Source organism: Chrysemys picta, chromosome 16, assembly GCF_011386835.1.
Source record: "Chrysemys picta bellii isolate R12L10 chromosome 16, ASM1138683v2, whole genome shotgun sequence".
In the NCBI taxonomy this organism is placed as follows: domain Eukaryota; kingdom Metazoa; phylum Chordata; order Testudines; family Emydidae; genus Chrysemys; species Chrysemys picta.
In genome coordinates, this window is record NC_088806.1 from 19,405,006 (window position 1) to 19,477,094 (window position 72,089).

Sequence of the window (72,089 nt, forward strand, 5' to 3'; positions counted from 1 at the left end):
TTAGCCATTATAAAAGATCTATTAGCTTCTGAACATGTAATTACCTCCTATTTTTTCTCCCTTTACACGAACTGTCGGTAAAGAAATACTCATTTATGGGTTGGTGTGTGCACAAGTACATACCCACAAACGAGTGTTTCTTACAGACAGTTCGTGCAAAGGGAGGAAAATAGGTAATTAATTGTCCTGAAGCTAAGCAAGCTTCTCTCTGCAACACATTTCAGAGCGCTGGTGTATATTTGCTCTCTCTGTACAATTGTTCCAAAGTGCTTAATAACTTCCTGATGGGCCACATTGCTACTTGAATTTTCAAGCCTTAAACTAATTACAGGGGGTGGGGGGAGAGAGAGAGAAAAAGTCACCCTGGAAGCTTTCCAGCATTGGAAGGCAAAGCCGAATTAAAAACACACCCCGGTCGCTTAAAATAGAGCGCGCGCGCCCGTGCGCCCGGGATCCTCCCAGCCGCGAGCAGGGGGAAGCAGGGAGCGCAGGGGATGAGCACAAGAGAAGCCGGAGGCTGCCCTGATTGACAGCTGAAGTGTCCTAAAAAGGGCTCGGCGAGATGCTTATCGGGAGGTTTATATAGCAGCCGAGCGAGCGCACGCTGGAGAGCGCTCATTCACCCCGGCAAGCCGCAGAGACCACGCCTGGGGTGGGGGGCCACCCTTTGGCAGCCCCGCTCCGCTCCCTGGGACCCTCCCCACGCCCCTTAGAAAGAGAGAGTTCCTTTCTCCGGCGTCCCAAAGCCCGGGCCGCTCTTCGGGGAAGGGGGCTTCCACCATGCACTGCTATGGCGAGCTGAGGCTCGCCTCCCCCGGGCAGCTCAAGGCAGCCAGGAGGCGCTACAAGACTTTCATGATCGATGAGATCCTATCCAAGGAGACCTGCGATTACTTTGAGAAACTTTCCCTTTACTCTGTCTGCCCTTCTCTCATCGTCAGACCCAAACCTCTGCACTCCTGTACTGGTAAGAGCTTGAATTTTCTCATCTTCCCTCCCCACCCATTCCCCTTCTGCATCTACCTCCCAGGAAGGCTGGATCTGTGTGTGTGTGTGTGTGTGTGTGTGTGTGTCTGACCCTGGCACCAAGCTCCCTGAGATTTTGCAGTGCCCAGCCATCACAAGGGAAGGGATTTTTTTTGTCTCTGCAAGAACCCTGGGTGCTAGGGTTTCACCTGGGATTGGAACAAGCAAGTGTGTGGTGGGGACCTGAGAGTGCACAGAAAAGATTTGCAAGCAAAGCCCTTTTTAATGTGTGGTGGCTGTCAGAGGCAATAAAGTAGCTCGATTTCCCAGTGTGGACTCTGCAGGCGCGACGACATATTTGTAGCGGTGAACTAAGGAAAACCCTTTCCCCTAAACGCTCTCCTCTCTGGCCAAAACATTCACAAACTCCTCAGCCAGTCGATGCATCTTTCCTCTACGCTCTGCATTTTTCTGTGGTTTGCTAAATATCCAGTGACACCCTATTTACCTCCCTCTGCAACAGACCCATCTTCTGCTCTCTCTGGAACATCCACAAATAAATGGTTGGGGGGAAAATATCCAGAACATATATACCCCCTACTAGATGGATTAAAGCCTTGATCAAGACTCAGAGAAGTCACTTATAAAATTGTCAGTGACATCAGTGGGAACACAAATAAATAATAATAATAAAATAATAATAATAATAGCCCTAGTAATAATAGTTCCACTGTTGTTCAGTGGCCTGATCTTGCATTATTTGGATACCCAAATCTCCCATTAGCTTTGGAAGAAGTTAGGACATACCAAATGGGAAAACGGAAAACATTCTGTTCATGTTACAAACACAGGGCTAGATCCTACGTACAGATTTGCACCAGTAGACCCCCGCACAGCTGTGGAGCCCACTCACTTCAACTGACGGATGCCTTCAGTGGAAGTGATTTGCAGAATCAGAGCCATATGTGCTTTTGCAAACAAATTAGTCTGATGCAGTTTGTTAGGCGTGCACCCAAAATAAATGTCACTCTTCTGATACATTACAGGCAGAAAAGTTTTCTCCTCGCTAAGACACTATGAACTTTGCAAGACCGCTAAGCAGTTAGAGGGCTCTGCAGACTTTTATTCTCCCCAAAACTCTGTGTCCTCCCCACACACTTTTAGTAGAAACATTTATAACTTTGGAGAACCTAATGATAAAACTGATCATTAAAAAAAAATCCAAGTTATTTCAAAAAATGTTTCTAAAGGACCAATTCCTGGTAATGCTGATGCTAAAAATTCATGGAATGTTCTGAACCTGAAAATACAAGAAGTCTCTGCTGAAATCAGTGGGGAGTGCTGCCTACAGATTGATCCCCCACAGTTTGGCCCCCCGATTCCTCTGGGAGTAAATGAAGAGGAACCTCACTGATCTTAATGAAATTATACCGGTGTAAAACTTGATTTAAGTGATATCAGTCTGACCCATGGATTTTTAATTTTTTTTAAAAATAGGGACTTATTTAGTTCTTGCAAGATCTACAGCTCCCCCTGCCTCAATACCCCAATTTGAGAATATTACTAATTAAATAGCAAGATGCTGGAGGCCAATATGGTAGCAAACCTCAATTTTACCTGCTTTTGGAGAGAGGGTGGTTATAGTGCAGTTCTTATTCATAATAAATTTCCTCATATTGATTCCTGCTTGGTTTTTAACCAACCACTGACATACCTCTGGTGGAAGGGATAGTTATTAATCAAGATCCCACCGGCAAGGGATTTTTTGCAGCTAATCCTCTGCTACAGTTTAGCCAGTGAAACTCTGTCCATAGCGAAAGTGGAATGAAAGTCCCCAATGGCTCCAATGCAGAGCAGAGTGCAGGCTGCAAATCCTTACGGAGGGCCAGTCCTGCTCACGTTGGAGTCAATGGCAAAACACCCGTTAACTCCAGTCATGCAGGAATCGGACCAGACTAACCTTCCACTCCAGAGTAAAGATTTTTCTCTTTTCACTGTAGGACAATTCTATTTTACATAGAGGGGAAGTACCATAAAAGAAAACAGGCTACCAAAAATCCCCCAAGACTTTCAGAGGAGCAATAACCCAAACATCCAGTAATTTACAGGGCTGTAAAAATAGTTCAGCATTATAAAACAATTCTTAGCTGCTTATCTGGGGTAAGCGCTTCTGATTTAGTTTTGATGGGTGAATAAACTGTCATTAGCTGTTTCATTATCATCAAGCCTGTGGGAAGGTTGAGTATATTTTTATGGGTGATTCCATGCCAGCTATGGAAAACGCTGGTTTTGCAAGGCTGAGATAATAATTCATAGTCGAATGAACTGACACAGCAGTCGTGGATGATGCTATCATGACACATATGTTCTAATTATTTAAACCCTGTTACTTTCTGTGTTTAGTAGTTCATTGAATTTCCCCTAGGGATTCTGCTAATAGCCCTAAATCCATCTGACCTATGCCATGACTGGGTTGATTGAAGATTCTGGTTTCTACTGGAATATGCTTCATAAAGTGGCATTGGTTGAGAAGCACTGGGAGGGATTTGCTGGTGGGATTAAACCCATAAGAGAAGTGGCTACAATAGTCCACACTTTCAAACTGTAAGCCACCGGTGGATTTATAGCTACAGTTAAAAATTTAGGTCATGTGAATCCTTTTATTATACGAGAGGAAATTCTGTCATTGGCCAAGAAATGGAGTTAAACACATAAATATAAATAAAGATGAAAGATTAAAAAAAACACATAAAGCAAATCAAATAATCACCTACTGTCCAGATCAAACATTTCAAAAGAAAAGGTAGCACTGTGGCATTTACCCTACTGCTTGGCTGTCTTTTTACATTTTGATGCATTTACTTTCCAAGCTGGCTAAGGGAGATAGGCCTTTAACATTTGTTTGAGGGCCCCTCTTGGGTTGATGATAAAAAATGTCATGTCTAAAGCAGCGCAGGTTTCCAACATTGCCCCTTTCTGATCGGAAGAGAGATCTTAGAAGCACTGAAAACCAAAGGAAAAACATTTTTCTTTTGCCTACGGTCAAGAGTTAAATATTTAACATGTGCAGTGGAATCAGCACAGAATGAACTTACCCTGCAGAATGTGCCAGAGAAGCAGAATGAAAGTTCTGAATCGTTTCAACGTATCCGAAGTTCTGGTTGAGGGGGATGTTCACACCTCTGAACCTAAAAGCCCGTTGAAGTCAATGGAAAGACTCCTGTTGGGCTTGGATCACACCCAGAGTAAAATTGGGAGGGAGAGGGGGGAATAACTTCACTATAAAAGAGACCCATTATGGTATACTTACATTTACTGTAGAAGTGTAAACGCCTGACATTTGTTGACAAAAAGCAACAAGAAGGCCCTGCAAGTATATAACTTAGCATAAAATAGTTAGCCAGGTTCAACTATATGTGGTGGTTAAGATCCACCATAATCAAATGCCAAAAATTATAGATTCTTAATAAAGAGGAATATTTTTCAGATGGTTGTTAATAGCTCTCTGATGCTAGCTTCTTGGACTCTGATATCTTGGACAGTCAGAATATCTCTGTTCATTCAGTTAATGGCCTTCGCATGTTATGTAGCAACTAACTAACTAACCTGACTTATTAATTGTTGTAGTTCTATTATTTAAAATTTTCTATTTTGGGGGTTTTGTTATTGTATGATTTGAAGGTCAGAGAAGCCTTCAGATATTATTTCCAACTGAGTAGGAATCTATTATCAAAATGCCTAATATTTAAAAATGTAAGTAAACAAAAATATGCTTGAATGAGCCTGTATTAATTCTATCCTGTTTATTGGCTTTTTTTTTTTTAATCTTGACTTCAATCATTAAACCTGACACCCGGTTAGCTCTTGGGGTAATGTATACTGTAAGTGTTTGGAAATCAAAGATGTTTCAGTTTCTAGGGCCAAACTGTAACTGCATCGTCTTTTCCTGGAATTGGTCCCTTCAAAATAAGTTGGATCCTTTGAAAAATAAAAGCCAGGGCACTGGATACTTAAAAACAAAATGTTATCCCTGGAGTCCCTGATGTTAAATAGTAATAAAAACAAATAGTATTTGCTCTACGCAGCCTCTAAACTATTTATATTCACAGGGTTGTTGGATAGAAAAGAACCCAAGAGCTTTGGGTCGGGGCTCTGTTTCAGTTCATCAAAGCTGACATTCTTTGGGCATTCATTGTGTTTGCCTATTCTGCGTATTCCATCTCCCACAACATCTGTACTGTTGCTCATCAGAACTTGAGTAAAATGCCCCAGTGACTTAGAAGCTTGGTTTACACACAGTTTTTGTATCAGGATAACTATTTCAGTTAGGGGTATGCTTTTATTTTGTTTTTTTTAATTGAAGTAGTTACACTAATACCACCCCTAGCGTGGACGCAGTTATATTGATAACAAAGTGCCTTTCACTGGTATAGATTATTTGCCTTCCCGTATGGGAATGCTATACTAGTATAAGCACTTTTATAACCGCATCCATGGAAGTTGTACCATTTTAACTATATCAGAATAGCTAAAGTGCTACAACTTTTGTGTATAGACAAGGCCCTAAATCCACTTCGGCCCTTTTGAAAATGTTAATCCTCTTCTAGTTATCCTCCTTGATAGATACCAATGGGACAGCATGCCTCCAAAGGTGACTTTCCTAGCTTTATTCTGCTCCCACTGAAATGATACTTTCCATTGATTTCAGTAGAGACATGACTCAGTTCTATATATATATTTTTTTACCTGAGACTTGAGAAATATGATTCTCTAATGTAAAATCTATTGAAGACTGGAATAGTTGTTTGACATCTTTCCCCAAGGAAGAGAGGGAGAGGCCCAGGTTAAAGCTTTTTGGGCTACTGTTTTCTTTTCTCTCTTTTTTTGCTATGTGGATTAAACTACAGGGCATCTATAAATGTTGGATCCTATGGGAAGTTGTGGGCTTATGCAGCAAAGCGTGAACTTTGATATACCTGAACTTCTGTCAGGCTTGTCAACTTTTAGGAAAACACACGGAGAAAGTAGATTTCTTATGTCTTAAAGCAGCTCATCTTTAGACCAATGACTGCAGAGCAATATGAAATTCCATGTGGTCTGGGTTGAAAAAGCCTAGGAATGGACAAGCTAACTCCACTTTGAATTTGATCTGGGACACTATTTAAAATCCGGGTGGAAATCATTTGTGTTGGGCTAATGTTTAGCCAGACCTTTTCCTTTTAATTGAAGGGATACTGTTACGGAGTTCCTGGGGGAGAGCAGGGAACTGTGGGAAAGCAAAGGGGAATGGATACAGCATGTGTATCAAAGTGTGGAGAAAAATGAGATCCCCTTCCACCCAAAGCCTATTATCTGAAACATAACAGCTGTATTAATCCTGTTAAATAAAACAAATGTAAAGTTGTGGGTAATACCTTCTACCAGACTAATTTACACCTGAGTACACCAAAGCTCCTGTCAGTCATGCATCTTCAGCTGGGATTGAATTGCCATCACAGGAGTATAACACAACTCTATCTGTCCAGAACTAAAAACCAGAGAGAGAGGCCAAAATCATCATTTTTGTTAATACAGCCCCAAAGCAACAGCAGCGCAGACTTCATCAGATTCTATCAAGTTCAACATCTATAAAAGATTCTGCGAATAGAAACTGATATTGCAGTCACCTTCGCCTACATATTTGTACAGTGATACGAACAAGAAAACAAGTCTCTCTTTTTCAAAAACACGTCATCTGTCAGTTTCAGTTACAAAGACAAATAAAATCCTATTGATTGATGTCAAACAGTAAAGACAAAATGCAAAAGACATCAGTAACCCTGGAAAAAATATGCATAATTATTTCTCAAGTATAAATTTCCAGATCACTCTGGATCCTTTATTAAGGTGTTCCTAAATATTCCTAATAATAGTAAGGTACTTGAAGAAATACTTTACAATGTAGGGAGACTGTATGATACATGCATGTTAATATGCAGTGAAATACATGGGCATATCCAAACCTTATACTAGACTTTGCCATAAGATTCTCCTCCAAACCATCCATGCACACATTGTTTTGCCTTTCAGTCATGAAGTTTGAGCTTTGTCAGAATCTCAAAAGACAAACTTCTTCCTGTTTAGCATAAATCGAAGCTTGGCAGGAAAAATTATCGATGCAATTATTATGCCAAAGAAAAGTCAGATCCTGTAATGTAAATTGGCATAACTCTGTTGACTTCAGTGGAGTTGTGTCACTCTGTAATGACTGAGGATTAGTCCCTACCAATAATTTTAAAGAGCTTGGCGTGCTTCAGGATGCCTAGACTTTGTCCTGGATGTTCTGTATATCTGCAGCAGAAAAAATAATTTATAAAGTGGCAAATGCTAAAATATGACGCATGAAAGAAAATTATGAGTTGGCTAATGATAACAATAATTAAATATTTAGAGAAGGGCCTGAGCCAATGTCTTGGACCTGAATACACTCAGGCCTTTGACAGTATCTGAGATTCAAAGCTGGATTGGGGGTCCGAATATTACAAATGACCCTTCTCTTTCTACTGAAACCGAACAGAAAATCCCAGATCTGAAAAACTCCAGCATTACAAAGGAGCCCTGTACTACATCACTTTTGTGCCACTGTGTGAAAAATAAGCACAGATATAAGTAAGCCAAGATTTTCACTTGGACAACACCTTTGCTTAAAAACTTGACCGAGTACTGCCTGAGCTCACCCAAGGTTATTTTTAGTGCATTACCTAAGAGTCATATACGAGTAGGGTGACCAGATGTCCTGATATTAGGGGATTTGTCTTATATATGCAACTATACCTTCCCCTCCCCACCCCCCCAAAAGTGCCCCACATGTTTCACACTTGCTATCTGGTCACCCTGTGTACCAGAGATTTTTAAATAGAACATCCCACTGGAGTCAATGGAGCACTCTGTTTGAAAACTGATGTGGCACATAGTATTTTATTAATTATTATTGGTGGTGTTTTGTGGGCTTCTGTAAAATGCAGGCACCACAGAATGAACATTTCGAAAGTTTTGAGTTCAGGAAGGACACGGCCTTGGGCCATGGTGGGGGTTAATTTAGGGGGCTTGGCCGGTAGAGAAGGGTTCCGGACTCTGTGACGACTTTCAAATGCCTTTGTGTCTTTTGTCTTCATTGAAAAATGTAGAAGTGAGGTATGGTTTATGCTACTGCATGCAATATACAGTAAAAATCTGAGGTGTGGAATGGGCCCTTGACAGTTAGCAGCTAGACACTGCAGAGAGATTACTAGATGTATTCATTGTACATGTTTATTAACCAGTGCTGATGCGTGTCGAGAGCGGGGCCACACTCTGCTCATGGTTACTACTGTGCAGCCTCCTTGATTTCTATACATTTGGATACAAGCATTGGGTTCTACTCAGAGGGGCTGCATGGGTGTGATTGACAGCAGAATCTGTCCCACAAAGGGACTGGACCCTGATTTCCTTGCACATCCCCAATCATTCCCTGATTTCCATGAGAGTCTGGGGTGCACTCAGGGTCAGGCCATGGGTCTTCAGAATGTACAAAAAACAACCTTCCCATCAAAGTGAAAACATGAAGAGTCCCTCCAGCTGGGTTGTGTGGAGGCTGGTAGCATATACAAGTGTAGGGAGGTACTGGTTTCACTAAGGGCTGTCGATCCTTACCTGTTTTAACCTGAATTAGCTAGAAAACAGGTCGTAGGGCCTGATTCTCCTAACATGTACACCAGAGGAAAGCAGGTGTAAATTGATGGAATACACTACAATAAAGTGGTGTAAGGGAGAGCAGGATTAGGTCCCATGGAAATGACCTCAACCAATATCTGTTCAACATCGATACAGATGACTGTTCCTCGTTTGCTTTGCTTTTAGTTTCCAGGCCTGATAGGAATGTTTTCGTAGAACCACGTGCTTCATCGTTCACACATATTGTCTGAGTGTGAAGAATGTGTTTCAGAGCAGGCTTAAATATAGCACATTATCCCGAGGTCTTGTAAGTGTTTGCATCCAGGAAAACACCGGAGGTGGATTCCTGTTGTGTATTTCTCCCTCCGGACGGCTTTTATTCTGAGTATGGTTCAGTTCCTAGCAACCGAGCAGGGTCTAGCTGAGAAGCTTCTTGTGGGTCGATGTGAAATTGACTGAAAAGTTTCATTTTAGTGGAATCTTTGAAAAATTGGAGCATTATAATCTGGGCTCACACAGTAAATATTTAATATTTCTTCTTCCTTAATTTTACCGTCCATTTTTTTTTATTAACTGAATCCTTTCCACTATTCCTCATGCACAGAATGTAGCTCTAAGAAACACTGGGTAATCAATAACACCCTATGGTGGGGAGGGCCATTTAAGTACTTAGATAGATATTGAGTTTAATATGGTATAGACCAGGGGGCACACAAAGGGGTTGACTCTGCTCTCAGTTTCCCTTGTGTAAATCAGGAGCAACTCCAATGAAGTCGGTGAAGTTATACCAGTGTAAGTTGTAGCAGAAGGAGGGCCAAGCTGTTTATTTTGAAGAAATATAGTTGCTTCCTTGTGAAGATTCCCCTCTCCCTCCAACATGAGAGGACAATTCTGAATCTTGCTAAGTTATCTACCCCAAATGATTTTCTTTTAGACCATAACAACATTTATTCTATATGTATCTCCGCATAGCTGTATGGTGTATGTACATCTCTACCCCGATATAACGTGACACAATATAACACAAATTCGGATATAAAGCAGCGCTCCGGGTGAGGGGGGAGGGGGTGGGGCTGCGCACTCCGGCGGATCAAAGGAAGTTCGATATAACGCGGTTTCACCTATAACATGGTAAGATTTTTTGGCTCCCGAGGACAGCGTTATATCGAGGTAGAGGTGTATATATATTGCAATAAGGGAATTTTCTCTCAGTGAAGTCAATGGCAGTCAATGACACCAGGATCGTGTCCATTATTAGAGATGGCTGGGAATGATTTGTTTTTTCTCCTGTGGAAAAATATTGATTGAAAAAAATGTTTTTGTCAACTTTTCTTTGAAATGTTATGGGTCTAAAAACCGCAATCCGCAAACAAACAAAAAGGCTTATTTTTGGATTTCAAGGTTTTTTTTATGAAAGCCCATTTTGGGGGGACAAAAATGGACATTTTCTGCAAAACTTTTGTTTAGTTGAAAAAGAAACACTTTTTCACAAAAAAAGTTTTGATGGAAAAATTTCAAACGTTTTTATCTCTGAGGCTTGTAAAACACCCTAACAATAACTCTGTGTGTGTGTGTGTGTGTGTGTGTGTGTGTGTGTGTGTATTCTAGTTTGCAGACCCTTACCGCATTAGTATTCTTTACTCATGTAATTAGTTGACTGATTTTAATGGTACTGCTCACCCAAGTAAAAACTTGAACTATCAGCTCCTACACATTTGTGGGGTATTTCATGTAGTGTTGTTACACTATTTACTGATTTATTTCAAAATAAGAGATAGCTTTCAATATAAACCTAGTCCAAGTACAGTACTTCACTCCCACTGCCATTTTGGAGGAGAAGGCCTGCATTTTAGGGATCCATATATTAATAGAACATTTATATTCCAGATTACACATGGCAAAAACAATACGTTACTCAGGGCCATATCCTCAGATGATGCAAATCCCTTGATTTCAGTGGATTCATCCAAAAAATCCTGATCAGCTTTAATTCTCACTATTAAAGCAGATGAGGGAACAGGATTCTATTTCTTTAGGCATACAGGAGCCTATTCCCTATATATTACACATATATAATAAAACCTCTTGTAAGTAAACACACAAGGATGGGGTGGCTTAAGAGAGGTGTTCTGCAAAGCAAAGAAATGTACATATGTTTGTGGTTACTTAGGAGATCTTTTAAGACTAATAAGGTTGTTCCCTGGATAGGATTCACTGTACTAACGTACATATATGGAAGAGCTTAAAATGTAGCCACAAAGCTATATTGAAATATATTAGGAAGATTGTATGTTGGGGTTTGCCCTTATTCACAAGCAATAAAAGATGTGAAAAATCTCATCGAAACCTAGAATAATAATAATAATGAATAATCTAGGATATATTCTCCTGTTTTGTTGCCGAGCGTTTCCATGAATATTTTACAAACACACCTGCCTTTATCCTTCCATTTGTTTTTGTTCAAAACTCCCATTTGATCTCAACACTTGCAATATTTTTTATTTTCTGAGGACTGAAGGCTGGAATAGTTGATATTTGAAATATTCTATAAAGCAGGAGGGTGATAGAAGGGACTGTAGATCATTGCAGACTGATGTCCATTTTAGTTGCTTTTCACTAGCAGATTTGTTTTAGATCACTTGATAACAGTGAAGCTTGCAGTGTTGATGTAGCTGCCTTGGTCCCAGCATATTAGAGAGATAAGGTGGGTGAGGTAATAATATCTTTTATTGGACCAACTTCTGTTGGTGAGAGACACAAGTTTTGGAGTTTACACAGATCTGAAGAAGAGCTCTGTGCAAGCTCAACAGCTTGCCTGACGCACCAAAAAGAAGCTGGTCCAGTAAAAGATATTGTCTGGCCCACCTGCTCTCTCTAATAGCGAATCTGGCCGTTGACTAGTAGGGGACACTGTTAGTATTGGAATAGTTGTTTTTGCTTTGTGGGAATACATTATAGAACAATAATAAATGATGGAACAGGGTTTGGGGATGAGGGTGAAGCACAATTGATGGATTGTTTTATTTAGAATGACTTAGAGCTCAATTTCACTCCTACTGAAGTCAATTAAATAGGAGTTGGATCAGTGCCTCAATGAGTCAATTTGAATCATGCTTTTATTGTAAGCACTTAAGTCACATTATAAGGTAGTTTAGTACCTATATTTAAATCATGTTACAACAAAAGTTTTTATGAAGACTCAGACTGATAGATTTATTTTTTTAAATTTTCATGGACCCATTTTGTTGTTGTTTGGATTTAGACATCTCTTACAGTGCTTGAAACTCAAATGTTGCAGCATTTGGCTGTTGTTAAACAATGCTATAACAAGTAACATTATAACTATGTTTCTATCTATCGAAGCCTATATAGTTGAAAATCACATGAGAAGAAGCAAGTGAAATTGATTAGAGAGTAACTTAGAAAGGGCCCAACCCTGCACACCTACTCGCATGTGACTTTACTCATGTAAGGCCATTGAGTTAAAGGGACTACTCATGTGAGCAAAGATATGTTTAAGCATTTGCAGATCAGGTTCCAGCATGATAAGGATTATATTTTGTTTCCGCTGTCTGAGCTGAGTCAAGCACAAAGTACAAAAGGTACACAACATACATGATAAAAAATGAGGTAGGCTTGTAAATTCTTTCAGGTTTAATAATATAGGTTTAATTGGTTCTACCTTGGGATGGGAGAATAGACTAGATAACCTTTCAAGGTTCCTTCAAACCCTACATTTCTACGATTCTTGTAAGGAGTTATCAGCAACAAAGGTCAGGGCATTTGCTTTGTAAATTATGACTTTTAACCCTGACTTTGTCTCTATTTCATGTTATGTGCCTTTAAGTAGGAGAGAGAGTTCTTGATTTTTTTTTTAAATCCCAAATATTGATCCTTTTTATATTCATTTATATATATTTATACTGCCCAAAATTTCTCCTAATACAATTATTTTCTGCAGAATTCAAAGGTATGTTCCCAAATGTGTCTATTTATAGCATTTGAATGCTGACAAGTCTAGTGTCTCCATGCTTGTGTTTGTTCTGAGGGACAGGCTGTGCTCACGGGGTTGTGGTTCCTAGTGCTGTCTCCGTCGATCTGTCAAAAACTTTGGAAGTTGTGGATCGTGACTGTATAAGTGAGAACGAGTAGGGCTCATTCTTATCTATCTGAGTGGACTAGCATTGGCCTGCTAAACCCAGGGTTGTGAGTTCAATCCTTGAGGGGGCCACTTAGGGATCTGGGGCAAAAACAGTACATGGTCCTGCTAGTGAAGGCAGGGGGCTGGACTCGATGACCTTTCAAGGTCCCTTCCAGTTCTAGGAGATAGGATATCTCCATATATTTTATATTTGTCCCCATAGACAGGAGACCTTTTACTCTATGCCAAACATTGAAAGGAATTCTGCAGGGTTTGGTGTTGGGGCCTGTTTTATTGTCACGCTTTGTAAACAGCTGTGTCAAAATGAAAGATGAAGGGCCTGATTCCCATTCCCTCTAAGGTCGCTTTACATTGCTCCGGCTGTGTAAAAGGGTCTTAAAGTGGATGGAAATTCCAGACCAGTACAAAGGAGCCTTAGTATAAATTAGACTCTGGTCCAGAACGTTTCTAATGGCTGTGTTCACTGTCAGGGTCGGTTCCAGGGTTTTGGCCGCCCCAAGCAGCCAAACAAACAAAAAGCCGCGATCGCGATGGTGATCTGCGGCGGCAATTCGGCGGGAGGTCCTTCGCTCTGAGCAGGAGTGAGGGACCGTCCGCCGAATTGCTGCCGAACATCTGGACGTGCCGCCCCTCTCCGAAGTGGCCGCCCCAAGCACCTGCTTGGTAAGCTGGTGCCTGGAGCCAGCCCTGTTCACCGTGTACTATTGCCCCTTAGGAGCAGGTGCGAATGACAAGCAGCAACTAGATTTTGATAATATTTTGCAAACATTCCCGGATATTCCCCTTTCCTTTCATAAAAAGGAACAAACCCCAATGGCTAAAGGGATTAATTATGGCCTGATTTTCAGAAACACTGAGCCACCAACAACTCCTAGCACATCTAGCGGAAGCTCAGCATCTCTGAAGATCAGACCATCTAACTCTGTAGTCATTGTGGCCTTTCACTCATTTTAAAATACAACAAAGGATATGAGTGGAAAATGCTGACGAAGTGGATTGAGGTTCTTTTAGGACCATCTCAGGTCTTTTCTTTTCTTTTTAAATGAGACTTTCCACTGAAATAAATGGGAAGCTGCTTATAAATTGAGAGCCCAGGTAGCACAATAGCCTTTAAGTTCTGTAACATTGTTTAGCCAGGTAAATTGGCTGTATTATAGATTTGGCTATTTAGGAAACTGCTTCATATGTGCTATCACATATCTTCTTCTTTTGCACTAGCAAATTGTCAAGTTGTGATTTCATCTTTCCTTTTACACCTGCATTCTGTTTTCAGTGCAGTTCCATAAGGGACAAGCCCACTTAAGTGGTCTCAAGTGTTTTACAAAACACTCATTTCAATTTTATAAAAACATGCATAACAGTGCAAAAAAGACACACCCCTGTCTCCCTTTTTCAAGAAGAATGGGAATTCCACCACTTGGAGAGTTAATGCAGCGATAAGTGCTTTTCATGTTACACAGTCCAACTTAAAAAATATTTTGCATTTTAATTCTCTATACATACACTAAGTCACTACACCGGAAGCCGTCTATAGCATATGATAGCCATGTGGTAAAGCAACTATGGCTTTGTACCACATGTAAGCAGACCTGGGTTCTATTTCTGTAATAGATCTCTATGTGTTCTTTGGCTCAGTTTCCCCCTCTGTAATGTGGGCATGGTTATACTTATCCTGGGTTTGTAAAATGGTTTGAGATCTGCTGATTAAAAGTAATATATCAGGGGTTCTCAAACTGGGGGTAGGGGCCCCTCAGGGGGTTGCGAGGTTATTACATGGGGGGGGTTGTGAGCTGTCAGCCTCCATCGCGGACCACACTTTGCATCCAGCATTTATAATGGTGTTAAATATATTAAAAAGTGTTTTTAATTTATAAGGGGGGTTGCACTCAGAGGCTTGCTATGTGAAAGGGGTCACCAGTAAAAAAGTTTGAGAACCACTGTAATATATAAAACTGAATGTTATTATGTATTCAGACATACCGAACTTGTAGATATGACCGGTGTTAACTCACTGGTGATGTTAGCCTTGATGCCAGGTTAAAAAAATAGATAAATATAATGTTTTATCTGTTCACTCTCTCTCTCTTTCTCTCTCTCTCACTCACACACACACACAAGTAATGGAACCTTCTTATGGTGAATTCACATACAGAAAAAGTCCATTGACAGTGGTGAACCATGAAAGCCCCAGAATGTTTCCATGCATTGCAATGTACCAGTTGTAATTTGAATTACACAAAACCCCTGCTTAGAGGGAAGTTGTTCTATGAAAAAACTGACATTGCTGTAAGAGGCTAACTTGTGTCGTTTTTATAGATGAAAAACCTGCGGCTGAATAGCTTCTCTTGGCACTGAATTATTCTGTTTATTTTCTTATTTAGTTAAAACAATACCAGAAGAAGCCTAGAGTTCATTTTTGGCTTCTGGTGTGTAGGACAGTTTAAGGTGCAATGTGTTTTAAATATATTTCAGGGAAGGATGGTCCAGAGGTTAGGGCATTTGCTTAGGATATGAGCAATCCAGGTTCCATTCTCTGCTCTGCTGTGGTCTTCCTATGTGACCTGGGGCATGTCACTCAGCCTCCAGGTCTCCATTTCTTATCTGTGGATGCTTCCCTACCTCAGGGGGTATTGTCAGGATAAATACATTAAAAAATGTGAAGTGTTTTGAGATCTACTGATGAAAAGTACTATAAGAAATAGGCATGATTATTTAGTTATACTTAACCCATCGCAGATCATTCACCTCTAACAACTGGTACCAAAATTGGAAACGCATGTCCATCTTATGATCAGCTGAGGCCATATCTACATTACGGGGACTATACCAGCATAGCTACAGTACCTACATGGAGGGAAGGTTTTTTTCCCCCATCAGTGAAGTAACACCATCTCCCCGCGCGACGGTAGCTAGGCTGACAGAAGCATTCTTCCATCAACCTAGCTGCATCTGCACTGGGGGCTGGGTCAGTGTAGCTACATTGCTCAGGGTGCTCTGAGTGAGGCAGCTATGTAGACGTAAATCTTAAGTGCAGACCAGGCCTTAATTTATGTGTCTAGAGAGCTACTACTCCAGTTAGAGCTGGAGCATTTTGTGCTTTGAGACTAGATTCAAAAATGCATAATGATTGCTCTGTCTCCTCATTCGTTTACTTAATCTATTTTTGCTCTACACAAGCATTCTCCATCCAAGCTTCTTGCACCTTACAACAATAAGTCAATCAAAATAAAGACTTAGTTAGCACAGATGTTCCAAGGGCCAATTTAACTCTTTGGATGCTGCAGAGTGTGCACCCAAATTCTTCTTGACTCCCCCCTCTCCCCCGCCATTACTCACTGAAGTCAGTGGGAGTTTTGGGTGGGTAAGGAGAGAAGGAATTGTGCCAGATATATGTATACAGAAAGATCCTGCTAAGCTGGCAGCTTGGAACATGCCGCTCTTGTGAATGGAGATAAGCGAACTTCACGCAGTTTTGAGAACTATATAAGAGCGAGCGGAAGGTTTGGAGCTCTGAACTCTTTCCTCAGTTCTGCCACTGACCCAGTGTGATCTTCAGCAAATTACTTCCTTCACCATGCTTCAGTTTCCCCATCAGTAAAACGAGACCAGCACTTACCCACCTTTATAAAGGATTTTGAAGTGAAGTGCTAGAGAAATACAAAGTGTTATTACTGTCTGGGTTTGCAACATTAGTTCAAGCTAATGTCACCATTTTCTTCACAAAGGTGATTCAACTAAACTAACTAATTTAATAGCCGGAGAGGCACCTGTGCCATGTAGAAGGGATAGACCAGCCCTCTCCAAAAGTTATGCTGAAACACGCAGGAGCCTACCGACAGTATGTACACTGTATTTATTCTTTCACTGAGTTTCTCATTCCTCATCTCCGGTCCTTTTTTCCTGTTAACCTTTCATTTGCTTTTCACTCTGTCCACTCTCTGCTACATATTACAAGATCTCTTTTTGCTGCATTCTCTCTCTTTCTGATCGTTTTTTTCAGTCTCTCTCCTAAGTGGAACATTAACCTGATGACATTTGAGTTCAAGTCAAACTTTCGAACCCATGAAGTCGAGTGGATTTGGAATTAGGCAAAACCAGTTTGCCCATCCCTCATTGTAAAAGGGTTAATCCTCTAAACTATTGAGAGAGAAGGGCAGGGAATTATGAAAGGATCCCCTGTTTTATAAGCGTTTATATTACCAGTGGTTGGATACTAGTAATAAGTAGGTTGCTCCTATGATTAATGATTGCTTTTCAACATGTTGACAATGGGTGATATGGTTAATTGTTGCAGAAGCCATTTAAGGGTACAGGCTTCTTATCACAACTGTGCTGGAAATTAGATGTTAATATCACACAGAGTTATTTGTTTCCTGTGTAAATAATTTAATTAAAGGTAATCTTCTAAAGAGGAGGACATAATTGATCATGTGCCCTGTTTTCCTTCCTTACATTGTCTTAGGACCTGCAAGAATTTATTTTTTAATGTAGGTTTGTTTTTATATTAGAAATTCAGCTTGTATCCATCCCAGACATCTATATGGACCACTGAAGAACTAGTAAGATTATAACATCATGAATGAAATTTGATTTAGAAGAGAAATCATTTGAGGTCAGGCTCTTTAAAGTTTTTTGCTTGTTTTATTTTTTTTCTAACACCATTTTAGGGAAGAGCTGGAACCAAAATCATTAGGAGTGTTTTATTTTGATTTAATTTAAATTGATCTTTTGCTGACTTGAGAAATAGGACACTCTTAATCTGAAATAGGTGTATACACCCATAAATTTGCACTGAAATAATTGAGGGTGTGAATTAAAACTGATTTAGTTAGTTCAATTCCAACTTGGGTGTAGACAAGCTTTGAGAGACCTGGGAGGCAAGACTGCTTTTTAAGAGTTTTATATCCTCATACCTTCAACGAATGACTGTGAGAGCTCCCAGAACACGTTTGAATCTTTGGGTAAAATCCTGGCCTCATTGCATCAATGGCAAAGCTTCCAGGATTTCCCCCGTCTATATTCAATGTTGCACCAACTTAACTAAAGATATATTTTTTAAACTAGGGCTGTCGATTAATCGCAGTTAACTCACGCGCTTAACGCAAAAAAATTAATTGCGATTAAAAAAAATTAATCGTGATTAATTGCAGTTTTCATTGCACTGTTAAGCATACCAATTTAAATTTATTAAATAATTTTGGATTTTTTCTACATTTTCAAATATATTGAGTTCAATTACAACACAGAATACAAAGTGTACAGTGCTCACTTTATATTATTACTAATTACACATAATTGCATGCTAAAAATGATAAACAAACGAAATAGTATTTTTTCAATTCACCTCCTACAAGTACTGTAGTGCAATCTCTTTATCATGAAAATGCAACCTACAAATGTAGATTTTTTTTTTGTTACATAACTGCACTCAAAAACAAAACAATGTAAAAATTTAAAGCCTGCAAGTCAACTCAGTCCTACTTCTTGTTCAGCCAATCGTGAAGACAAACAAGTTTGATTACATTTACGGGACATAATGCTGCCCGCTTCTTATTTACAATGTTACCTGAAAGTGAGAACAGGCGTTTGCATGGCACTTTTGTAGCCAGCACTGCAAGGTATTTATATGCCAGATATGCTAAACATCCGTATGCCTCTTCATGCTTCAGCCTCCATTCCAGAAGATATGCTTCCTGCTGTTGACACTCTTTAAAAAAATAATGTGTTAATTACATTTGTGATTGAACTCCTTGGGTGAGAATTGTATGTCTCCTGCTCTGTTTTACCCACATTCTGCCATATATTTCATGTTATAGAAGTCTCGGATGATGACCCAGCACATGTTGTTTGTTTTAAGAACATTTTTACTGCAGCTTTGACAAAACGCAAGGAACCAATGTGAAATTTCTAAAGATAGCTACAGCACTCGACCCAAGGTTTAAGACTCTGAAGTGCCCTCTAAAATCTGAGAGGGACTAAGTGTGGAGCATGCTTTCAGAAGTCTTAAAAGAACAACACTCTGATGTGGAAACTACAGAACGTAAACCACCAAAAAAGAAAATCAACCTTCTTTTGGTGGCATCTGTCTCAGAGGATGAAAATGAACATGTGTTGGGCTGCACTGGCTTGGATTGTTATCGAGCAGAACCTCATCAGCATGGACGCATGTCCTCTGGAATGGTGGTTGAAGCGTGAAGGGAAATATGAATCTTTAGTGCATCTGGCATGTAAATATCTTGCGACCCTGGTTACAACAGTGCCATGCGAACACCTGTTCTCATTTGCAGGTGACATTGTGACCAAGAAGCGGGCAGCATTATCTCCAGCAAATGTAAACAAACTTGTTTGTCTGAGTGATTGGCTGAACAAGAAACAGGACTGAGTGGACTTGTAGGCTCTAAAGTTTTACACTGTTTTATTTTTGAGTGCAGGTTTTTTTTAGATAATTCTACATTTGTAAATTCAAGTTTCATGGTAAAGAGATTGCACTACAGAACTTGTATTAGGTGAATTGAAAAATGCTATTTCTTTTGTTTTTTACAGTGCAAATATTTGTAATAAAAATAAATATAAATTGAGCACTCTACACTTTCTATTCTGTGTTGTGACTGAAATAAATATATTTGAAAATGTAGAAAACATCCAAAAACATTTAAATAAAAGGTATTCCGTTGTTGTTTAACAGTGCGATTAATTGCGTGATTAATTGCGATTAATTTTTTAAATTGCGAGATTAATCACAATTAATTTTTTTAATCGCTTGACTGATTTAGTTATACCAGTGGAAAAACCCTGTGTGGACACTCTTAAATCAGTTTGAGCCTCCACATGAGCACTTTGCACAGTTTTAACTAAACTGATTTAAAAACTGGTTTTTAGCTAAACTGGTGCATCAAACCATTGGCTTCCCGAAATCCCCTAGGAAAGATATGGCAGGAGGACTAGACATATTATGGCTGATATTTCTAGAGGGAATTAAGATGTAAGAGCCCCCAAACCAGCAGCAACAAATCCACATTTCAGACCAACTTTGTGCATCACAAAGAACCCATAACAAGGTCACAATTTACTAACTTGGTATTTTTTCCATGTGCAGGTTGACTTCCAGGGCCTAATTCTCCTTTCATTTGTGCCAGTATATATAAGAAGCAGCCCCATTAATGGAGTTACAATGGTGCAAAACTGGTGTAAATGAAAGGGTAATCAGCTCCTCTGTAGGCAGAACCTGCCTCTCAATGGAGCCTGATCTGAAACCCATTGAAGTCAACAGAAATAATCCCATTGACTTCAGTGGGGTCTGGATCAGGCTCTGAATGAAATGCCTGGTTATCATAAAAAAACCACGAGGAAAGTACTCCTCACTGTCAGGGCTGGCTCCAGCGTTTTTGCTGCCCCAAGCGGAGAAAAAAAAAAAAAAAGCCGCAATCGGCGGCACTTCGGCAGCAGGTCCTTGCCTCCAAGAGGGACCGAGGGACCTGCCGCTGAATTGCCGCCGAAGACCTAGACGTGCTGCCCCTTTGCGTTGGCCGCCCGAAGCACCTGCTTGCTGCGCTGGTGCCTGGAGCCGGCCCTGCTCACTGTTTTTGCTGATACAGACTAACATGGCTACAACTCTGAAACCTGATTATCATAGACATGCAAAGGGCAAGCCAAGAAAACCTGGAAATTCCACATCATTTGCTGTCAAACTGAGAGGATGCATCTAGTGGGGTTCCCCCACAGAGGCGGCGGAAAGTCCCGCCGCCGAAATACCGCTGCGGTCGCCGCCTGCCAAACTGTAGTGCCCTATGCGACCGCCTAGGTCGCCTAATGGGTTGTGCCGGCCCTGGGTTCCACAGGGATGTGTCCTGGGTCAGGTACTATTCCATATTTTCATTAGTGACTTGGATAATGGAGTGGAGGTTATGCTTCTAAAATCTGCGGATGACACTAAGGTGGGAGGGGTTGCAAGCACTTTGGAGGACAGGATTAGAATTCTAAGGGACCTTGATAAATTGGAGAATTGGTCTGAAATCAACAAGATGAAATTCAATAAAGACAAGTGCAAAGTATTTCACTTAGGAAAGACAAATCAAATGCACAACTACAAAATGGGGAATAACTGGCTAGGTGGCAGTACAGCTGGAAAGGATTTCAGTCCTGGGGGGTTATAGTAGATCACAAATTGAATGAGCCAACACTGTGGTGCAGTTGCAAAAAATGCTAATATCATTTTGGGGCATATTAGAAGGAATGCCAAATGTAAGACATGGGTGGTAATTGTCCTGCTCTATTTGGCACTGGTGAGGCCTCAGCTGGAGTACTGAGTCCAATTCTGGGTGCCACACTTTAGAAAAGATGTGGATCAAATTGGAGAGTCCAAAGGAGAGCAATAAAAACGATAAAAGGTTTAGAAAACCTAACCTATGAGGAAAGGTTAAAAAACTGGGCATGTTTAGTCTTGAGAAAAGAAGACTGAGGGGGGAACCTGATAAGTCTTCAACTATGTTGAGGGCTGTTATGACGAGGATGGTGATCAGTTGTTCCCTGTGTCCACTGAAATTAGAACAAGAAATAAGGGGCTTAATCTGCAGCAAGGGAGATTTAAGTTAGAAAGTTTTTCCTAATATCTAACTAGAAGGGTAGTTAAGCTCTAGAATAAACTTCCAAGGAGGGTTGTGGAATCCCCATCACTAATGGTTTTTAAGAACAGGTTAAACAATCATCTGACAAGGATGGCCTATAGATATAATTAGTCTTGCAGCAATGCAGGGGATAGACTAGATGACCTCTCGAGGTCCCTTCTAACCCTATATTTTTATACTTCTGTGATTATTGTCTAATAACATATCAGCTGTTCTCAAGACATAACAATAAAACCTTGAGGAGTTGTCTGACCTGGTCAGTGATTGAAATTACAGGTGGGTCATATCACCTGTTAAGCTGAATCTTTGAAAGCACAGTAAAGGCTCCGGCAATGCAATGGAACTCCCAATTTTCAGAGTGCAGCAGGAAACTGACGGAACACCAGATCTTTCAGAGTTCCATCCAGCCCTGAGAAATCTGTTTGAGACGTGTCAAAATATTTGCATTGGATTTATGCCTTTAAATAATGATCATGCCATAGAATATGGGAGGGGTGGTTGATGCTTGGTTAAGTATGCTGCTTTCTTTCTCAATTTGAAAATTATAGATATGCACAAAGTGTTATTTTGGTTTGAAAATTGTGCACGGCGTAAGTGCCTATTATTGGAGGTGGGAAACCCATAAAGCACTGTCAGTTGTGCAATAGGAGCATACACAGATTGCTTGATTATTAGCATATATATTAATGGGACACTAAGGAATTTCATAATCATATGACACAAGAGAATTCTCAATGTGGTGTTCATGCAATTTACTTATGCGGAAATAGGCTTAGCAAACTGTGGGATAAGAATATCTTCCATTAGTGCCTTCCATTTGAGGATCTCACAGGATTTTTACAAGCACCCTTGTGTAGTAGGTACCATCCTTATTTTACACATGGAGAATGCAGAGGCACAGGGAGGTTAAGTGTCTTGGTTGAGGTCACACAGGAAAATCTGTGGCAGAGCCAGGAATCCCATCAGGTCTCACTCTTTCCAAACTCGTATCTGAACTACCAGACCATCCTTGTCTATCATGGGGCTTCTCAGAACCAGAGTAAACCATATAGCTACAGTAATATGCTGTTTTCTATTTCTTTCTTGCTGATATGCTTTGTCATTAATAATTAGTTCTCTACAGAGCCATAGATTTACCTACTGCTTCACAGAACAGCACAATATTAAATTCCACCGTGATTGATGCCTCAGAAAAAAACTTTAGATAAGTAGATATACTGATGAAAACTAGAAATGGGCAAAAAATGGATGCTTGAATCCAACCCCCTTCAATTGTTGAGGTGGGGAAGAGTCTCAAGTTTGGATACAAAACTGCAAGGAACCTATTTTCTAGTTCCAGTATTGATGCAGATGTGACTGAAACATCAATCCAACATGGCATGAATCTGGTGAGATCAGCCCACAGTATGAGTTTGCAGGACTTCAGCACCATAGATGCCAAATTCAAACCCTAGAGCTAATTAGGACTGAAATCTACCCCAAATCTCATCTGGATCTGGATAGGGATATGAACACTATGTCCCCTTCAATTAAAATAGGAAAAAAAGTACTGCATCAAACTCTAACATGAGTGGTGGGTCATGTTCTCTGGAAGTCCTAGATTTCTAAGGCTCACTGACTGGAATTTCTGGCTTATACATGCTTGAATCCCTCTAACACAATGTTTCTCAACAACTGATCCGTGGACTGGTGCCAGACCCTGAGATTTCCCTGATACAGTTTAGGAAGGTAGCAAGCTGGTCCCTGGTATCAAAAAGATTGAGAAACACTGCCTAACAGACCTGTGGTATATGCAGCTATGTAACTGAAAGGAGAGATTGTCGTAGTGTTTTCTGACTCATGCAGCATGGCATATTTCTATAGTGCGTTCCAAACATCAAAACTGACATTTTCAAAAGGGGCCACTAATTTGGGGTCTTTTAATTTCTGGGACACCTTTACGGCTGATATTTCAGAGAGGCTGAGCCACAATGGGAAGTGCAGCTACTCAGCCATTTTTGAAAATATTGACCTAACAGTTATATCCAAATGAGCATAGTGCTTGTAAGAGTCTGCACCAACTTAAAAGAAAGATTCCCTAATATCACTAGTCAGGACCCCAGGGTGTCTCCTCAAAGGACAGGTGATTTTCTGTTGTTTGTTGGTTTTTTTGCCGCCTTCTGCATCAGATTTTATACCTTTTCCTTCTGCACCCTTGAGAATGGTGATGCTCCATCTGTCCTGACTTGCATTTGCAATGTTTTCCCCCCAAGAGAGCATTTCAGTGGAGAATTCTGGGCAGTGGGAGCTGAACATGTTCTCTTTTTGGGGAAAGGAAAGCAAAACATTTTGGGCCAAATGCTACCCTTTAGGATGTGCACATGGCCATGATGTAGGAGGGAGTGGATGGGACATGTGCAACTGAGGGCAGAATCTGGCCCTTTAAGTGGGAAATCTAGACTTATGGGGAGCAAACTCCATTCTCAATTACATCCGGAGTAATCCTTTGACTTCTATATGGCACCAAGGTGGCTGTATCTCCTCTAACCTTGGATCGATGGAGTGCATGGTAGCTCATGAGGACTCCTGCCTCACACTTCTATTTCAACATAACCTCGCTGGGAATCCTCTAACCTCAGCCATGGATCAATCCCCTCTGCCTCTGAGAAAGCCTTCAAACTGAAAACAAGCCTCATCCCTATTGCCTAAGCCTCATCCCTTAGGGAAGAAACATGCCAGTCCCGGCCTCCAATGCTTGGAATCCTGCCATCGCCTCATTTTCACAAGAGAGACCAAAGCTGTCACATGGTAACATTCTGGGCAGCATTAAGGATGTAGTACATGTTGTTCAAATGCAGATGGCAGGAGGGCTTGTTCCAAGTGAGCACTCTCAAAGTGGCCATTGCTCCTGGCATAGGTCCATCTGCATAGGGAGGACCTTGTTCTAATCTCCCATCAGTTTCGACACAGAAGTAACTCCATCAGCTTCAACAGAGCTGCTACCCCTAGTTTCCAAGGTGTGCCTGAGATTAGAATTAGGCCCAGAGGATGCAAACCCATGTCTATTTTTTACTGTAGTAGACGTGCCTGGCCTTATTCTGCTCTCACACCAGAAGGCTTGAAATCAATGGGTTGAAATCAATGGATCCGTCAGATCCTCAGCTAGTATAAGTCAGCGTAGTGCTGACTTCAATGGATCAACACCAGGTTCCACCAGCCAAGGCTCTGGCCCACAACGTGTTTATACCAGAGCAAAATTTGTGTCGGTGTGATCAGCCTTGGTGTGTTTGTCTATTTATACAGTAGCTAATTATTTTGCCTATTGCTTAACTGACATTTCCCTTCTGCAGATTAACTCTGTTGCAGCTTCTTCTATTATCCTCATACCGGCATCTATCTGCCTTGTTTTGGGGATAAAGGAAATATTCAGTAGCGTGGTTTGACCTACCCTCAACAGGTCTGCAGAATGAATGCAGCATGTTCTTTCCTTTGCTTCTGGGCCACGGCGCGGGCCAGCGAAATGGATGTGTTGGGACAAGCAGAATGAGAAATTCTGCCTGCAGATTGCAGGTATAACAGTCCTGGGTGTCCTGCCTCATATGGGACACTCACATTTCAGTGTTAGAGTCAGGGCAGGAGGAAGGGTCAGTGATAGTGCAACATGCTAGCTAAGACCCTGATTCGGAAAGACTTATGCACAAGCCTAATTTTGTGCATTGTGAATGGTCCCATTGAAGTCAATGGAACTACTTACACTGTGTATAAGAATGGCCAGACTGGGTCAGACCAACAGTCCATCTAGCCCAGGATCCTGTCTTCCGACAGTGGCTGGTACCAGACACTTCAGAGGAAATGAACAGAACAGGGCGATTGTCTAGTGATCCATCCCCTGTCATCCCATCCCAGTTTCTGGCAATCAGACATACGTTTTTCAGGATCAGGGCCTAAGTGTGTCATCTGCCCTTTACTGGCTGGTCTACACAGAGGATAAGAGCCTGCTAGTGCTACAAACAAAGTTACCCCCTTTCACTGAAATGGTACAGGCCTGTGTTTTGGTGCTAAAATTGTCATCAGTGCTAGAAGCCATGTTGCAGCAGTAGATTTTGATGAATTCGATATTAATAAATTTTAGCCATCTGAAAAATGAGATTGTTTTATATGTCTTAAGTCTATTTTGTTGGTGTACGATCAAAATGAGAAGAACAGGAGTACTTGTGGCACCTTAGAGACTAACACGTACATGTGTGTACTACTGCTCTTATTGGATGAAATGAAAACGGCTCATCCATATGTCATAGGTCTTATACTGCTGATGGCTAGGGGAGAGTCTCTTTTCATTCAAATGGCAGAGGCCTGAGGGTTTGAAGCTTCCTGTGTAGTCATGGACGTGTTACAGTAGGCTTGAATCTATTTGTTCTGAACACATCACATAACATTTAAAGGAAACGCAAAACTGACAACATCATCATCATCAACAACAAATGTCAGGACTGGATGAAATCCCAGAGCTAATGGAGTCTGGCCCCAGTCTACACTCCACGTGGCTATGGATTCCAACATGAATGCTCTGGACTTCTTTGAATAACACTGCTGTTGGCAGTATGAGTATCTTTATCCCTGCTGTATGTTGTTCTTTCATTACCCAGCCACAAGGGATTTGTCTCTCTTCTAATTGACAAACACAAAGGATGGGAAGGTTGGACAAAACTCGCTCATGTATCATTTGCATCCTTCTAAATTGCATTGTGTGTGCAGCTGTTCAGTCAAATCGCCCACCGTGTTTATTTTTGTCCCAGAGAGGAAACAGAGACGCGTGTTCTCTCTATTAGGGCAGATCGGAGATCAAAGAATCATATATGCAGCTCAGGAGACACCTTTACTAGGAGGTTTTGGGTTGGAGTGAGATTATAACAGGACAACATTTGAGATTATAACAGGCAAAGTTTTAACCAAAACTCAGCACATCTCTAGCAGATTTACACTGGCACCTGTTGAAATGTTCCTTTCATTTAATTCACAGAAAGTGGGGCGTCTTCCAAGAAAGCAAGAATTAAAAACTGGTCACTGGCCCAGGAGATAAAAGCATTTTCCACAAGGCCTGACAAGCCAATATTAAACGGATCTCTGTTTAGCGATAATTAAACTCTATTTCTTCCCTTGTGTCACTCACCAATTTGGTTTATGCCTCTGAAGCAGGAAGAGGCAGTGACATTTATGGCCAGCTTTTTGTTGGCACGAAAGACAAGGGTGGGCTTGTGAAACCTGAAGAGTGCTTTTGTGTGCGCTGCTAGTCAGCTGTCCAAAGTTAGTGTTTGCTTATGGCTGTTGTGATAACAATTAACAGAACAGGAAATAAAGGACTGATTGATTTATGCACACACAGCGTGATGCATGTAATTTAGACACAAACAATGCCATACAAAGTGGGAGTTGACCTGCCTTTCAAACGCGTTTCTAGGGGCACTTCAGGGTGTTGCTTTTCAACCAGTAAAACCCCTACCAGGCTACTTTCCGCCACACTTAGGGACAATGGGCCCGTGCAAGGGAGAACTCACCACAGGATGTGCTCCCCTTGCAGCTGGGCACGGCCTAGCAGTCTCTCCTCCTCTAGCACCTTCTGTTGATGGTCGCTCCTGCCCTGCAGCAGTCTGCTTCTTCTTGTGACTCAGCCCTCCAGCCTGTATCCCACCTCTCTCAGGGTAACAAAGTCCAGGCAAATAACTGTCCCAATCCTTATGTCCGGTCTTCAGCCCTCAACTCTGGGGTCACTGTACCTCTTCTCTCAGGACTTTCAACTGCCCTTCATCCCCTTCTTAGGGCCTCCCACTACACTTGGTTCCAGTCTAGGGACCCTATAAACCAGCAGCCCAGGCCTGCTCCATCAGACTGTGTGCTGCTACCACCCTACCACAGCCTGTCAGTGGGCCTCTCCCACAACCCCTCGAAGTTTCCCCCTTCTTTCAGGGCCATGACTCACAGACTCTTCCCTGAAATCCCCCAATAAACCCCAAAACCCAAAGTATAAACGTAACCCAACGTCTGCCCTCCCCAGGTTTGACCTTTCAAGCCTCTGAAGTTCCCCTTGCTCTGTTCCCCAGTTGAACGCCTCACAGGGCTCTCTCCCTAGGAGTCCAGATCCTGCCCTTTTATCAGGGATCCTCGTCACTGGAGGTTGTTCTACTTCCCATGGCTGCTCCATGTCTCTCCTGGCCTCTTGCCAGACTCTGCTACTCAAGAGAGGGTCCCCGAGGCTTCTTCTATGACCCTGCTGCTCTCTCAAACGCCCGGAAAGGGACTGTAGCAGCCTTTCCCTCTGTCCCTGCAGCCTCTTTCTAATCTGTGCTTCCTTTCATTATAGTCACTGCCCAGCTCCATCTTTAATTAGGCCGGGCTCACCCAGCTGGGTTAATTGGCCACTCAGGCCAACCGTAACCCTTTCAGATCTAGTATGGAAAGATTACAGGGCCATCGTTATGTCAGAATAAAAGAGCCTCACCAACTCAAGCTAAATCAAAGGGGGCGCTTTATTCCAAACTAAAAACATTTGCACACAGACTTGCACTGAAGTAACAAAAAGTGCTCATTCAAACCCTTATTATGGTGCAAGTGTGCATGTCTGTAGACCAGTCTCTGTTCTGACGGCCTTACGCAGGTGCACTGGCAGATCCCTGAGTCTGAACGGAGCTCAGTGGAACCTGTCACTGTTGTATATGAATGCCTCACGATCGTTCTAATGGGGAAGCATTATCCCCATTGTACAGAGGGACAGAAAGATTAAGTGACTTGCCCAACATCACCCAGGCAGTCTGTGGCAGAGCAGGATGATTGATCCTGGGTTTCCAAAATCTTCCTCAATGCCCTGAGGTTTCTTTTCATCTAACTGTCATCTGTGTAAGACAGATGGTTGCTGTGGGCTAATCTTGAGTACACTGAGAGCTGGATCTCCTCCATGCAATATTCCCTTCCTCACCCCCAATAAACAAGACTAGATGCTGTTTGCAAATCATTTCCCCGATTATAAGCATTTGGTTCTGTAATCTTTTGGCTACTTTGATTTACTAAACTCGGTCCATAAAACTCTGAAACCTAGAGCAGGATTTTATCTTGGTAATGGAGGAAATAGTTGGCCAGAATATTTAGCATGACTTAGTTCAAGAGAATGATCTTTAAATTGAAGTTAACTTGCTGGAGCCAAAAGGTACCTCGATTCAGACATATAGAGCCATGCAAATCTGTGGATATCCACGGACCATGTTTGCAGATCGGGGATCAGATGTGGATACAAATTTTGTATCTCTGCAGGGCTTGACAGACGCAGTAAATGGACTGATGGCTTGTATCCCAGTAACTTTCCTGCGTTGTCCAAATGCTGTGGTTTACAGAGATGTGCTTCCTCTGGGACTGACATACCCTGGCCTTAAAACTCCCTCAGAGTCCAAACACGAAAGGTCTGGAATAGGAGCTCATACAAAGACCCTCTGCTCATTTGGAACTGGTTCCAAATGACATGGCTTCAGGCCCATTCTTCTTTCTAGGGAACATAAGGGGTGACCCTCTTAGGGTTGTGAGCACCCCCCCCGATTCCCAGTGAAGTCAATAGGATTTGAAAGTGCCATGTGCCAATTGTAAAGAATCCCAGAAAGAGTCGCTTTCTTCTAACACTGATCAAGAAACTTTATTAGGATAAAGAAAATTGTGTCACCTTTAAAATTATTCTGCTTCTCTCTCTGTGTGTGTGTCATTGCTTCTGCCTAGAACCTTTCCCTCACCTGGGCTGCCTTCTGCTACAGATTTAAAGAAACAGCACACACCTCCTCTAAGATGGTGCTCATCACCTTTCAGGATTGGACCCATACGCAGCTATGGAGTAGAGATTATCATAAAGGGGCATATCCTTCCAAGACAGAGATTGTGGCTTGACTATATGAAGCAGGGTAGATTAATTAGGAAAGCAGTGGGTATTTTCCTTAGAAATGGTTAGTCCAGAGTCACTTGTGCTGTGACATTTGCTACATGGGATTTCTTGAGAACCAACCTGATGGTTTTCTTAAAAGCTACTTTGAAAAAAACATCCACCTTTATTTATAAATTTCCTTCTCCAGTGACGGCAGAACAGGCTCTGGAACGCTCTCCAACTTGACAGGGAGCTTGGGATAGAAGATGCTATACATAATAATAACAATTCACCTATAGTGCTTTTTCTATCCTTAGACCTCAAAACACTTTAAAAAGTGTGGCTAAGCACTATCATCCTCTGAGATTAGGAAACTGAGGCACAGAGTAGTTAAATGAGTTACCCAAGGTCAATGGCAGAGGTGGGTCTTCTGACACTAGGGTGACCAGATGTCCCGATTTTATAGGGACAGTCCCGATTTTTGGGTCTTTTTCTTATATAGGCTCCTATTACCCCCCACCCCCTGTCCCGATTTTTCACACTTGCTGTCTGGTCACCCTATCTGACACCCTCCATCCCCCATTCAGTGCCCCACCCATACTGCTTCCTGAATAGCACAGAAGTACAAAGCATTATTATTATTATAGGCAAGAGTTAGTGGCATCCTTCAGGGCTCTGCATTCAAGACCTTTATGGATTTTGGATTGTGTATATTAAAGTAGAGTTAGACGCAGGGGGATGAGCTATCTAATGCAGGGTTTTATACCGAGTTACCTTTGCTGCAGTCACCTAGCTGAGCGCTTGCTCTGGGAGTTTCTTAGACTTGTCCCATGTTCTGGGCTAATTAGTTAATGTCTGTGCAGCTCCTTGAAGATGTAAAAAGCATGGCATAAATATTAAATGTAATTATAAGCAAGTAAGTATTAATTATCCTTCTGGTTAGATTTTGTTAAGGCCTCCAAAGACCTTGAGGCATGGGTGCCTCAATACATTCACACTTATTAATTAGTATTATTATGTAACCATTATACAGAAACATTGAGTTGATAAGTTGCTAATGAGGATGGGCCTGAATCAAAGCCCTGGCTCTCATCAGCTCCAAACTTTGGGGAAATTTCATGTGCGGGTCAACTCCTAAATTGGGCCAAACCCTCCAGAACTTTGGGAACGTTCAGCTATGGAACTGGATCTGAATTTGTCACTAAGTCCTATGCCTAGTAGATAAATATATATGCAGTTGATTTTTATGGGTTTATTTATTTGCATTTAATTTCTGTGAAGCACATTGAAGAAGAGCGCTGTTTAATTGCGAGGTATTATTATACTAACAACAACAATTAATATTTACACAGATTAGGATAGTTAGACTTCTGCTTGCAATTGATTCCAGGTGCAGAGTTGACACAAAATTGAAATCTGCTTTTAAAAACTGTGACCTTTACCTCTTACTTAGTCAACTACTTTCAGCTCTTTAGACTCTACAGTGACATTTACTGTAGGAAGCCCTAAGATAGCTTAGGGGTTTGGGGGAGAGGAATAGCTCAGTGGTTTGAGCATTGGCCTGCTAAACCCAGCTGTGTGAGTTTACTCCTTGAGGGGGCCATTTGGGGATTTAGTTGGGGATTGGTCCTGCTTTGAGAAGGGGGCTGGACTAGATGACCTCCTGAGGTCCTTTCCAACCCTGATATTCTATGATTCTCTAATAGCTGGATACCAGTATATCCACACTTTCCCTTCCCTGTCTCCTTCCTCAATAGCTTCAGAATATGTGGCAACTTGCAATTTATGAGAAATGAACAATAACAGCCATGAATATTGTCAAGGCAACACACTGCAGAGCTGGGCCCTAATTCTCTTGTGTCTTGCACCATGTGTTGTCATTTACTCCAGTGCAAAGTGGATGTAAAATACCACCAATTCCAATCTGTTAGCATTTTTAGACCCTACATTGGAGGTGTGTAAAGCACTACACAAGGTGCAGGGCAACAGAGAATAGGGCTCTTGGTCAGAAAATCGCAACAACAGCTGAAAATGGGCATTTTAAAGAGAGTTTCCACAAATGTTTGTTTTCTTCCCATTCTCCTCCAGCTCAGGACACATGGGGTGAAATCCTGGCTCCATTGAAGCCAGTGGGGACATTGCCATTGATTTCAATGGGAATCAGGATTTTTCCCAAGGGAGAGAAACCACTTGTTACTGAGAAGCCCTTTGATACTTGATTGGATTGCATTGAGCTTTGGCAACACTTGTCTTCCTTGTCACGCTAGTAAAGCTCAGTGGACTGAAACTGAAACCGTATAGGGTGCAAGCTGTACCTGTGAACTCCAATGGCGAGCTGTTGGACTGTGCACCCAGCGAGGAACCTTGATGAAAATGATTCTCTGGCACCAGCGGGAATGAGCCTACGCTTTTATTTGAGCACTAACTGCTGCACGTTTCCCTCCAGCCTCCATGAGACTGATGATTCCCATGGCGCTGTGACCTTTGGCTGAGTCTTGGGGCTATTTTTGGAAACTTTCAGAATGTTCCAGGAGTGCCCTTCGCCGCTGCACATGTGCTGAATCTTAGCTACAGCAGGCCTTTGGGTGCAACCAAAAAACAGAGAGCCAATTAAAAATCCTGGCTGTGAGACCTCTCTGCTCATCCGAGTGACTGTGCTCCCATGTACCGATCCCGAGGAGTATAGGAATTGCAACCAGGTGCAGGCCTGGAATAAAGTAAACTCATCTTCAGAACCCGTGTTTAATACATAATAACTAGAGAAGGGCCTGAGCTGCAAAGCTGAGATCTGGTTCCAAGGCCTAGGTCAGAGGATTCGGATCCAGAGTTTCAGTTCAGTCCATTATACAGATGGGGGTCAGCTGAAAAATGCAGGTCTGGATCAAAATCTGAATTGTTCCTAAGTTCTGGGTTATTCAGATCTCAAACCTTGGTCACTCATCATTAGTAGTAACTGTTTCATGGCTGACTTCTAAACCAAGTAACTGTACACCCAGCAAGTGTGATTTACCCATTGTTACCCGACATGTGCCCTGTCTTCACTAGATTTTGTTTGGCCCTGTAATTCCTAACAGGTGCAGCTCCATTGGCAGAAACTGTACTGTACTGGTCATGAGACACACACAGACTTAGGTACGTTTACCATTGTATCATCTAATCCTATTAGGTGAAACAATGGTAACAACAGCTGCACCCTCTCTACACCACAGATGCAACCGCTGGAGTGAATTCATCCCTGATGTAAATCCACTCAGGCTCATGGTTTGAAACTAGGGGTAGACTTGGCTCTTTGTTTCTATGCTGCATTGTGCACTGTTTGGGCCAGATCCTCAGCTGGTCCAATTACTTCAGTGGACCTACACTGACTTACCCCAGCTGAGAATCTGGCCCCGTATCTTCAGTTATTGTAACCTCCTGGTTCATACTGATGAATATGTTGAGGGATCTGGTTAGCCCCAGAAAAGCTTTAGTATCTTAATTATTCCTCACGTTAGTTGGAATTTCTGTGTGTAACATTGTTGCTGTTATTCAAAAACCCGATGGGAACCCTTTAACTCTGCCTGGTTTGGGATATCTACTTGCCGAAACTAAGAGGGAAAGATATGGCATCCTGGGGAAAACTTAAAATAATTACTGAAGGTTTTTGGACGCAGCAGCAGCTGCTCCTGTCTGATCAAGTATCTGTGAGAGTCTGTTCTTAACATGATAGAAACCTTAAGGAAATTATCCCTAGAAGATAGCCCATGTGGCACAGGAATAATACCTACCATCAGCAGGTTTGGTCAATGGTAGTAACTGCTTGAAGGCCTGATCCTCCTCTCAGGCCATGTATACACTATGAGTTATGACAGTGTAGATATGCTGCTGTAGTGTGGCTGCTTCCTGTATTGACAGAAGGAGTTTTTCCATTGCTGTAGGTAATCCATCTCCAGCAAAAGCTTTGCGAAAGTCAAGGTATATCACATCCACCGCTTTCCCCATATCCACAGAGCCAATTATCTCATCATAGAAGGCAATCAGGTTCGTCAGGCATGACTTGCCCTTGGTGAATCCATGTTGACTGTTCCTGATCACCTTCCTCTCCTCCAAGTGCTTCAAAATGGATTCCTTGAGGACCTGCTCCATGATTTTTCCAGGGACTGAGGGGAGGCTGACCAGTCTGTAGTTCCCCGGATTCTCCTTTTTCCCTTTTTTAAAGATGGGCACTATATTTGCCTTTTTCCAATCGTCTGGGACCTCCCCATGTCGCCACGAATTTTCAAAGATAATGGCCAATGGCTCTGCAATCACATCAGCCAACTCCCTCAGCACCCTTGGATGTATTGCATCCGGCCCCATGGAATCCAGTATTGCTAATCTAAAGGTTCAAAAAGCATAAACCTGGACCCCCCTCAAATAATGAAATTGGTCTTAAAAATCAAGAGATATTTTAAAAAGAAATTATACATGCTGGGTTCTTTTTATTTGCCCTTTGAATTTTGAGACTTTTGGGTGCACTTGGGTCACTTTTTCTAACTTTTATCTGCAACCATAAGAGTTCAAATCATACTTTTTAAAAAACTGAAAGCTGAGATTCCCATGCAGTCCCACAACTCCAGGAGCCGGGGCCTACAACGCCAAATATCCTGAGACTTGTGATAAAATTGTGTGAACTGGCAAGACTGGGAATATCCATTGCAATGCATGGCTGTACAGGCAACCTAACAGAAGTCTGCGTGGCAGGTGTTTCTTTGCTTAGCCTTATGAATCAGGAAGAGGTGCCTATCTGAGCAACTCTGACAATCACCTAAAATATACTAATCCCCAAAGAAACAGACAGCATCTCCATATCCTAGAATAACAACTAAATAACCAGCAACACAGCCATAAACCAAATCCCCCTATAGATCACCCCCAACAGTACCTACTTCTTGAGCAGCACTTCCAAAATGATGAGCATTCTGCCATGCCCTGGAAATAGTGGAAATAGGTCATTAATAGACAAGGTCCTAATAGATGGTGCTCAAGAATCTGTAGCATATTTTGAGGCTAGGAACTGTCAAGAGATTTTTAAAAAGTATACATAATACATTTTGGGATCTTTTTATTTCCCTTCCATTGCCAGAGCATTTAGGGTACAGGTTTTCAAGCGTTTCTCTGCCACCACAAGGGCTGGAACCTTAAGTTTTATTTTTAAATAAAAGCTGAAATTCCAAGGTAGTAACCAAACTCCGACAGTGGGAGCTCCAGCTTGAAGAAAAACAGCACACATAGTGAGACTTGTGATAAGATTGCATGAATTGGCAACGCTGCTCTTCACATTCAGACCCCTCTTAAACACATGCTTCTCCCATGCTCCTTACCGTGAACCAAGCTTATTTGTGTGTATGTGTATTGACTTGTTCGGTGCAACAGGTGATCTTGGACAGAGAGCCAGACAACAGGCAACATACATATTATTGTCATTCCCCTTTCTCCTTGCCTTTGACTATGTGTCTGTGCATAGATTGTGACCCCCTCTGAACACCATCTTTCTCCAGCATTTGGAAGTCGCCTGGCAAATATTGGATGCTGCCCTGATTACATAATAAATAATTTATTATAGAGTGTGCTGGTCCTAATATGAGAACTTAGGTTTCCTTGTACATTTGAATATGGGTCATGAAGGATAGGGCCTATAAAAATGTAACGTAAGAGCTGATAAGACAGAATATAGGAAATGTCCTCCTGGGGAAGTGGGGCATCGTGTGCCTGCCAAAGCCTTGGGCTGCTGCGGCACACCACAAGAGGGGAGAATGCACAGAAGGGTTCTCTGCGTGGATTGAAAGAAAAGAGGCGTCTATGGATAATTCTGCAGCCAGCACCAGTGTGGCTGGAGCAGGGAGGGATACATGACTGCTCCCCATGCCAACAAAGCTGAAGGGAGGTGTTACCACTGCTGCCCTCCATCTTGATTTCTGCTGGGGGGAAAGGGGGTGCTTTAGTTTATGTCTGTGGCTCCATAGAAGGCCTGTTGGCAGAGGCTGCTAAGGGGGGTGGTGAAGCAGCATGTCCTATGCTACCTTGATCATACTACCTCCCTCCCCAGTACTGACCAGTTCTTGCACAGCACTAGCCCCCCGCAGTGCAAGAGAGAAACTGCTGTGACAGCCTATCCTCCTGGGGGTTTGCTCTCCAAGGACCCTGCACTAAGGTTTGCACTAGCGTTTTGGCTGCTGGAGCAAGCCGGGGTTAGTTCTCCTGTTGGGCCAGATCCTCACCTCCCACTTCAACAGAGCTTCACTAATTTACACCAGCTGAGGGTCTGGTCTGTGAATAACAAATGCTCTTGGGGTGAAATTCACCTTTGTGCAGAGAGCAGGCCCAAGGACTATGTACCACCTAGAGCTCACTTAAAGGCCAGATCCTTAGCTGGTGTAAAATGACTTGGATGCTGATGTGCATGAGCTGAGGATCTGGCCTGAGGTGGGACTTAACTAGACAATAGGCTTTGTGCTGGTCTTCTGCCCCAGGGTGAATTTCACCCACTGCCTGTTTGCTCCAGCGCTAACAGCCTCAGTGGGATTTTCAGACGCACTCAGCATTGGCGTAATCCTGCTCCTATTGAAGCCAGGGGTAAAACTCCTATTGATTTCAGTCGGAGCAGAATTAGGCAACCCCTGAGCGAATATGCAAATGATTTCTCTTTCCTTATTTCTAAGCAGGGCTGATCCAAAAAATTACCAGCAATTTTTGAACAGAAAATTGGATTTTTGATGAAACAGAAATTTTTGTGGAAAGTATTGGCTTTCTTAGAACACTTTCAATATTTTTGTCAGAAAAATGAAAAATTTCAGCCAAAATTTTTGGTTGCTGAAAACTAATTTCGTTGTTGTTCTCTTTTCAGTTTTTTGATGAAAATTCCCCATTTTCTGCTCAGCTCCATATTTAAGGTTTCTTTTCTTCTCTTCGAGGCTAGATCTTTTCTTCCTTCAGGCCGCCTGCACTTTCACCGCAGTCTGAAGCTGATGTTTCATTTGGAAAATGAACTAAACTCCTTTTTGGTTTCCTTTTGTTTTGACACTTAGGACTGGGCAGATTTATAGACTTTCCTGTGTCGTAAGTTCATTTTCTTCTTCTATTTACCTTTCGCTGCAGCGTGTTCCGAGTGAGATCTTATTCTGCCTCCGAGCTGAGCTGACCTGCCAAGGGGAGCTGATCCATAAATCTTTTCTTCCTTCGTCTTTCTTTCCAAAACAGAATTAGCTGACTTTGCCCAGGAGGAGAAACTGTTCTGCCATTGCCGGCAGCCAAACAGTGCAATTAATTAGTGCTTTCCCTTTTCTCCCCTAGTTTGTATTTGTCTGTGTCAAAGGTATGCAGCATAGATCGCACAGCGCCCAGAGGTACAGGGGAGAAGAAAAAAAAAAAAGATTTGTCTGAAGTATTTAATTTTCATGAAACTTTTGAAATGTGATCCAGTGGGGGTTGTGGTGGTATATATTTATCATGTCCAGTGGTCATAAGGAGTTTAATCAAAACCTTCCAACAGATGGTTGGAGCTGACTTCAGGTCGGTCTGATGAAAAGCAAGTGTTTTCAGTTCCTGTTAGTACATTTGGGCTCAGAAACGGCTCAAGGGAACCTGATTCTCCACTGGCTTGTACCTTGTGTTCACATCTGTGGGAAGTGGATGTAACACGCTGCCACAGGGATCTGAGTTATGCCTGAGAAATGAGCCTGCTTTGACTGGTAAAAATTCTCATTCTGGATTAAATCCTTTTGGGTAAATGGAATGATTTTCCTGCTGTTTTCTTGGTGTTCATGATGAAAAAAAATCCTTTTGAATTCTGAGTCTTTTTGTATTTTGTTATGAATATTTTACATGCCTCTACTAGGAACCAGGACTTCTGGGTTCTATGCCCTGCCGCGGAGGTAGTATGTGGCCTTGAGCAAGTCAGTTAACCTCACTCTGGCTCATTTATTCACCAGTAAAGTGGACATAGTAATATTCATTCATCTCATAGGGGCACTGTGAGGCTTGACTGATTTCTTTTAAAAACACTTGGAGATACTCAGACTAAATGTACTATAGAAATTCAAAGTATTATTATTATATGACAGCCCGTGGACAAATCAGCCTTAACATCTGGTCACTTCAGAGACAGATACAACCGGACAGTCCAACCGTTGCTGGTGTTGGGTACAGTGATATGGAGAAATCTATAGTCTGTATCCAACTGAAACTGTTCAGTAAGACAGAGCTACCGAATGGAAAAACAGCTGTCTCAGCTCCTTTACGTTTGAGACCGAGCAAGTCATGACAGCACTGAGCAGACGGAGACATTTGCCAATATTTAATTTGTTGTAGATTAAGAAATTGCTTCATTTCCACAATTACTGTGTCTGTCTAGAGAAGGATCCAAACACTTTTGAACTCTGCAATGTTCAGAATCTATATTTGGATCCAAACTTAGGGGTGTTTGAAATCCAGAACTGTTTGGATTTGAATTGTGCAAATGGCATCTAGATACCATAGTGACTGAAACCTTATCAATGGTATATCTAGATAGAACAGGAAGGGCTTTGCATCCAAACACCCCCAACCTTTGAGGCACCTCGATTCAGATCAGTTTGTACCCTAGCTTTTTACTTTATGACCTAGAGCCTAGATTCTTCAGTGATCAATGCTCTATAAATTTACCTAGTTAGACAGACCCATGGGGCCTCCTCAACACCTCACTTACACCTGTATGGCTGGGACTTTGGGAGTTGGGTGCCTGACTCCCTTAGGCTCCTTTGAAAGTCTCAACCATGTCACTCTGCTGGCTACAATGCCACTACTCCTGATGTAAACCAGTGAAAGAGGAGACCGAGGCTCATAGACTTTGACCTATTTTTGTAACTGTAACCTTCCCCCAGACAGTGTCAGTAGTCTCAGATCCCAAGTATCTTTCTGAGTGCTCTCCTTGCTGTATCTCTCAACCATCCTGCATGGCAAATTCTCCTTATTCCTTCAGAACTAGGGATGAGAAATCTGAGAAGCCTTGTCAGGTGCTGGCGTGAAGATGAGGCATCTTCACTGAATTATAGAAATGTAGGGCTGGAAGGGACCTCAAGAAGTCATCTAGCCCATCCCCCATGCCAAGACAGGACAGGGAAAGAAAGAAGCTTAAACATGAAGCTTTCATTGGGGCAGAGACCATCTTTTTGTGCTGTGTTTGTACAGCACCTAGCATAATGGGTTCCTGGTGTATGAATAGGACCCCTAGATGCTATGGAAATACAAATAAAAATGATTATTTACTATTATTATTAATAATGGTCAATTAAAGAGATGCTGTTACAATTGTTTGGCCCAATATTTGACCTACATTTTTTTTAATAGTCCTAAATAATAAATGAATAGAAAATAGTTAGAGCCAACAGCTCTGACAAGCTGTTTACTGCCTAGCACTCGTGAGCAGTCTGACAATAGCAAATCCTTATTTGCGACCCAGCACTCCTGGGTAACAGACCAGATTTTCCAAAGTAAGTAAGTAAGTGCTCCCATATAGAGACCAAAATAAATAGGCGCTGAGCTCTTTTGAAAATCTGGCGAGAGGTGTCACAACAGGATCTGCTGGGTGCTGAGCACTTTGGAAAATATGTCCCTTATTTTAGGGGCTTAAATGGGAGTTAAGCGCTTTGAAATATGGTCCCACTTGAGGGGACTGAGTACTTGAAAATCTGGACCCACGCTCTTGTGAAATCTGGTCCCTTGTGCTTCCCAGCATTCATCAGCTGTCATACAATAACCAACCATTGTGTCTTACCCTGCATAATAAACATACATGTATAGGCCAGTGATCATGGTACAAGGAAGGAGATTCCCTTTTCCCCTTTACATATTCCTCTTACCTAAGTAGCTTTCGGCAGTCTAAAGAACAATCCCTGACGTCTGAGTTTTTCCTAGTTCTGGGAGCTGTTCTAGCCCTCCCACTGTGCAGCCCTATGTACCACCCTTAACCCAAATTGGAAAGCAAATATGACTGATTGCTCTGCTATAAAATACCCTTTGCTAAGCTTCCTACAGGCCAGCCCCTTGTAAAAATGCTTCCCTCTCAAGGTTTCAATCAGCTGGAGCCTTTCAGAAGTTTCTGAGCTTGGGTGATTTATTGCTCTTTAACAATCTTGCTTCCCTGCTACACTGGAAACACGCAGGGGTGTAAGGGAGAAAGTATCAATTAGATGTCTGGTTGTGGCCAAAAGCCACCTATGTGCAAGAATAGGAATGGCATTTCGGGCTCTGAGAAAAGGTTTGGAGTGTGAGCCCTGCAGCAGCGCAGGGAGATCTTTGGCTCTATACCAGGGTTGGGAAGCTGTTAACCAAGACCTCCTGATATTGGAGTAGGAGATAGAGTGGGCCATATCCATTCCTGTGTTGGCACAAGGGATGGTGCTTGCCCTCTCCCTATCCTGGGCCTGCTGGGGGCTGTTAGGGGCCCTTGAGGGCTGCCCAATTATAGCCCAACTACTATGGCCCCCACGGATCATAGCAGCAGGACAAAGCATAGGACTGCCACCCAGCCACTCCGCCAACATCTTTGGTCCCACCCAATATCATCACCTGTGCCAGGGATTCCTGCCAGGCAGTGCATGGGTAGAGTTGGCCCCATGGTTCCTGCAGAGGGCCTCCTGCATTGTGGGTATTCTCCTAGTGGAGGGCCTTGCACCTTGTTTGCCCTGGTGTAGCTGGCACAAAGGAGGCTGCAGGCTGGGGGCAAGAACATCGCCATTCATAATCCACAGTGGCAGAGAAAGAAATGGCAGTGGCCAACTGGCAAGATGGTTCCCATGCAGTGGGAGAGGTTCTGCCCTCAGTTATTCCCATGCAACCCAGCTGGTGTCAAGGAGGCTGTGGAAGTATCAGTGAAGGCAGAATTTAAGACACCAGGCACTGTAAAGTGAAGGGTTGAGTTCTACCTAAACTTACCCTCTTTGTACAGCCATTGGTGGGCAAATCAGGGCAGAATTTGGCCCAGCAAGCTGGTAGATTTGTAAATCACCATTGTCACGAGGTGCCAAAGGATCCATAGAAACAAAACATCACTGTTTTTTCCCTCCTATTACACCAGTTAATGGTCGTTTGTAAATTCTTGCCGTGTCTTTTCTTGGATTTCAGGTCTTGTTTTTGTTTCAAATTGATTAAAGTTTTGATGTGGAGGGAAAAATAGTGGTAGAGATCACAGCAATTAGCTGGGTTTTGTAGATTGCTGCAGCTACTGGAGAGGTTTGGATAGCACTGCAATCATTTAGTCAGATCTGACTAAATTCAGCCATCATTCTTAGAACTGCCCTTTTTAAAGACTTCACCATGATTATGTAATTTTTGATTATCGAGCTGCTAAGTGCTGGCTTATTCTTTGGCTTGCTCTGCACTACTCACCATGGGGAGCGTGACTGATTACGTCTGACACCCCTGTCCTCTAGCTCCGAGGACAATAATAGAATCTAATCCTGGTTGCATGAACAATGAGATTCTGAAAGGATAATTTATCCAGAAAGAGAGAAACTCACAGGCTTTTAACAGCATTTGTAATGTGATTGCTCATTCTCTGAGCCAGATGGTCAACCCCTTACTCTCAATGGTGAAAAGTTGCTCATAGAAGTAGTCCCAATGAGGTCCACAGAACTGCGTGTGTAAACAGGTGCTCATCAGTAGGTGTAAGAGGTTCACAATCTGGCCCAATGATGGTACTCAGACCTGGCCTTTCTAGAGTACCATTTGTCTAAAGCTTTCAAAGCACTTTACAAACATTAATGCATTAAACCTTAACTCCCTAGGTAAATCTTAACTCAGATAAGGATTATTATTCCAGTGTTACAGATGGGGAAACAGGCACAGAAAAGTGATGTGACTTGCCCAAGATCACACAGCAAGTCAGCTGTAAAGCAGTGAATAAAATCCAGGAGTCCTGACCCTACATTTCTTGTTCCTATCGCACCACAATGAAACATACATCCCCACAAATTGGTTCAGTTTCACTATACAAAAGTGTCAGAGGATGCCTGATTTATAGAGTTTAGGAACTGGGATGCTGCTGAAGTAGACTCATGCCTGGGTTGGGAAGCCTGGATCGGAATCAGAACTTCCACTAGAGTTTGGGCATGTTTGGATTTGATGTTCCAATGGCCCCCTAGCCACAAAGATTGGTGCTTGAGCCAGAGCTGAACTTCTGCCTAGTTCTGAGGGTTAGTACAGCTCTGATGATCCAATCTGGGCCCATTTCTAGGGATTCATTCAGCGTCAACAGAGAAGGAGAGTTCCACTGGCTAAATGACTGATGGGCATAAAGTTTGGTTTGATTTCATCTCTGAGTGAAACTAGATGGTAAAGTGAACCATCTCTACTGCATATATCACTCAGGACTAGAACTGAGCAAACAATTGTTTTTTTGGTTTGGTGGCTGAACCTAACAATCCAAAAAAATCATCATTTTGGGTTGACCCCAAACCATATTTTGTTTGTTTTTGTTAAGTTTAGTTTTTGGATTTTTTTAAAACCTTTTTATTTAAATAGATCTAATTACATTTAGAAATGAAATCTTGTTTTGAAATGAAAAATCAAAATGTTTCATTTTTGAAAGTGTCTAAATGAAACATTTCAGACGTAAAAAAAAACCCTCATTGTTTTGGCCAAAACTATTTGCCCAGTTTGATCTGAATTTGCAAATAGTTTTGGGTCATCCCCAAACTGCATTTTTGGGGGCTAATAAACTCCTCATCTGGAACTACACAGCTCTACTTATGACTGAATTGATTAGTTATTAGTTGTATTACAGTAGCACCTAGAGAAGGCAACTAGGCAAACAAACAGTAGAAGACACTCTTTGCCTCAAGGATCTTACTATGTGAATAGATAAGACAGACAAAGCGGGGGTGGAAGGGGCAAGGTGGGGGGGGGGGGGAAGGAAATAGAAGCCCAAAGAGGGGAAGTGACTTGCTAAAAAAGGTCACACAGAAGGTTAGTAGCAGAGCCAGGAATGAAAACCAGGTCTCCTGACTCCCAGTCCAGGGCACTATCCACTGGACAATACTGCCACTGAACTGTACTTCTCTTCTGTGCTTCCTCCCTCCTAGGGTCCCCATCTCTGAGGGCATATCCTCTCATCTCCGTCATCACCCGGCAGCCCTCTGTGGTCCCTCACCTCGGCCCTGCAGCTCCCAGCTCCCGAGCGTTGTCACCCCACTCCTCCTTGGGAGCCACCAGCGCGGAGACACAAGCCAGCGAAACCCATGCCAGCAGCGAGTCGGAAGGGGAGCAGCCCACCCTGCGGTTGAAAAAGCCTCGCCGAAGCCGGACCATCTTCACGGAACTCCAGCTGATGGGGCTGGAGAAGAAATTCCAAAAGCAGAAGTATCTGTCCACGCCAGACAGGTCAGAGGAACGGGATGGGGGTGTGACTGGAGGTGAGGCTGGGAAAGTGGCTCCGGGGCCACGACCTTTAGGGTAGAATCCTGCCCCGGTGAGTTGCAGACCCAGGCTCATGCTACAGCACTACAAATATCTGTGTTGGTGTTCAGACTGGAGCCTGAGCTCTAGGAATGGGAGTAGGCTTCAGAACCGGAGCCCGGATGTCTACGCAGCTATTTTTCGTGCTGTAGCGTAAGCCTGAGTCTGTAAACCTGGGCTCTGAGACATGCGACTGCGGGCCCCTGCTTGCTGTGTAGGCGTACCCTACGAGACCTAGCCATCTACAGGGGATTCACATACGTGACACTCAGAAACCAGAGGTAAGGTTGATAAAACTCTGAGCTCACAGAGGAGAATATAGGGCCCAGTGCAGCCTTGAGCACTATGAGTGAAACCACAGAATCAGAGAACTGGAAGGGACCCCGAGAGGTCATCTAATCCAGTCTCCTGCACTCATGGCAGGACTAAGTATTATCTAGACCATTCCTGACAGGTGTTTGTCCAACCTGCTCTTGACCCTAGTGCAAAATGCACGGGTGACTCCCTTAAAGAAACACGATCTCCATTTACTCACTGCTTCATCAGGTACCTTTAACATTGTCTTTAAATACTAAATAGTGTCCCTGAACTACAGTCGCTTTTCCAAGGCGAGGGGACAGCAGGCACCCTGGAAACTATATCTGGCTCCTCCCTAGTTTACTTCTATTCATTTCAAATGCATCAGGGCACAGTCATGCACGGCAAGGGCTGGTTGGAGGGCACGTTGGCCGTGCATAGCAAGGGCTTTCTGCCATGGCATTGCCTATCACTACTACTTTAAAAGACACAGGACCAAAATGTTTTTTAAAAATGGAAAAAGCTGAGGTAGCAGAAGGGCTGCTCAGCCATTGCGGTGCTGAGTGCTCTCCAGTTGAATTGTGATGTCTTCGGGTCCGAGAAAGATGACTCTGCCATTGGTGGAGGACTTGGGCAGAAGACCAGATTTGATTTCAAGGCTAACTTTCCCCAGGCTCAAAGGTGACCTGAACAGAACGAATGAATGGAAACCACATACCGCGAGTATTGTATAAAGAGAGGGCTCGATACATGTGCATAGCAGCATGCATCTCTGCAGAGAGATACATGCAAGGAATAGAGAGCAAAGCTTTTTCCCCTGCTACACCCTTTGAATGGGTGCAGCATGTTTTCCCTCTCCCATGCTGGCTCAGTTCCACTGGCTAGTGCAGGTATGGGTGTGGGTGTGTAGGCAGAAACCCGCCCATCACCCAGCCCCTCTAGAGAAGCTAGTTCCACTATGAGCACTAGACTGGAGCAGTCTTTGCCCTCGGGGAACATAGAGGACTGTGACTGTGACTAGTCCATAAACAAAGAGGTGCAATGGGGAGCTGGGTTTGTTGTGCAACAGCCTCACTGCAGCCGCCAGTAGGGAAGGTCACAATCTCTCCCTGAGTGTCTCTCAACCAAGACTGTTGATGTTTATAGTTAGAGCTGGTTGAGATTTTTATACCTTACAATTTTCCCTTTGGAAAATATGGTTTTGGTGAAACTGAAATTTTCCATGGGGAAATTTTAATTAAATGTTCTGATTTCTGACTGGAAAACGTAACCCCCAAATATTCATTTTGAAATCAGGGTATTTTGTTTTCCAAAAACTAAAACAAAAATGACATAAGAACGGCCATACTGGGTCAGACCAAAGGTTCATCTAGCCCAGTATCCTGTCTTCCGACAGTGGCCAATGCCAGGTGCTCCAGAGGGAGTGAACAGAACAGGTAATCATCAAGTGATCTATCCCCTGTTGCCCATTCCCTGCTTCTGGCAAACAGAGGCTAGGGACACCATCCCTGCCCATCCTGGCTAATAGCCATTGATGGACCTGTCCTCCATTAATTTATCTAGTTCTTTTTTTAACCCTGTTGTAGTTTTGGCCTTCACAACATCCTCTGGCAAAGAGCTCCACAGGTTGACTGTGTGTTATGTGAAGAAACCCTTCCTTTTGTTTGTTTTAAACCTGCTGCCTATTAATTTCATTTGGTGACACCTAAAATGGTGACATTTTAAGCTGAATGAAATTTTTTGTTTCATTTTGAATCAATGTATGTCTAAATGACATTTTCGTTTTCACTTAAAATGTAGTTTCACTTCAGGTTTGGGAAATAAAACATTTCAGCTGTTCATTTTCAGTTTTTGGATTGGGGGAGTTTTACCCATTTCTCTCTTTTTTTTAAAAAAAGGGGGCAAAGATAAAAAAAAGCACGTGAAAGTGAGGAAAAACCCACTTTTCACATTTTTAACTGTTTTCCAAAATTTTCATGCACTTTCTCACTATTTTCCAATTTGTTTTCAGTTGGAAAAAAGTGTGAAATTTGTTTTCATTCCCATTTCACATACTTTTTACTCCACCCCCCAATTTTCCCAGTGGAAAAAAGGTAGAAAAGGTAATAAAAAAAAGGGGAGGGGGGAGAGAGGGGAAACAGAGAAAGAGAGAGGAAAAGTCCTGAAAATCCAGAAACCAAAACAGAAAATTGAAAAATTTCAGCATCCAAAAAATGAAGCAAAATGACATTTGAATGAAACAAAATTTCCATTTTCTTTTGCCATTGGGAAACTAAATGAAAATTTTCATTTCAAAACATCATTTCAAAATGAAACTAAGTGAAGATTTTTATTTTGTTTCTTTAGAAAATTCACACAGAAACCCAAAATATTTTGATTTGAAAAATGTTGAAGGGGAGAAGTGTCTAAGTTTCCCAATCAGCTCTAGTTATACTGAATTAGGCTTGTTTGACTGCCGTTTGTCTGGAACCCACACAAAGGAGATCTGAGACTACCCTTTGAGGCAGTGTGGCTCTGTGAAGTGTTTTCCAATGGACATCACATTGGCGTGAAAGCCAGGAGACTTGAATTCTGTTTCAGGCTCTGTTTCTAACCTGCTGTATGGTAATCTTGGACAAATTGCCACACCGCTCTGTGCCTCAGTTTCCCTTTTTGTAACTACTGACCTACCTCATGTAAAGAGTTCTGAAGCTTAGTGTATTAATATTTACAAAGTGATTTGAGATTCACATATCATGTCAGCCTAGCTTTTCGGGTTTATTCAGTGCCAAATGCATCACACATGCTAAAAAAGAAAGGGAGGTTTTTTGTTTTGTTTTTAAGAACTTGAATCACCCATGTGTCGGGATGCGTGGGGAGAAAATTGTGGGTTTAAATTACAGGAGAAAAGGTTGCCAACTCAGATTAGTTTTGCAAACCTAAAAAAAGTGTTTGAGAGGTTCACAAAATCTAAAACCCCACATGTCACCAACCCCTAGTTTAAACTACTTCTGAGGCCTAATGTTGGAAGGATTAGATTTTGATCAGTAAATGTCAGTGAATGTTGTTTTCACTGTACACACACAAACTGGCTAAAATTTACAGATAGGCAAAGTAAGAAAAATGCTGCTTGAGAACTTTTTATTGTTTGATTTCAGGACATTTACTTTGTATATTTTGACGTGATCTTGACATTTATAAAGCTTTAACTTTTTGAATCTCGACAGCGTCTACTGTCGTTAAATTATTATTGTGTGACTTTCTCCTTTTTGCCTGACCCCCCCCATAATTTCCTGCAACTCTGAAAATTTAAATTGATCAACAATACAAAAAGCTTACAAATAAATGATATTATGTGTCAAAACTATACAAAAAAATACATATGGAATTCTGCCAAGCCTGCCTCTAACCTATATGCTTATTTTTTTCATGTGATGAATCATGTCACCAAAGCACAGGTCACATTGGGCCAGATTTTCAAACACTTAGCACCCACAGTCAGAGACAGGTTTTCAAATGAGTGCAACTCCCGTCTAAGCACCTAAATGGGGTCAATTTTTAAGCAGCTCCCATAGTGACTCCTACGCTATGGTTTTTTGAAAGAGCTCAGTACCCAGCATGCTGGGCTCTTTTGCTATCTGGCCCATTTGGCATGATTCTGTATCCCCTAAGGCTCAGGTGTTGTGCTGACTGGCTCAGCACTGCCTCATGTGACTAGTTGAGTGACACCATCAATCAAGCAGTCTTGGCTGCTGAATTAATTAGAGGCGTGAAAGTTTTTTGGCTTTGTACATGACCGAGACTCATGAGCAATCTCTGCTCCCTTAGCTCTTCCTTTCTCTCTCTCTATTTGTTTCTTTGGTTTCCTAGGCAATGCCAGTTATGCTAATGCATACGGAGAGAGGTTGTAAAGGTTACAGGTAATCTAGGTGTGACAAGACACAGGCTTCCTGGCAGGAGTTTGTCAAGCAGACATATTTCCCATGGGAGCTCATGAGCTGGTAACGCAGTGGCAAGGACATGGATTGAGATTTGCACTCACTCTTGTGTCCTTTGACAGAGGGCTACATTGAGGAGCATGGGGAGCTATTTAGTTGCATGGCTAATTAGAAGCAAAGGATTGCAGATGGGATAATGTCTGGAACCTGTGGGCTTGATTCTGTTCTCCCAAACTTATCCATGTAGCTCCTTTGACTTCAATACTCCAGCTATTTAGTACAGTGAGTGGTATGAGATGGAAAATCAGCCCCTTTAACTGCAAAGGGGACCCAAAGTGGGGAAAGCATGTGCGAGTTTGTTTGTTAGGGTATTTGAATATAGGTGTGTGTGACTGTCCCCACTATATATCTAGTTGGATCACAACTTTTGTTATGAAAAACTCAGCTTTGGAAAGCGTTTCAGGGACATACAACGTGTTGTTTCAGGGATTACAAAAAGGTCCACAGAAAGTTCACGGGACCTAAAACGCATTTAGATGCAACTCCATGTTTGCACCTGAACCCATTTGAGTTTTGCATGGGTTCACATTGTTGCAGAACATTTGCCCAGCTCTACTTAGAATCAGGGCCGGCTCCAGCATTTCTACCGCCCCAAGCAAAAAAAAAAAAACAACCAAAAAACAAAACAAAACAAAAAAGCAGCGATCGCGATCGCCGGCGGCAATTGGGGAAAAAAAAAAAAAGCCACGATCGGCGGCGGCAGTTCAGCGGCAGGTCCTTCGCTCCTAGAGGGAGTGAGGGACCTGCTGCCCCCGAATTGCCGCTGGTGCCGCCCCTCTCCCTTGGCCGCCCCAAGCACCTGCTTTTTAAGCTGGTGCCTGGAGCCGGCCCTGCTTAGAATTTCTGAATCACAAAAGGCCAAATTCATCGCGAATGCAGCTCCACTGCACCACTAGGTCTAGATTCATTCTCACTTGAGTGACAAATAAAGGAATTTCATCAGGGATGAATTTGGCCCAGGATCTCCAGATCTCAGGCTTTGTAATAGTTATAAAGGAACCTCTATAGATTTGGAGGTTTGGCCCGGATAAGTTAGGATAAGCATCTGTGCTGCCTACTGTAGGTCTCTGGAAGGCCCAACACACACAAATGTATTTATAGGCATTTCTAGAGCTCTCATCACTGTAATATCAGCAAATTAATAAATTCAGACACACAACACCTTTGTGAGGTTAGAAAGCATCCTTATCTCCAGTCTATAGATAGGGAAAGTGAAGCACAATAAAGACACGGCCAAAATTTTCAAAGTGGTCTCTGATTTTGGGTGTCAATTCTTGGGTGCTGTCTTGAGAGACCCAAGGCCTGATTTTCAGAGGTGCTGGATATCAGGGCCAAGTTGTCTCCAGCTGGACGACCGAACTTTTGACCTCATTCACTTGTCCAACAAAACACATAGGAAGAGATGGAAACAGACCAGCTATCCTATCTCCCTGTTCCGCACCATAACCACAAGACCATTCTTGCTTCCTCCATAAGACCATACTTCTTTAGATCCTAAATTTGGATCATGACTGTTTACACTGATTTTTAATTCTCCTCTGAACTGGAGAGAAAAGACAAGTTAGAGGAAGCCGATAGCTATCTTTTTCTATAATTTACGTCCCTGTATGTGAGCCCCCCATTGGCTCTCTGCAGGATACAATCAGGGATTGTCTACTGCAGTGCATCTGGACTCTACATTTCCTTTGTCAAGTCTCTGTATCTCTTGTCTTCTAGGCTGGACCTTGCCCAATCACTGGGGCTGACTCAGCTCCAGGTGAAGACTTGGTACCAGAACCGCAGGATGAAGTGGAAGAAAATGGTAAGAGATCAATAGGTTCCTAGCAAGGCCTCCAATCTAATGTCAGAGAGACGGATCCTGAGCTGGAGTAAATCTGGGTGTACATTTGGATGTCTTTGGCATAAATTCTGCCAATGACGCTATGCTGATTTATACCAGCTGGGGATCTGGTTCAGAATTTTAATGTTCAGATTGTTACTGATAACTGGTTGCCCGAAAGGTTCACATGGCTGAATGTACGTTGGGTGAGATTGGCCATGGACAGCAATGTGGATTCAAAGCAAAGGGATGAAAGGGGGAGGAGCAGAAATTTCTCCCTTTTCATTTTTTGGCAACCCTGGGATCTTCATTGCTAGTGGCAATTGGGGACCACAAAGAGACTTCAACTCAATGAAGCTAAATCCAGCTCTGATAGGCGATGTCCCTGCTTCTAACTTTTAAAGCTGTCTTTAACTCTGACCCTGCCTCCATCTCTTCCTGTACACCTGCTCCTGCTTCCCATGGTGTGCCCACATTTCTCTCCTGACCTTTCCCTTCATCTCCTTCATGCACTCCCAACTTCAAGCCTTTTTACATGCAGTTTCTCAGTTAGTGTATACCAAGCCTCCTCCCTGTCCTTCAAAAAAACATCTACTTGTCCAATACATCACTCCAGCTACAATAATGACAATACTCTGTGTCTGTCCTGTATTGTATTAGAGGAAAGGAAGGGCAGGAGCAGTCAGGTCCCATTAGTTCCATTCTGGGAACTGACTCACTGCATGATCTTAGCCAAGTTGCCGCCTCTTTTGCCCCAGTTCCCCTGTGTGCAAAATGGAGATAATAGAGGTGACAGAGCTATTTTGCTGACTTATCCTGGTAGGAAGACCAGATGGGTCTCATTAGTTCCAAAGCAGGAGTAAAAAGGATTGAGTCTCTAAGAGACAAGGGAGCTGACAGGAGGAGAAAAACTCACTTTGGAAACTCAGGCTAAGGTTTGATTGTTCCTCCTTAAGCTAAGAATGAAAAGAAAATCTCAGTAAGGGAGCTGAATTTTGGACAAGCCTGTGCGTGTGCTGTGTTGAGCCCTCCCCAGCCCAGTGAAAATGAGCAAATGGACCCTACATAAAGTCTGAGATATTAGTGTCTGCTGGATTTGTACTTGCCTCCATTTAAATTAATTAAGCCCCATTTAAGTCCCACAAGGCCTACGCATCACTTAAGTTCCACTTGAGTCTGGAGTACGAGGTAAGGGTGCCTAAACCGTGGGCCAGCTCTTTGAACAGGGATAGATTTTATCCTAATGTTAAAAGTACCATCAGGAACTTGGATGGCAGACAGTAGTGCAATTCAGAATGGGTCCAAACACTTATTATCTTTGTTCCAGGTACTGAAAGGTGGGCAGGAAGCTCCGACAAAGCCCAAAGGCCGCCCGAAGAAAAACTCCATTCCCTCCTCAGAAGAGATCGAGGCAGAGGAAAAGATGAACAGCCAAGTTCAGAGGCAGATGCTGGAGACATCTCAGGCCCCAGAAGAGCCTGAATTGACAGAGGAGAAGCCTGAAGTCGCCTTGGAGACGGGAAAGTCTCCGGAGCACACATTGGAGCCCTCCCCAGAGGAGACGACGCCCTCGAGTTAAAAGAGGAAAAACAGAAGAAGAAAAAAAAAAACAGAAAAAGGAAAGAGAAAAAAACAAATTAAAAAAAAAAACCCCAAAACAAAAAGACCTTGTGTATAAGTCAGGAGCTTGTGCACTTTGTGTCATTGGGAATCAACCAGCGTGGGCTACCGTGGAACAAAGAAACCCAATGCATATGGTGACAGTCTTTCCCTTCCCAACAGCAAGTCCTCCCTGCAGATAACAAGGGGTCCTGAGTACTTTAGAGCTATCTTCCAGAAGAAACTGTGTGTCTAGAAACCTGAGATAGCCTGGAGAATCAGGAAAAGCCTCAGAGCTCCTTTCATGCCGCGGAAGGTGGGTGTGTAGTGATATGACCATCTTGGAGGGTTCGGTGTTTCGCTTGACCTTATCTTTGCCTTTTAAGGTAGATATGGACAGAGTATTTAGTCCGGCCTCAAGGCAATGACTGCCAGGCAAAGGGGAACTTTTACAGCACGATTCCTCATTTAACCAGCACTTATTTCTGTTAGCCATGGGCTCAAGTGAAACAGTTTTTTGGAGGATGCACAGACCCAGGGTTTTGGTTCGGCCCATTATAAAGAAAGGTGCAAGATTCAGACCCAGGTCAAGGTTCAGATTTCAGATCTTCCTGGGAGGTTTGAGGTGATCAGATCTGCGATGTGGAGCAATCCTTTATAAAGATAACGGCCATTGGGTAAAATCTAGATTGAGATCACGGTTTGGATTTCAAGCTCCCCCAGAACTGGGATTTTTGCTTCAGGCCCATTTCTAATTATTGTAGGGTTTGTATTTTTTTCCCCCAAGAAGCATTTAAATGTTTTCAGGGTTAGGGGAGAGCAATGGAGTTAAGAAGTGGCTGAAGAAAGTTCGCATTTGTTTTTAAGACCTGTGTGCCAAGAATAGCTATGCATCATGTTTCCTAAAGTCTTGTTGAGGGTGCATTTTGCCCGAAGGCTGCAAGAGATGTATTAAAATAACCTTTATTTTTTAATTAAAAATTAAATATATAAATAAGACTCCGTGTCATTTCTCTTTCAAATCCTAGACAGAGGATTTCTTCTGTGCATCACATTAGCACGGGCAGCGTCAGCACGGCTACGCTGTGCTGAGTATGTACACACTGGTTTGTATTCGGCCTGGCTAAGCTGTGCTGATGCTGATGCCACCCCTGCGATGGTGCCTATGCTACCATATATACTTACACTAGCTCTCAGTGAGCTAGGGTGTGTGTGTACAGGAACTGGGAATCACATCCCCAGCTTGTTGTGGAGATATAGCCTTAGTGTTGGGGGCCCATCTAAGTTAGAACAGCCTCTCCGGGTGGCCCAATACGGACACATCCTTCCTCCCCTCAGCCCTGCCTCCTATGACAGGGCTCACAAGGTGGTCCTCAGGGAGTGAGGGGGAAGCTTTACAGCTGTCTTCAAGTTCCTGTGCTGGGGGGATCCTCCATCAGACAGATATGATACTTAGGGCCCCTTTACACCTCTCCTGCCCTTTTATATGGCAGAAAAGGATAAGGATCTTACTTTTGATCTCCTAATTTGTAACTTTGTGTCTTAATCACAGATATCCTTCCTACTTTAGGGGATGGGCTCAAATTTTTGAACAGGTGCCCATTCCGCAGCATCACCAAACACTCAGATGCAAAATAAAAGGAATGAGTCTGAGGGCGGAAAGCCAGAAGTCTGATATCTGTCCCATCAGCTAGAATGTAGGCACAATATGTCGTGATGGATCCCTGGAAGTTAAATCGAGACTGGGTGTTTTTCCAAACATATGCTCGAGTTCAACCACAACTAAAGACTCGTTCTGGTGTTCTTACTACATGGAAGTCCTATGACATGTGTTATGCAGGAGGTCAGACTAGATTATCACACTGGTCCCTTCTGGCCTTAAAAATCTAGTAGTCATAGCATCAACATTTTCTAAATGAAGTTTATTCAGATGTCTCAAATCCAATTGTTTTCTGTGAGGACTAGAATTAGGAGCATAATTTGCTGTGAATAGTTTACCTGATGAATTTCACCATACTATTTGCAAAGTGTTTGTAAATGTCTAGCAATTGGTCAAGTTTATTTGGATTTCAAAATCTTTTGCTTAATTATTTTTGATGTGCAAATCATTTCTGGAACTGATAAAAACAACTTCACAAAAATGTCAGTTATTTCCATTTTGCAAGGTTGGAAATAGAACAATTTTTCATTTTTTCAAAACTTTAAAAAAATTATTTTGGAAAATGCTGAGTTTCCAAAATTTTGAAATTTCATTGTCCATCCTTTTTTTTCTTTTCTGCCACTGAGTGCCATGCAATGACAAAATGTTCAGGGCATTTTGTTTTTAAAAATTTCCTTTCCCCAGTCTAACTTCTCAAAGGTGAGGATGTTTTTAAATATTACAGTGGAGAAAGGGAAATTGAAATAAAGAAAAAATGACACCCTCAAGAAAAAAAAAAAGAGAGGGACAAAAATAGGAAGTTTCAAAAAATATTCAGTTTTCAAAATCTACAACAAAACTAAAACTTCAATTTAAAACAAAACAAAAATTGAAATTTCCTACTGAAAAATTAAGAGTGTTGAAAATGACATTCCCTGCACCCTTCTAAATTGTTTTTGACAAAACCCCATTTTTCAGGAGGAAAATCTTAATCCAGCTCTAATCACTGTGAATTATTTGCTGTGAGTATTCAATATTCAATTGCATTGGTTATTTTTAAATGGATCCATAAGTCACTCAGAAAGTTTGTTCTTTTGGATGAGTATCATTCTTTGCATCTAGCTTTCCAGTGTGATTTATATTTACGAGTTCAACGTTTACTCTACAAATATTCTGATATTCACTTAAAATCAGTCGCTTCCACTATCCTTCCTGCCGGCAAACTCAACCTCTAGAAAGTTCACAGAAAACAAACTCAAATCAAAAGAGGGAGAACATTGTCAAAGCCAGTAGTTTATCAACTTTAAACTACTTTTCCCTAAATTACTTACAGTATTTGCTCAACTGGTACAAACCCCATGAAAATTGGTGGGAGTCTTTCCATTGATTTCAATGGGCTTCGATCAGACCCTAAATCCGTGGGAAGTTCTGTATTTTATGTGCACCTAGAGGAATAACATACACCAATTCTGATGTGATGAGGCATAGAAGTCCCATTCAGAGATTGGCAGGCCAGAAATTAACCCTCTCCTTCTGGCTAGCTCACTTAGCTGCACCCAGCAGAAGTTGGCAGGGTAGCAGAGCTGGGCCAGCTGTGTGGAGACAATTGATCTTCCAGCACCTTAAAAGAACAGAGTGCTGTAGTGAGGTAAGGGCAGAATATGGTAGTGGGAGTCAAGAAGTGGTGGGATGGGGAGGTGGTTTGTTCGCCTTCTCTTCACTTAAACGTGATTGAACTGAGGCCTAGTCTACACTAACCCCCCAATTCAAACTAAGGTACGCAACTTCAGCTACATGAATAACGTAGCTGAAGTCGACGTACCTTAGTTCGAATTTACCGCGGTCCAGACGCGGCAGGCAGGCTCCCCCATCGACTCTGCGTACTCCTCGCGCCGAGCAGGATTACCGGAGTCGACAGGGAGCACTTCTGGGTTCGATTTATCGCGTCCAGACAAGATGCGATAAATCGAACCCAGAAGTTCGATTGCCTGCCGCCGAACCAGCGCATAAGTATAGACAAGACCTAAGCCACATGCTTCACTTTTGTTTTGAATTGGGCTGAAGAAGGCTTCAGCTTATGCCTTTACTTGGGCCGAGAGAAGCCTGTTAATGTTCAGCCCTTAAAAAGGCAGCATCGGCTTTACATTCACTGTTCTGTTCTACAAGAAAGCCCACCCCTGACTGCAGTGAGCTCTCAAGCCCTCTGGAAATCAGGCCACGCCTTTTCTTGCTGGAATGTGGAGTTAGGTGCCTAAAATCAGGCATTGATATTTGGAAGTGCTGTTCTATGGTGGGTGATATCTGCAGTCTCGGTCCAGAAAGTGTTAAACTGTGTCATGCCGGGGGGGGGGAGTAGGGGGAAGACAAGTGTCCGCCTGCCTGGGCTGGGAGGAAGACTCTCTAGGAATGGAAGTCTAGGCTCGGAGAAGGAGCAGGTTTAGGAGGGTGTGGATCTGGAATTTGGATAGATCTGGGTTTAGCCTCCCTGGATGGTCCAGAACTGTTGGGGCAATGCAAAATGTAGAATTAAAAGTACATGCTGTCCGCCAACAACATGCACCTCTACAGTCCCATCAGTCGGAGAGACCTCCATCTTCCCCCCCCATCTGCCTTAGTACCGGTTGCTTTCTACTTCTGCAACTGCATTTCACCAGTTCTTCGGGGCACCGAAATGGTGCCTCCTGCTGAGCACTTAGCAACTCTGCTTTTGGAGACAAATAGTCAGAGATCCCACCTTCATCAACACCCAGTATGAGAGGCAGTGTGGCCTACCGGATAGAGCATTGGACTGGCACTCAGGAGAGGTGGGCTCTATTCTTCATTCTGTCAGTGGCCTGCTGGGTAACAATGGTTAAGTCATTTCACCTCTCTGTACCTCAGTATCCCCATGTGCAAAATGGGGATAAGATAGCTGCCTTGAAAAGCGCTTTGAGATCTACTGATGAAAAGTGCTAGATAGGTGGTATGATTAGTATTACAAACTTAATGTGCTAGTTGGACATGTCTCTCTGGCCACTGTGTTTCAGTCAGCTCCTCGGGCAGCTCCTGTCTCCTGCATTAATGATTGCATCATACTTTGTTTTGCAGCAGCATTCCGAAAACACCTTGCGGTCGAGCCTATTCTGAAGGTGCAGGCTGCCGTACTTGGCCCTGCAATACCAGTTAGTTCTGGAGAAAGCCAGGAGGCTTGTCATGTGGACGCCTCCAACAAGCCTGCACACAGATTAGTTGGATGCTTCATCTTTTATCATTAGAACAGCAACAAGAGGCTTTCCAAGCGTCCGCCTGCCCATCCCAGGTTCCCCCTGCAGACAGATCCATCACTAGAATTCTGAAAGGCAACTTTTCCCATCACTGGGGTCCCCTCTTCTGTCACTTACAGGGGTTCAAAGAGTCTGCTGCAGGGGTGGAGTACATTTCAAATGGGGCCTGATCAGAGATATTTGACCAGGGAGCAGAACACTGCCAATGTTCAGGGGTGTTCAGATTTTAGTTCCAATACAAAGTACGAACCATGCTGTGATGCTGGCATCAGAAATCCCCACAGGGATGTAAGGTCTTCACATCTGGGGTTCTGGCTGGGGTTCTCTTCTATATTATTGGAGCCACCTATTCAAAGCCAATCCTGCAAGGCACTGAGCTCTTCCTGCAAAACATTGAGTTCCCTCACGTCCCAGTCTGGATGATCAGGCCCTAAAACTCCCCTTTACGGAAAACATATAAATGCATATTTAGCTGCTAATTTAACTTTGTCAAACTGAGTTTTTGTGTGTTTGGTTTTTTTGGTTACACCTTTCTCTCCTCTTTTCCCTCCTTCCCACTCTTTTCTGGGGGCAAAATGGGGAAAAAAAAGGAAAACAAAGTTGGAATAGAAAAAAAAAGAAAAAAAAAGAGGGCCAATATTAACTGAGCAGAATAAAATCTGAAAAAAGTCAGCTTTATTTTAAAAAAATCCAAAGCTTTTTGTTTTTCCATTTCCCATTCTTTTTTGTCCAAACAAACAAACAAACAAACAAACCCCGAACAGTTTTTTTTTCTAAATGTGAAAAGTCATGAGAAAAACAAGCTCTTCTGTGAAATGGAGGATTTTGATGGCTTTACCTTATGTGCAACTATTTTCACTCAGATTTATATAGTTCTGCTGGATGGCATAGAGATCTCAGCACCAGCATACATATATGCTTGTATTTTGTAAAGCTCTTTGGGCAGAAAGAATCATGGTCAAGATTTTTAGAAGTGACTAGTGATTTTGGACATCTCAATTATTTTGGATGTTCAGCTTGAGGTATCTGAAATGGGCCGGAGGCCTGCTCTATATTACAAAGTTGGGTTAGTGTAAGTCACCTTGCATCATCCTATTTGTACTTGTGTTTATGCTCAAATTTGTCTCCGGCTGATATGAGTGTCCCATTATAGTGATGCAGAAAAGATACCTCCCGATTTTTAGAAAGGGCTGAGCACCCACCCTCCAAAAATCTGGCCCCTCTACGGTGTCTCAGATTGGGCACTGAAACACAAGAGGCACCCAAAAAAATCACAAGTCACTTCTGAAAATGTAGGCCTATATAAAGTAAAGTGAAGATGCTCAGATCTAGACCAGGTTGAGGTTCGGATTCAGGGTTTGGGTTCAAAGCTGAATCAAGACTATGGGTGGGTACAACACTGCCAAACATCTCATAGAATCATAGATGTCAGAGGTAGAAGGAACCACTCCACTGTTAGAACACCCACTCCATCATCCTGCCAATGCAGGATCACCCCCATGCTTGCCCAGTCTCCTGTCTCCCTCTTGTCCCAAAATATTTCCCTCCCTTTCCCTTCATGCTTTCCCCTCTCTGCCACACCATGTTCCATTGCACTCCCTCAGTGTGCCTCCTACCCCTCCACATTTCCCTGCACTCTCCTCAGCCTGCCTCGTGCTGTCTACATTTCTCGGACTTCCTATACTTTTCTGTTGCATTCCCCCTCCTTGCTGATCCAACAGCTCCATTCCCGGCATCTCCACATTATCCTGCCCCTTGCCTGACTCTCTCACAGGGTGTTTAAGTGGCCACTATCTTCCTTGAAGGCAACTTGGCGTTAGCCCTATTGGAAGGGCTGGATGGAGGTGGTATCCATTTTTTTGCCCAGGACAGCCTCAAGTTCAAAGGGACATGGCAGCCATCTTACTAAGGGAAGAGTCCCATTGGCAGTAATGGGAAATAGCAGCCATTTTGGATAAGGGCAAAATGTGATGAGATTAGAAGGCATAAACCAGAAATTAATTAGAACACCCCAGACTTTGAAAGAGAGTTGGCATCACTATATATTTACACCATAGTCTAGTAGAAGTGTAAATTCGGGGGGGCAGGTTTCAATGTGGAGATTTGAAACCTAACCCAGGGTGTTTTTTGGCATCTCCACAAGACACTTCTTACTAAACCAACAGGAATCCCTCTTTCCTCTCAAGCAGGTGCCCGCTATGAGCAGGAATGGTATCCCAAGCCCCCTGCCACACTGCTACTGCAACATGCTTATCTGAATCATCGTAACAATAATCCGGTAGCATATCAGTCTTTGCTACAAAGGAGGCCTCCTGCAGCTGCTGTGATCTGTCCATGCCAAGATAGAAAGGTATGCTGCTAGGTTGTTGCCAATCGAACAAAGTGAGCTAATCCCCGTCCAGTCTGTTCCAGCACATCCATTATCTGCTGGAAACACTGATTATTTTTTTGTCAAACAACCTAGGGCAGGAGGAGGGTGAGTTGCTCCACAAATACTAGGGAGCGACTCCCAACCTCAGGTGGTCCGGGGCTGACTCAGCTTTGGTTTTGCTTCCTGTGGTTAGCAAGAATGTTTAAAAAAAGTCATTAAACAAAGGAGTTTCCTAGAGAAGGCGGCTAGTGGGAATGCCAGAGTGCAGGCACTGGCAGCAGGAACCTTTGGGTGAATGCTTCCCATAGGTCCATAAAGTAAAAGAAACCAACACACCAGAGACAAAATAGCGCCCCCACTTTCCAGGTCTACTAAAGTCCTTCCCAAACATTAGTAACACCCATGTCCAGTAGGAAGAGTAGTGATGAGCTCATGCCCATTTATCTTCTCATAGCTGTCAACACCAGGTTACATGCACTGGGAACTTCATGGCGGCACCGACAGAACTGTCATCTTCCCATTCCAAAAGTGCAGGCCCCGGACATTTGAGCAAAAGGAAAATCTTCAAGAGCAGTCTAAGGCCTGTGACACACAGATGAGCAATTCTGAGTCAGTGGATATGCACCTGTACCTCACATGCTTTAGGCTGCAGTATTTGACTTTGTTTCTCCAGGGGAGAGGGAGAGAGACAGTGGGGAGGAAACATGGATGTTAGCTGGATATTGTGTCTCTCTGCACATGTGCAGAGAGTAGCCTGCGGGGCAACTCAGCCAGGAGGGCCCAGCAACTTCCAGAACAGGAATTAAAGACAGGCAGCCCCGTGGACTCATCAGCTGATCAAAACAGGACCAAGAGATGTGCCTGCTGTGACGGCTGGATCCCACTCCCTGCCTGTGGTGTTTAGATGCTGCATGTGATTATTAGAACTGGGAGCACTGGCTGTTGGGAGTCTGAAAGGACAGGAAGGAGCGGGGAGGAGTTGAGGAGGCTGAGTGAGAGTTAGAGAGTGTGTAACTACAGTTTGGTAAAGAGATTTCCACTGTAAATAAAGTTCTGTTGAAGTTTGTTAATACCTTGCCTGGGTGATACAACACTGCCCCACTTTGGATACAGGTCAGCGTTCTTCCAGGTTTATTTATATACTCCATTAGGATAATGTTTGGTCCACCATGGAGTATTTTATGGACCTATAGGAAGAGCTGGGGGAGAAGCATTGGTCTCCTCTAGAGGCAACAGAACCTGTGGAACTCATATTGAGCTCTCACCTAAGGGCTCTAAAGTGGGATTCTGCCTCAGAGAGAGAGCGAGCGAATGGGGCAGCACTTAATGAAGGGAGGATTTGTGAATTCTTGTTTGACTTAGCTGGGTTTATGGGGGAAAAGATGGTGTCCTACAGCGTGAGAGCCTTATAGAGATCCAGAAGTGGACCTTTTATATGCTCATCCCAACCCGTGTACCGCTTTGGATACAGGCAGAGATTCTGTTTCACCAGCAATTGTGAGGACTAGTCAGCTATTGACCCCAGGGCTGGAATGCTGCTAGCTGTGGAGATCCCCAGCCTAATTGTTTGCTGATGGGGTTCTGGGGTGTGTGAAAGGACTGAGGAGTCCAGGTGACACATCCTAGGTACTATGGTCTGGCCATAAAGACTGAGCAGTCACCTCTGAGAGAAGATCAGAGGGGACGTGTGTGCTGAAGCATAGAAAATGTGATGCTGAAACCTTATATTTGAATGTTTGTAACAGAAACAAAAGGGGGAACATCTGCACGAGGAATACCAGAGATTTACTGGTTTTGCGGCTTTTGTTGAAAAGTTATTCATAGTATTCCAAACGCTGTTTACAATATTTTATATTATTTACAGTATATTTTGAGTGCACTACATGTTTGTTTTACTGAGGCAGTGTATGGCATCTCTCTTTGAAATTGTCTGGGGGGCTCTTAACATCTATTTGTCAGGGGTTTACATACAATAGTCCTGAGGTTTAACTCTGTGTAATGTTTTCTGAACAGGTGCAGGAGGAAGGGGAGTGGATTGTTATACAAAATGTTGCCTGAGCATCCCCTGTCCCCATCACACACACAGCCAATTCACTGTAATAGTATCCTCATGAACAAATGGAGGCCCGGAGAGGTGAAGTGACTTGCCTACCATCACACAGCAAGTTAGTAGAACTAGGGATAGAACCTAGGAGCATTGGGGCCTCCTTCATCCTCCAGGATTGTCCTGGAGTCTCCAGGAATAAAAGATTAATCTTTAACTAAAGATTATGTCGTGTGATGAAACCTCCAGAAAACCTCTAGGAATATGTCCAGCTAAAATTGGCAACCCTATATCATTGTTGACCTGTGGCCCCTTTGTGCAGATAGGCTGAAACAAACGGGCTGGTCTGCAGGCCTAGGCCACTGCTTGGAATTCCCCTGGTGCAGTGGGATCTCTATGCCAAGCAAAGAGAGGACCCACTCAGCTCCACCCCCTGTCCCAAGCAAGGAGCATTCTGGGGTATTGTGAGCTGGGGGTGGGGCAGGGTTTGGCCTGTGTCTTGGAGATTCTGCACCTCTCCAAAGTCTCAGAGGGGCCTTTGCAGCAGGTGCACAAGTGAGGGCAGCCCTAACGGAGCCCAGGCCCAGAACACAAAGACGGTCCTTACTCCAAGGAACCTACAATCTGAGTAGCCCAAGGATAAGCCTGGCTCCTTGTACCCTTCTCAATCCCCAGGACCATTCTGCCTGCTGAACCCCAGGAATGTCAAATCTGGTCTAGCAAGAGGACTCGCTGAAGAGCTCAGTGCGGACTTTCTTAACCTCTAATGGAGGGGGGAGTATTAGTCATAGAGCTTAAGGCAGGCAGGGACCACCAGGTCATCTAGTCTGACCTCCTATATCGCACAGGCCACCAATATCCTACCAATATTACTGTTCATCAGTTTGGTCTCTTTCCTTTTTGCGAGTATACTAGTGAGGTGTTCTAAGCAACCGGGGGGGGGGGGGGGGGGACGGACGGGACCAAAAATGTTTGGTATTTGGATGCTTAGTCTATCTAAACTCAGCCAGGCCTCTATCTTCAAATCTCATAAGAGCAAGTTTTCTTGTGGGATTACCTGGTACATTCTGGTTCCACATTCAGTCAGAAAAAGACCAAGAACAGACTTTCTCGTGGAATTATTGTTGTTTCTGGTTCCAGATTAAGCTAAACCCAAGGAGCGTAAAGCAGTGCAAGAATCACAATAGAAATCGAATGCTTTTCCAAACTTGGAAAAGAAAGTTTTGGTTCATATAACTGGTGATGGCTCAAGTCTGTTTTTACTCAGTTAGTTAGTCCAGCCCTGTTTAAATATGAACGGGGTTGAATATTCTAATCTTAGCTCTTTCCCATGACAGCCAGAAGTGGAGTGATGGGTCAGCTGGCCCTTCCAGAAATGTGATCTACATTATTACCCAGGAGATACTGTCTAACAAAGTGTAATATAATGACAATACTATAGTGTCTCTTGCAGTAGAAAAACATCCTATCTTGACTTAAAAAATTGTCAGTGATAGAAAATCCACCATGACCCTTGATAAATTGTTCCAATGGTTAATTATTGTCGCCATTAAAAATCTATGCTTTATTTCCAATCTGAATTTGTCTAGCTTCAACTTCCAGCCATTGCATTGGGTTATATGTTTCTCTGCCTGACTGAAGAGGCCATTATTAAGTATTTGTTTCCCATGTAGACAATTATAAACTGCAATAAAGTCACCCTTTACCCTTCTCTTTGTCAAGATAAATAGATTGAGTTCCTTGAGTTTATTACTAGAAGTCACGTTTTCTAATCTCTAATCATTCTCCTGGCTCTTCTCTGAACCCTCTCCAAGTTATCAATATTCTTCAAAGGCATCTAGAGCTCTGGATGGTTTGAATACTCTTTTAGACTGATTAACTAATTAACTAATTCAAACCCTTGTTTTTCAAGGTAAAATTAAGATATTTAAAAAAAAATCCTAACCAGAACTGGTTGAGAAATTAAACCAATTCACACACAAAAAATTCAAAATTTCAAAGATGTTATTAAGAGTTTGAAAGGAACCCATGTTTTGCTTTTCCAAAATGTATCATGAATTAAAAAAAAAAATCCCCCAATTTTTATTGAAAGCATTGTGGAAAGAGTTTTCCAAATGAGTTATTGAACATTTTTTTTTTACCAAACCCCCAGCTTTTAGGGTTTTTATAATGTTTTCAACAGTGATTTTCTTTCTGAAAAAGATATGGAAAAGAGTGTTTTTATTTATTTATTTAATGAAAATAAAAGGAAAACATTCCAAATGTCAACAAATTTTTACAAAAAAATAATAATAGTTTTTTAAAAGGGTCATTTTTCAACAAAGAAAACTTTTGCTTGAAAAATTCCTAACTATGGTCCCAATCCTGCAATTGGATCTGTGCAGCTGGAGTCTGGCACTCGTGCAGAGCACCATTTATATTAAGATGGCTTTTAATAAACAAAAACACCCCAATCAACTGAAAACCTCATCTGTGCGTGTGACAGGTGCTGTCTCAATGTTTAATCCTTTGTATCAAAACAAGCTTATTAGTCTAATAGAAACAATTCTCTCCCTCCTGCAAAGGAGGTGCCCTGTTGTGAGTTCTCCAAATATTTGCTTAATTCGCCTCAACATTTTAAAACTAAAACATAATATTTGCCCCTCTGGAACATATCAGGGGCTCTCTGTATCCATTGCCCCAACATACCATGGCCCTACTTCTCCCGCTGTGGAAGGGTGGACTCACCACTAGTGTACCCTTCGTGGCTGGACATGGTGTGGCAGCTCTTTGCTGTCTGGTGTCCCCTGCCGACAGTCGCTCCAGTTCTCTGGCGGCCTGCCTCTTCTTGCAACTCAGCCCCTCGGCCAGGTCACGTTTTAGTTCCACAAAACTTCCGGGTAACTGAGAGGCCAACAAACAAGAGTTCAGTGAATAATTCCAAGACCTTTTGTCAGGGCTATGGCTGCTGACTTGAGGCCCAGTGGTTCTTACATTATTCTCTCTGGACTCTGAATTGTGCTTGTCCTCTCAGGTCAGGGGGCCTCATGCCACCATCCCCAGTGGCTGGTTGGGAAACCCAGGCTTTCCCGCCCCACGGGTTCCAGTCCAGAGACCCTAGGACGAGCTGCCAAGATCTGTTCAGTCAGACACCTTACCGCTGCCTCCTTAACATTAGCCTTTCTTCAGGCCTTTTTCCGAGCCCCTTCCCGGGCTCTTTTTAATGAGCAACACCGCCGGGATTTCTCCCCACAGATCTGGTTCCTGCCTTTGTGTCAGCGTTAATCACAGCAGCTTGCTCCAGTCATATGTCTGCCAAGGATCTTCACTTTCTAGTGCCCTGATAGTGACTGCAAAGTTCTTCCCTCTATCCTGCAGCCCCTCCAATCTCAATCTGAACACCCCTTAGGCTTTGCCATCACTACCTCTGGAGTTCACTGCCTCCAGCTTCCTCCCGCCTGAGGACAACCAGCCTCTAGCCCCAAGCTGAGGGTAGCCTCCCCTGAGGTTAAAAAAAAGACAGGACATGCAGAATGGTTCTGGGCCTATAAGCTTGGACAGCTGGCTGTGTGTTCTGAGCACCTTACAGATTTCCTTGGACAGCTACCTCAGAAAAGGGATGATCCTGGGAAAGCCTGGACAGGGTGGCAACCCTACTCCAAGCTTCATTGCCCCCGGCCTCCTCTGGTTCTAGCTCCAGACCACTCTCAGCCCTGCTACCTCTCACACGGGTCTCCTCACAGGCCTCCTCAAGCAGCTTTCCCCCTGCCCTGTGCTTCTTCCTTCATGAAGACCCAGTTTCACCCCAGCTGGGTTTGATCACCAATTATGCCTGACACCCCTCCAGGTGCTACCCAGTGGCCTAATTAGACTCAGGCCCCTGTTAACCATGGTTACCTAGAGTGGGGTTTATATACCCTACCACACACCCCCATGCCAGGGCTCTATGTTCCCCCATTCCTACCTTTCTCCCCATTCTCCCATATCAGGGCCCCCCATTTTCCCCATTAGGGGTTCTGAATGCCCCTCTTTCCCCCATGGAAGGGGTCTGTGTGGCCTCCCATTTCACTCATGCCCTCCATTTCCCCCTTTCCTTGCATGGCCAGGGCTCTGTGTGCCCCATTCCTCTAATTCCCTCTTTTCCTCCATGCACCCAATTCCCCCCCAAACCAGATTCCCCCATTCTTCCTCCTGCCAAGGATTCTGTGTCACCCATTCCCTATTTCTCCCATTCCAGGGTGTTTATGTGCCCCTCCATTCCTTCTCCCATCATACCAGCTTCCCGTATTCTCCCATGGCCCATGCCAGGTGACCTGTAGGCACCCCCATTCCACTCATGGGCCCCACTCTTCACCCTACCATTCTTATTTCTTTTCTTTCTGTCAGACACATGAGTCATTCATGAGGTCAACATTTTTAATCTGTATTGGAGGAAGAGCAGAACTGAAATGTGGGGGAGGGAGGTATTGTTATGCTTGAAACTTTTAATGGCTGCCATCCTCTTGTTCTTTGATCTATAGACAGCAACCAGATGCCAGGGGATCCATGTGTCCCTCATTTCCCCCTCCCAGTTCCAATTTTAACCAAAATCAATATGGTTCTGTCCACTGATGCCTAGAACATTCCCTAAAATTTTGGAATTGATGGGGTGTGGCATTCAAATAGTATTGCATTGCAGACAGATAGAGAAATGCCATTGAGTTGAGTGTAAAAACTTGGCAAATTAGCCTGTGAAACTTAACGCCACATGATATTATTGGCGTCCAGGATTTAATAGGATTCAGCAGTGGATCAGATATTCATAAGAACAACAGGAGGATCCATGGTTACATCAGACAGGATGAAAAATGCTCTCCTGAGCATTAGGAAGAGATCTTGGTTGGCTACTGGGACAGAGACATAAGGATCCATCATTATGTTATACCAACAGCAAGCCAGCACTGCACAAGCTCCAACTCTGTGAATGTGGTTTTGGCAATTCAACGGGGTTGTTTGTGATTCTTCAGGACACAAGGAAGTACAAAGTGTGTTATGCCCCACTTATCTCAGTAACCTTCCAAGCAGCTGCCTCTAATCCTTAATGAACAAAATATGAACTTGCAAGCATGACTGCAATCCACAAACAGATACCTTGGGCCAATTCTGAGCTCAGTTACATCATTGCAAATCAGACACAATGGCAATGGGTAGCCAGACAAGAACCCAGCTAGAGAGAGAACTATTGGAGCAATGGAGTTACAATGTACATAAATGTACACAAATATAACTGACAGCAAAATTCCAAGTATCACCCCAACCCTTTCCCTTTTGAGCATCCCAAGGTCAGCCAAGATGGGACAGGAAGTTGGAGTAATTCTGCAGAACACTACTGCAATCAGTTTAAATGACAATCTCCTTGCATACCTACCAATGATTTTTTTTTTAGCTCTCTGGCTTTGTTAATTTTTTTCCTCTTCCACTCTGTTTATTTTTGTCGCAGATTTATTAGGTGCACAGATAAGTGCCATTTAGCTTTGCAGAACTGTCATCACCAGCACTTTATGAATGGGATCATTCACTGACAAACTATTTAAACACTAAAATGGGGGGGAAAATTTACTGCCACAGGTCAACGAGGAGGCCAAGATCAACCGAAACTCGGCGCATTTCTCCTTGAATATAGGAATGTGAGGAGGATGCTGAGAGTTTGCTTTAATTTATCCTCACACATCAAATTTAATGTCACTTTGTCTGCCGTGATATTCTGTCTAGAGTGCATGCTAGAGTGCTGTCTAGTTTTTAGCTGCTAGCAAGCATGGGATTTAAAAAAATCAATAGATAGGGAATCATGCATCTGCTAATAAGGGCTGTGAAAAATAATAATATATGGAGCTATCTCATAGAACTGGAAGGTCATCAAGTCCAGCCCCCTACCTTCACTAGCAGGACCAAGTACTAATTTTGCCCTAGATCCCTAAGTGGCTCCCTCAAGGATTGAACTCACAAAACCCTGGGTTCAGCAGGCCAAAGCTCAAACCACTGAGCTATCCCTCCTCCTCAAATAAAGTATGAGGCCTGGATCCCCATTCATCCCACTGCTGCTGCCACCAACAATCAGTTCAAGGCTGTGAAGTTGTTTGAAAATGACACAAAGTCTGGTCAGTAAGGCAATAAACTTGCCTGCAGGAGTTCTGAGTTCAGGTCTTATGTCTGCCCCAGCCTTTATATTTGATCTTGCACAGATCATTTTATCTCTTTGTGCCACAGTTCCTCACCTATCAAAAAGGGATAATAATATTTCCTTTCTCCCACTTATTGTCTAGTTGGATTGTGAGCTTTTTTGGGGGAAGTGACTGTCTCAACTACTTTTGTACAGTGCCAAGCACATTGGGGCCCAGTGTCGGTTGGGCCTCTGGGCATTACCATCATACTTCTACTAATAATTTCCATAAAATGTCCTAGAATGATGATCTGATGTGGCTGTTCTGGAGATGTGTTAACAGAAGTCCTGTATGTTCTCCATGGAGATAAAACACTTGCATTAGAGCAGAAGTTTATCCCAGTTTCTTTGGCCACCATTTCTCCTCCTTGGCTGTTGTGCAAGGTGTCAGAAACATAGGAATTAAGATACTGGATCAACGCAGTGATCCTTCTTGCCCAGTATCCAGTCTCCAATAGTGGTCAGCCCCAGCTGCTTCAGAAGAAGACACAAGAAACCCTGCAGCAGGAAGTTATGGGGTAACTTTAGGGAAAGTTTCCTTCTAATCCCCAATATTTATAGGTTGGCTTATGTCCTGAAGCATGAGAGTTTGTATGCCTTCCAAAACTCTTGGGTTTTGTTTTAATACTTACTATTATAACCTGGAATGTTCTTGTCATCCACAGAAATGTCCAATCCTTTTTATGAATCCTGGTAAACTCTTGGCTTCAATAATATCTTGTGGTTGTGAGTTCCATAGGCTAATTAAGCATTGTGTGAAATAGTATTTCATTTTATTCATTTTAAATTTTCTCCCTTTCAACTTGTTCTTGTATTATAAGAAGAGGATGAGGAGAAGATCCTGATATACCACCCATTATTCTGTATACTTTTATCTTCTCCTGTTTTATTCATCTCCTCTCTTAGGTAATCCCAATCTTTGCAATCTCTCTTCCTAGGAGAGCTTTTCCAGGCCTTGAATGATTTCTGTTGCCTATTTCTGCTATATACTGTTTGAGATGGTGTGACCAGGAGTGAACACAATATTCCAGAGAAGGTATATTGTTAATTTACATAATGGTGTTATAATTCAGCACCTGGATACCCCAGAGGTAGCAGCATTTTAACAGTGGGATATACATACCAGCTGAGATTTTCATGGGAATTGGATGAGCAAAACTCTTAGACGGTTTTGAAACTCTCCATTATAATTTGTAAAGTTCTTTGGGATCCCATAGTATGAAAACTCCTGTAGAAATGTAACATTTCATGCCGGAAGCCCATTTCAAAGAGACTTGGCAGAGCCCTCGGGAACAGTCTGTAAGAAAGAACGCTGAATTGGACAAGTGGTGAGTAAAGGAGGTGGCCTAAGATTTCCCATCTCTAACTTCTATGATGCTATGACCCTATGAATTCCACTGCTTTTTTTCCCTAGTGAAAGTTTTCTCTTTACCTGATCCTGGGATATTGCCAGGCTTACAGCTCATTATACAGGGGGATCAAGTTGTATTGTAAAGTTGACAAAAATAACAATTTTATTTTTTTATTCTCCCCCAGCAATTCCAAATCACCATGCAAAGCCTCTTGACTAATATGGTCAGATTTAGAGTTAATCCTTGCCTGCTTGGTATATTTGCATGTAGGTATTTGAGAGATTTAAATGGACACCATTAGCTCCCATGGGGTCTCATTTCATAACATACCTTAGAAACACAATCTGATGGAAGAAGATAAGAGACAACGGTTTCTCAGTAGCAATAAGCTTTAATTCTGCTCCCCTTACAGTGTGAAATCAGTGAAAACAAGGCCTCCATGCCCTTGGCTCACAAAGTGCTTTACAGACATTAAGTTGCACAGTACCCTTGTGAGGTAGGTGAAACATCCATTTTACAGCTGGAGAAACTGAGGCACAGACAGATTAAGCAACTTGCCTAAGATCACTGAGAAAGTCAGTGGTAGAGCTTGGCATAGAACCCAGGAGCTCTGACTCCCAGTTTCCTGCTCTGATTTCTTGACAGCATTCTGTTAGGATAGAAGCAAATTTTAAAAAAATAGTTCAGGTGCTCATATTAAATTTATATTAATTTGATTGAAAGTCTTTGGCGTGGGAACCAGGCTGGAAATCCCACCAGCTCAGCCTCCTCATAAGTTTTCCTGAATGTCTATGGTTTTGATGTGAGTGGAAGTATTATAACAACCTTTCTCATAGTATTTTACCACCTGCAAATCCAGGCAAAATTAGCAGGTGCAGAGGAGAGTGAAATTTAGAGATTGGGAACAAGCTGCAGAATTCAGATCTGGATCTGGATTTTGAATGTGCAACAGTTTGAGGGTAGTTGGAGTTTGTGGTTTTGGCTCAACCTACTGTAAAGGTAACATTTTCAAAGGAACCTAAGTCACTTGGGCCCAGATACTCAAAAGTATTTAGGTACCTAACTCCCACTGACTTCTCTTTAATGAGAATTAGGCACCTAAAGATCTTTGAGATCTGGATCTTAGCAGACTAAGTACCATTGAAAGTCTTTGTTATTTGGGCTCCTAAGTCACTTAGGCTTGGTCTACACTACCCCCCTAATTCGAACTAAGGTACGCAACTTCAGCTACGTGAATAACGTAGCTGAAGTCGAAGTACCTTAGTTTGAACTTACCTTGGTTCACACTGGGCAGGCAGGCTCCCCCGTCGACTCCGCGGTACTCCTCTCGCCGAGCTGGAGTACTGCAGTCGACGGCAAGCACTTCCGGGTTCGACTTATCGCGTCCAGACTAGACGCGATAAGTCGAACCCAGAACTTCGATTTCCAGCCGTCGAACTAGCTGGTAAGTGTAGCCAAGGCCTTAGGTTCTTTTGAAAATGTTACCCCAGGGCCATTCATAAGATTTGGATATGGATTCTGGGTTTGATTTCAAAGTCACCCGCCCTGGATGTTTGCGGGTGCTTGGATTCAAGCACATTTCCAGGGTACCAAACTCTTTTGGGCTCAGACTTACTCACTGTTTTAACCTCAGTTATCACAGGACAGACCCTCCCACTACTGTTTTATTGGACTGGTTCACTAGCACCACAAGAGTGTGGCCCGAAGACTATTGAAGTCAATGGGTGTTTTTCTGTTGACTACAGTGGCTTTTTCCTCTGTGAACTGGCACTAGAATCTGGTGGTCCCAGCAGAGAATGACTGTATAATCGCAAGTGCTCATTACTGAGTAGTACACACCGGTGTATCAATGAGCCACGCACAACAGAGCTCACTCCTCTTGCATGGAAGCTGCATTTTGGTGCGGTCACACCAATATGAAGTTCGGGGCAAAGCCATTGTTCAAGGTCATCGTTATCAACACACTGGCAATAGAATTAGCCAATGAGCAGAACTGCAAATTGTGATTGGAGGCATGCTGTGTGTGTGAGTGTGTGTGTGAGAGAGAGACTAACTTGTCCCTCACCAGAAACAGAGGCTGTGAGGGTCCCTGGAACAAGATGACAATAGTTTTACCAGGTGAGCCAAAGGAAGGCTTTCTATTTCCTGAACCCCAGATTCATCCTTGGTGTAACTCCACTGAGACTACCCCAGGGATGAATTTGGCCCTGAGTCAGTAGAAGCCATGCTCTGGTTTCTTAGCTGGAAGTTGCTTCAATTTACATGCTAGTTGGCTCTATCCCCAGCATCTTCCTCTGGTTTTGGTTGCTAGATGCAGCTCTTTTTCTATCTGATTTTTTATTGTTTTTATGGTATGTAAAAAATGAGGCTTGCCAGAATTGACAGTTTTGCTTTAAGTGGCAAGTAAAGAAACCATGTGACCTTTATATTCCCTTAATGCATTAAGACAGACAGATTTTATCGTCATTTTGTTTGTAGATGTACACCCTTAGGCTGAGATCTCATCAGAGCTTATAAACTAGAGTTCAGGTGGGTAGTGCTTGGGTGGGAGACCTCCAAAGAAAAGCCCAGAAGTGCTGCACAAGGCGGTGTCTGTGAAAGTGGGTGGCATTCCTTCCTTTGAGCCAGACTGAATCAATGCCCTGGAATGTTAAGGGGTGCTGTGGGGGTGGGATCTGAAGCCAAAGTCCTGAGTGTTCACAGTAGTTAATGATCTCATGGCACTTTTAGCACACGTAGGTATGTTTCTCCGGGTCAAATTCTAACTCCCATTCATTCTGCCTATCTAAATTCCACCTGCAGCTTAGAATGGAAGTGGTATTCTTCACTTCTTGCCCCAAACAGGGCCGGCTCCAGGGTTTTTGCCGCCCCAAGCGGCGCAAAAAAAAAAAAAAAGCCACGATCGTGATCTGCGACGGCAATTCAGCGGGAGGTCCTTCGCTCCGAGCGGGAGTGAGGGACCGTCCGCCGAATTGCCGCCGAACAGCTAGACCTGCCGCCCCTCTCCGGAGTGGCCGCCCCAAGCACCTGCTTGGTAAGCTGGTGCCTGGAGCCGGCCCTGGCCCCAAAATACTGTGCAATTTAGGAACAGAGAAATTGCCAGATGTAAGAAACTTCACAGTAGGAAGATGTGGAATAAATTCCCTCCTTGAAGGCTTCAGCCTAACATCTAGTAGTTGGCTTAATTCAAAAGCATAAGGTTTTGTATATCTTACACACACACAAAAAATCTTAGCATTTACTATAACAACCCTGGATATTCTTGTTTTCCCTGCAAATGTCCAGTTACTCTTTGGATCTTGCTAAATTTTTGGCATCCTGTGGCAATGAGTTCCACAGTCTATTACTTCTACTTGGCCCAAATGTGTTGCTTCTTTGTTGCTGTGTTCTACCCTGGAGATTTCTGCATTTCAAAGAGGATCCTTGTATGGATAGCTTCTTGAGAGCCTTTGGATGCTATAGATGCCTCTCTTACACAGGTGTAATACCATTGTAACTCCTGATTGAGACCTCTGTAAGCAACAGCAGACTCGGACCCTAAATGCTGTCAGATTGCTGCAGTGATTATTATGAATAAGGTTCTAATTTTATCCTGGCTTTTGCAAGAGCTACAGATTGGCACAATAACAGACTGCATATTAAAAATAGAAGAGGCTGTTAAAGAGATTGTTAATAGTCCTGTTATGTTCAGTTCCATTTTTTAGAAAAATGAGGGGAAGAGGAGAGAAATCTATGTTTGCCTAATGAATTAATAATAATAAATCATTGCTACTGTTATTATTCCATTTGGCAAACACAGAAATATTCCCCCTTCCCTCACTGGGTTTCTGAATGGAGCTGAAATGAATATGGCTGTGTCTGTATAACAACTTCTATTTATAGGGCACAATCCCTTCTTGTGTCAAAATAACTTTATTTGTGCACCAGTCGCATTCTCAATGGTGTTAATTAACTTTTGGTACAGAGACAGAAGAGGCAACAAAAAATGAATTTTGGCAAGATCTGGAGAAGTAATGGCTGGGGCTTTTTAAAATTTAATTTAATTTTTTTAATTCTGTGCTATGGAGGAAGAAATAGAAATATTTTTTTTAAATGATTTTAAACCCCAGATGACTTTCCCCATTGTTCAGAGTGGAAGAGTAATGAGTGCATGTCTTCAGACTAGAAATAAGGCCCAGTTTTTTTTAACAGGGAGGGTAATTTAACACTGGAACATTTTACCAAGAACTGTGGTACGTTCTCCATTACTAGCAATTTTAAAAATCAAAGATGGGAGGCTTTTCTAAAAGATAGGCTGTAGTTCAAATAGGAATTAATTATGATGAGCAGGAGGTCAGACTAGATGATCACAATGGTCCCTTCTGGCTTTATAATCTATGAAAATCAAATAATGCTCTTGGGAACACAGTGGCCCATTAATTTGAGGTGCTAGGACTTTGCCTACAATCCCTGGAGTTGACAAATCCTTTACACTGAGTTTGGTTGGAAGATAGGATGTCTTTAGCAGCACACAGCAAGGAGGAAATGTTTAAGTGCTTGACTAGAGATTGCCAGTCCAGCTCTGCTCAGCATGGCCCTGGCATGCCACACGTAAAAGTTCTCAGCTGGCAGCATTCGGAATTGCTGCAATGCAGTGTTAGTCTTAATCTGGCCTTGGCAATATGTGCATGCAGTTACCCAGCATGCCTTGCCAACAATTTTGTTTTATAAATAGAGGTAGCAGAATGCAAAAATTAAAGTGAGGAGGATTTAAGGTCCTTTACATGGTGTCATCGTGCATG

At 42.9% G+C, this 72,089-nt stretch overlaps 1 protein-coding gene and 1 long non-coding RNA gene across 2 annotated transcripts; one reads left to right on the plus strand and one right to left on the minus strand.

The window, feature by feature from the left end:
- Positions 1 to 550: 550 nt before the first annotated feature.
- BARX2 (BARX homeobox 2) lies at positions 551 to 50,564 on the plus strand. The gene is made up of 4 exons (XM_005308593.5): positions 551 to 967; positions 42,397 to 42,694; positions 48,760 to 48,844; positions 50,190 to 50,564. The coding sequence occupies exons 1-4, from the start codon at positions 781 to 783 to the stop codon at positions 50,439 to 50,441; spliced, it is 822 nt and encodes a 273-aa protein (XP_005308650.1). The 5' UTR covers positions 551 to 780; the 3' UTR covers positions 50,442 to 50,564.
- Positions 50,565 to 56,103: 5,539 nt separating this feature from the next.
- On the minus strand, positions 56,104 to 63,546 carry LOC135975917 (uncharacterized). The gene is made up of 3 exons (XR_010593122.1): positions 63,365 to 63,546; positions 62,506 to 62,661; positions 56,104 to 58,316 (listed from the first exon to the last, which is right to left on the minus strand). It is a non-coding gene; the product is annotated as an uncharacterized LOC135975917 (long non-coding RNA).
- Between the last annotated feature and the right edge of the window lie 8,543 nt (positions 63,547 to 72,089).

Bases quoted from the DNA above. Each gene is read 5' to 3' on its own strand.
- BARX2 (XM_005308593.5), top strand. From the start codon at position 781: ATGCACTGCTATGGCGAGCTGAGGCTCGCCTCCCCCGGGCAGCTCAAG. The intron at 968-42,396 runs GTAAGAGCTTGA...CCTCCCTCCTAG, and splicing joins ACCTCTGCACTCCTGTACTG to GGTCCCCATCTCTGAGGGCA. The intron at 48,845-50,189 runs GTAAGAGATCAA...TCTTTGTTCCAG, and splicing joins GGATGAAGTGGAAGAAAATG to GTACTGAAAGGTGGGCAGGA.